We start from the raw sequence: 72,089 nt of genomic DNA, 5'->3' as shown, positions 1-72,089 counted from the left end.
ACAGCAGTGCCACCTTGTGGTGTTTAGCACTGCAAATTTCTGTCTCCTTTGTCAGCATTTGATTTTTTCTGTGTACCGATGACAATAACAAATTTAGTGAAAGCCTACTTTGGAGATTTGAAATTTAGTTTTTCAACTTCAGAATTCAGCACTACATGGCAATGCCTGAAGTTGGAATAATGGCAGGATGCACCATTTCTCCACTGGCTTTTACCATGTCAATGGAAGTAATTATTAGGGCATCAAAATGGGTAGAGGGAGGAGAGTGCTTGGTTTCTGGAATGCGACTACCACCAGTTCGAGCATACATGGATGGCATGACACCCATGACTACAACAGTAGCCTGCACTAATCGGTTATTGGGCAAATTAACCAATAACATTGAATGGGCTTGAATGCAATTCAAGCTTACTAAATCAAGGAGCATCTCTATAATTAAAGATAAAGTAATAGATAAAAGGTTCTACATTAATGGTGAGGCAATACCAACAGTGTCTGAGAAGCCAGTGAAAAGTCTTGGGAGATGGTACGACTGGGATCTAAAGGACACAGTTCGTGTGGGAGAAGTTAGACAACAAGCAGTGGAAGGGTTGAAGAGCATAGACAGCAGCGCTTTACCGGGCAAACTAAAACTTTCAGTTTGGTCTACTGCCAAGACTGCTGTGGCCACTGATTGTGTACAAGGTTTCTTTGACAACAGTAGAGAAGCTGGAAGCTTTAATCAGTTCATACGTCAGGAAATGGTTGGGAGTTCCACGCTGCCTCAGCAGAGTGGGACTTTATGGTAAAGGAATACTGCAGCTACCAGTCTCTGCTCTAACCAAGGAGTTTAAGAGCGCCAAGGTCCGACTGGAAATGACATTAGTAGAGTCACGCGTCAAATCCGTAAGGGAGGCAGCACCTGTGTTGAAAACTGGAAGTGGACAGCAAAAAAGCCATGGAAGATGCAAATGCTGCCCTTCGAATTGGTGATATTATGGGGCAAGTTTAGCATGGAAGAGGGGGTCTTGGTCTCAGTTCAGCTACTCCTACATGGCACAAGGCAGCCCCAGCTCAACGGAGGAAGCTGGTAGTCAACACAATGCAAAAGCAGGAGGAGAGGATGAGGTGCGTAAAGGCCATTTCCCAGGCCAAGCAGGGAGAATGGATGGGATGGGAGAGTGTGGAACAACGCAAGATCGGCTGGCAAGACCTGTGGACAATGGAACCTTTGACCAGATATTGTCTTGTGGTCTGAATCAGCACGCCTTGTTCACCTTGTCACAGATGGTTCTGGCATGTCCCTTTTGTGCTGTCATTACAACCTTTTGCATGGAAGGCCTCGGTTGCAAGAGTGTGCGCTTCTTTGATGGACCCTGTGGAAGGGTGGTGGGCAATTCACTGACACAAAGGAGACAGAACTTTATTTGTAACGCCGCTCAGGCGCACTGATTTATTTTTATCCGCAGAGGGCACTGTTGTCCGTGGCCTGAATACTGGCAACAGTAAACAGGACCACGGGGTTACCAATACTGGTATACAGTCCAGTGCACATACAAGTGCTCAAAAGTAATAATGAAAACAAAAGGCGAAAGAAAAAGGGAAAATAAAACACAGTAATAAAACTCCAAACAAAAGTGCTTACGCATGGGATAAGCGTCAAACTTCGATTTTTCATTAATTTGCCTGAAGTCAATGCAAAATCGAGTTGACCCATCCGGCTTATCCACTATAACAATCGGACTGTTCCAGTCACTTTGGGACTCCTCTATTACACCCAGTCTAAGCATCTCATCAATCTCCGCCTTTACTACCTGCCTTTTGTGCTCAGGTATGCAGTACGGCCTCTGGAGAACTGGCGCCCCCGGCTCAATCTCAATGTGATGGTGGGCTACTAGAGTCTGCCTCGGGATGGGAGAAAACAGGTCTTAATCCCCAAAAGTTTACATGTTCCGCGGACTAGCCGGGACATAATGTTGGTGCCGTGGTCGGTCAGTATTTCCTTGGGGATCCCCACCTGGGAGAACACCTTCACAAGCTCGTTAGCAACAGATTTAGCAGACGCAGATCGGAGGGGAATGGCCTCTGAATAACACGTAGCATAATCCAAAATGACCAATAGGTGTGTGTATCCCGCCGCACTCCTTTCTAGCAGTCCCACTATATCTATTCCAATACGCTCAAACGGAGCTTCCACTGGAGGCAATGGCACGATTGGAACTCGTGGGACGGCGCTAGGGCTAGCTTTCTGACATTCCCCACAGAGTTCGCAAAAACAACTGACGTCTCCATCCAACCCCAGCCAATAGAACCGTGTCACAAGCCTCGCTTTGGTCTTGTCCCTTCCCAAATGATCAGACAGGGGAATAGCGTGAGCAAGCTGCAACAAATCCTCCTAAAGAGCTGAGGAATGAGCAATTGGTGATGCACTTCCCACGTCTGGGGTAATTTTTCAACACGGTACAAAAGGTCTCAATTAATTTCAAAGTGAGGGTACGTTGCGGCGCGTCTGGGCTTGACCACCCGACCATTAACCACAGCTGCTTGGTCAATGACCCTGCCCAGCACGTCGTCACACCCTTGCTCGAGTCGGAAGTCACGGGAACGAGCTAAAAAATCAGCTCCCATGGCTTCCAACTTGGGATCAGGTCGGTCCTGAGCAGAGGCATCCGAGCCAGACCACATACATTTTGTGATAAGTGCGCACATCCCCATAAATACATTTTATATGCACCTGTCCCGTTATTTGTTTATGCCCTGAGTTTGTGTATCATCCACTGACACAGGAATCACAAAACCTGTCTGCTGGAGTGACTGATGGAATGGAACAGTTTTACCTGGTTGAATGAGGTCACATCCCATAGTGAGGCCATCCCGGTCGATCCACACATCAGTGAACTGGTTTCTTGCCAAGAAGCTTCAGCAGGAGGTGGAAACACAGGAGCCATCAAAGGGGCTCGACAGTGGGGTGGTCGCGCAAGACCCCGGTCCAACACCGCAGCAGCCTGTGGATGAGCCCACTCCGCCCCAGTTCTCGGGCCGGGAGCTCCCACCGCCAAAATCCGTCCAAAGACCTGGCTACCCCTCCCCCCAGTCCCTTCACTCTCCCTGGGGCCAGTAGAGGGGGTGATGATGGAGTAGCGCGGTTTCCAGGCAACTTAGCGGGTGTTGGTTCTTGCTGCCTGGTACTGCTCTGCCAGTTGGATCGCCAAATCCAGGGTGGCTGGTGCCTACCGTTGCACCCACACACGCGGTCCCGGAGCCAAGCACTGCAGGAACCGCTCAACTACAACAACCTCCACCAGCCTGGCAGTGGTGGTGGCTCCCGGGTTCAACCATCCACAGGCGTAATCCTGCAAGCGGTATGCAATGGCCCTGGGGTGTTCCTCCGTAGAGAAGCTCTCCTCCCTGAATTTGCGGCGGTAGCCCTCCGGAGTCACACCCACGTGGTTGAGAATGGCAGCTTTCAGCGTGAGGTACTCCATCATTGCCACCGGATCCAGGGTCCTCGCCACTGCCTGCGCCTCCCCCGTCAGCTGTGGCAGGAGTTAGCTAGCCCATTGCTCTCAGGCCCACCTGACAGAGATTGCCATAGCCTCAAACACCTCCAGGTATGCTTCTGGCCGATCCTCTGCCATCATTTTCGTGGGCTGCTGTAGCCAAGGGTCTGGCCCCGCAGTTCTTGCACTCCCCTGCACCACCACAGTAAGGGTTTCACGCAGGAGATCCATTAAGGTGGTGAATTGCTGGGGATCCATTCTGCTCCCTGGTTTTGCACTGCTTTGTGTGGGCAGTGCCAGTGTATCCCACGCTGACACCACGTGTGGAAGGGTGGTGGGCAATTCACTGACACAAAGGAGACAAAACTTTATTTGTAACACCGCTCAGGCGCACTGATTTATTTTTACCCACAGAGGGCGCTGTTGTCCATCTTTGGGAAACAAATTCAACATTTGTGAAACTGCAACAAATATTGTAATGACTGTAATATGTTTTAAAGAATATAAAACCAGTAGAAAATATTATTAACAGATCAGTGTAAGGCCTGTTAGAAGGAGTTCATTGCATTGAAGGTCAGACTGACCTGCTTAAAGTTCCAAACCTCTCTTATCAGGCAAAAGCATATTTTTTAATTAGACTCAAAACATTCTGGGCAGCAGTGTGGAGTAGTGGTTACCCTTGAGCAAGATACTTTACCTAGATTGCTCCAGTAAAAACCCAACTGTATAAATGGGTATTTGTATGTAAAAAAATAAAATAATGTGATATCTTGTAACAATTGTAAGTCGCCCTGGATAAGGGTGTCTGCTAAGAAATAAATGAATAAATAAATAAATAAATAAATAATAATGATCCAGCGAGAGCAGAATGTTTATATGTTAATATGCTAAAAACAATTGAACTAGGTTTGATTATAGTAAGAAAATACAAAAGTATTTAACACTAGAAGGACCGGAGATATACTCATACCTAGAAGCCCCGCAGCAGTCTTTTTGATGGCTGTATTCAAAACACTGTAAATAGTATAACGAACGGAGAAAACAGGACTACACCTCCCAGAAGGACACGGGCTGAAAAGCCCTAATTTAATTGTTAATTAATTATCCCCTGCACCTGGGTAGTATTGTAAATTAAGGAGAGCAGTCAGTCTGCTCATGGCTGCTGCTGTGTGGAGGAGCCCGATTGAAAAGGTGTTCAATCGTACTAAAAAAAGGTAACTGTGTGTTCCTTTTTGTTATGTAAAACTGTGTGTTTTCCAGCTGGCAAACAGCTTAGCTGTCCGGCTTACTAGAATTAGGTTCCTGACATGTGTAGTCAGCGCTCCAAAAACGCAATTAGGATTTTGGTTTGTTTTGATTTGAAAAAATTAAAGTGCGTGTAAGCGCATTTCTTTCAATTTCTGAGTGTTGGGTCGTGTTTTGAAGGGAAAAGAGCCAGAGAGAGCCTGTGTGGCGAGCGTCTCCATTACAATATATATATATATATACACACACACACACACACACACACACACACACACACACACACACACACACATATGAACAAGAAAATGTAAGTAAATAAACATCTGAACAGACAACGGTTTACAACACACATATTTCTAAAACTGAAACGATAGCAATACATTTTTAACTTTTCAACAGCAATTGTTTATTATCAGATGTGCAAAAGCAACTGAACAATGTAGATAAATAAACTTAGAAGAAAAATGTTTTACAGAAGCGCACAGCACAAGAAGTTATAAAAAAATATATTTTTTTTTCAACAGAAGGGTATTCCTTTACCTTGAGTCTAAGGCTGTTCACAATCAACACAGATAATGTGCTTCTCCACGCCACCTTTCTGCACAGGGCACAGCTGTTCGAAGTTTTATTTTTATTGCACTTGCCAACCTGGCACTGGTGTCTCTTGCTGCTCTCAGCGGGATTGCCAGCTTCAGCTGTGGGTACACACTTGGCAGCCTCCCTCTTTTCCAAATACTTCTTGCGAAGTTCCTGTGCTAACTGTAAAATATATTCTCTCCTTGGTAAATTCTTCTCTGTGCATTCTTTGTAAAGTACCCGGGAGCTGATGTCTGCTAGGTCCAATACATTGTAAAACACCTGAACATGCCATCTGATCCAAACATCAATTTCATATTTTGTTGCGTTGTAAAACTCCACGGTCTGGTATTTATTTTCACTAGTCCCGATGCTAATTGACTGACCAAAGCAGCGCAGCTGGCAAGCAGGCGCCAGCCTTTCAAAAGGCTGATTGAAAAACAATAGTCAGTCATTCACTCAGGCAGAGAGTAGAGACTAATCTAATTACAGCTAAACACATTGCGGACTGTTAAATGAAAATAATAAAGTAGAATACCATTCTGTATAATCAAAATACAATTGTTTTCTGTGTGGCCATCAATGTGACTGCTCCCGGGGCTTTTAGGTATAATATAATATAACTCCTTCATTTCTGCACTTCTGTGTTTCATGCTTTATGAGAATATTTAATACATACAGACAGAAAGGTACACGAACGCACAGCCCCATATGTGTTACACAAATGGAGAAAATTGCATTTTAAAACCAAAAACCGCCAAAATGACTGCCGCGGGGCTTCTAGTGTTAAATAAATAAGTTTTAATATTCAAGGTTGCATTTGCTGCTAAGCACGTGCCTAATTAAAAATTAGCCTCTTGCCTTCTGTGTATATCAATGAAGTAAAATAGAATTGCAGTTTATAAGAGATTGCTATATTGACATATCTGAAATAGAACTACATTATAAAATCATTTAAAGTATAATCTGTAACTTTACATATACAGTGAACCGATTTGTAACCTTGTCCTTACCTGCCTGTAGTAAAGGCAGTGTTGAAGATGACTCATTGGTGTTGGCCAATGAAGCAAGGATTTTTTCTGATGGTCAGCGATTTTACAGCCAAGATCCTCTCTATAATGAGCGATCTCGTTAATATTAATGAAGATAGGAGTCTATATTACAATAATCATTTTCTATATATAGAAGAAATTAATTCGAACCTGGCAAGAAAGAGATGGGAACGGAAAGCGTAGGACATGTTAATATGTTCAGATAGATATTGGTTTGAAATAATGAGTATTGGAAAATGCTTACAACAGTGTTTCATATTAATCAACCCTACAATTGGCAAAAAGCAGAGGTTGTCTTAAACCCTGCTTTAAATGGATTTTGTATGAACAGTGAAGACTTACAGTCACTATAACACTATGGCATTCTAATATATTAATGATAGCCTGTATTTAGATATAAATAACTGGACCTTCCATTAAAAGCTTAAAAGATTTATCAATGGAGTAAAATAATATTACAATTTCTAGGGGCAAGTGTTATAATGAAGTAACTTAATTAAAAACACATCGTATAATGCCATTTAACGTTAAACTGTTGAAAGAACATATTAAAAGTTTATTATAGCAGAAGCATGAGGTTGACAATATTGTAAACATATTGTTAAGACACATTTGAGATAATGTTCATTGAATTTAATTAATTTAAGAATTAGTTCAGTTTCTCCAACTAAACAAAAAAGTCTTTTAGACATTAAAATATAAATTAAACTACAGAATATAAATCATTAGCTTATATAAAGGTTTTACTGCAGTAATAAACAGAGGTATTTATTTACAGGGAAACTAGAGTTTAAAACTGAAATAATTAAATGTTTGTCTCAGACACACAATATAATTCTGGAAGGGCATTAGACCTTCAAAAAATAAGGCTTAGTCTTTGGCACCTCAAAGCAGGATTCGGTGTTGGCTCTTTAAAGCAGGATTTGCCAACCTTGAATGATAACCAACGGAATGCTAACCAATGGAGTATGTATCTCATTATATTATAAGAAAATAATGAGAGCTGAGTTATAAAAATTAGGATGTACACTTTTTTGTATTATCTGAAAAGATACCGGTCCAGATGTCTCTTGAATTGGCCCAAAAAATGACTTAATGCGGTGAATTTGTAAAAGTGCTTACAGTGGAATTTCATATTAATTAAAACACTAGCCTTGGCAAGTAAACAGGGTGTCTGAAACCTGCTTGTGCAGGCGAACTTTTAAAAACCGAGAGAGAGGTCAAGCTTGGTACAAGCATGGTACAAGTTAATACAAGGCTATTATATTTAACATGTGTATTATAGCCTGAATGTAAATGAAAATAACTGGACATGCCACTGTATGCTTAGTGGTCTTATTCAAAGGCTTATGATAAACCCCTACACTCTTTGTCAAATACCTTGTCAACACACATTTGTATATGAAGTTAAACTGACCCATTGACAACACAATGAAAAGGTAACATAATATCTCATATATACACATATACTTGTATTTTATTTGGTAGCAAGGACCCGGTGAACTCCAGTTTACCTAATTTTTAGGGAAAGGAAGGGTGGAAGATAGTGAACCATGAGCTCACATTCAATTAATTTTGAAAACAGAGTTGATCGGATCCTTCTAGAAAATATCATTAAATCAAAGATAGGAACTGTCAAGGCAGATTGATGATCAGATTTAATTGGGACTCCTGATGTATTCAATGGAGGGACAATCCTATAAAAACCAAGGTAAAACCCCAATCACTCGACTTGCTAACTACAAGTTGTGTGGTCCATGCTCTGAAGATCTCTGAAAAACTGATTACTGTTTGGTCGAAGTCAAGTATCTGCCTTTTGAAGACAGTTCTTATTTTTCAATAATGAGCCTGTGTAATTTTCTTGAATATTAGAAAGTCGTCTAGACATATAGCCCACCCAGTGCACAAACAAAACCACTTACAGGAGTTTAAAACATATCTGTCCTCCTTAAACATCTCCCCTGAGTTTAAGAGTGTGCTCAGAGCAAATATATAAATAAAAAAGTACATGCAAAATTTTGACAACCTGGTAGAGTTAACAGTGCCATGGGAGGATGCTGTAGATGAGGCGTATGAGAGGAAGAAACTGCAGTATGCTCAACTAGAACAGCGAGGATGGAGAGGCTGGGTTTACCCAGTGGAGGTGGGTTGTCGAAGATTTGTGGCACACTCTACAACCCGGTTTCTCAGAGATGTCGGATTCAGTGGCCAAGAGTTGCGTCGCACAGTGAAGAACTTATCTGAAGCAGGAGAGAGGAGCAGCAACAGGCTGTGGTTGAGACGGAAATATTCTGGTTGAGGATCTCAAGAACAATAGAAAGAAAGAAATGCTGATGTATGGGTAAGTAAGCTGTGTTGACTTGTGTGGGGGACAGAGGGGGAGGTGATGCTGGGATGCCAGAATCACGTCGAGCCCTCTTGAGGTGTCGTGGGCTAGTCAAAGAAACACAGAGGATGGAAGGTGCCCACTTGAAGACCCCAGAGATGTAGTCTATTTAGATCAATCCAGATGGTTGTGTGTGCTGATGCACTGGGGAGGAAAAATAAGCTGATCCCTGGAGCCAGTACTACACTTCAGTCATCAGCACCAGGCATAAGGATATCTACATCATCAGATGGAAGGAAACACAAATGGATGGAGACGCAGATGGATGCAGTAGGATTTCTGAGAACTGCCTGCTGTAGAATGGTGTTTTTGTTCAGTGTGCCTTTTTCTAAATAGACAGAATATGATGGCTCGTTGTGATGACTTCAACTTCCTCTGCTAGCACATGTGTGATCAATGACGTTTTTCTAAATGGAATTACGTTTAAAAAAAAATTTGGAAGCAAACTTTCCTTTCACTCTGGGCGCTGGCATCTTCTTCACACGTGCTGTCAGAACTGCCGTAAATAATACAAAACATGATGCAAAACGTATGCAAATTAGCAAAATGGTAATGATTTGTCACGCACAGTATTCTTTTCAGGAGTCATTTACTCACAACCATCTGTGCTTTTGTCATGTTAAACAGTAACTTCCCTTTTAAAATGACCCTGAGCACTGTTTAATATATTTTGGTTTCTGAATTAAAACAGAGGAATTGTTAATTCTGAAATTAATTAATAAAGGAGAGGCAAAAAGTCTGAAGAAAACACCGAAAGCCAGAAACCCTAATGTGTGTGTATGTGCGTATTAGAGGTCTTCACAAGTCTGTGTGGACCCAGAGGACCCGAGACTCAACCCGTATTGAACAGGTTTTTGGGTGCAAAATTGTCACGCAACACTCCGGTCGGTCGGGTCAGGTCGGGTCCGATTTTGTTTACTCAGTAATACAAAAATTGTCGATTACTATTAAAGAGGCTCTCTTTGGTACTAAAAACCATTGTTTATAATTCCTGTTGCGTGGATTGGCTTCTCCCAGTAGCACATGACATGGCTTGCAGAGCGCAGTAGCAGCAGCAGACATGTGACGCGTATCGAAGGTCTTTCTTTTAGATCGTTCTTAAAAGTCAGAGTAAAGGATTTGTTTATGAAGGATGTGAAAAAAAAACTTAAGAAAAACAAATTCCATGAACAAAAGCTTACAGAAAAATGCAAGTCTGCAGTATGGGAATCATTTGTTGTTATTGTGGACAAAGAAGGAAAACAGGTTTTGCAAAACACAAATTTTACATCTCAATTCCATTTGCTCTTGTGTTAAGTTTGTAATAAAATCATGCATTTACGAGATCGTACTTCAGTTCATTTAATTTTCAGATAATGTATTTATGTTTGTGTCTTTTACACAAGCATATTATATATTTAATTTTACAGTCCTCTGTGTAAGTTCATGATGGAGTAAACACAGTCTGTAGTTCAGCCAGATTTCCAGGTTGACTGGAAAAAAACACTGCTTTAAAACTGTATTTAGTTGGTGCATATATTATTATTATTTATTTCTTAGCAGATGCCCTTATCCAGGGCGACTTACAATTGTTATGATATCACATTATTTTTACATACAATTACCCATTTATACAGTTGGGTTTTTACTGGAGCAATCTAGGTAAAGAACCTTGCTCAAGGGTACAACAGCAGTGTCCCCTACCAGGGATTGAACCCACGACCTTCTAGTCAAGAGTCCAGAGCCCTAACCACTACTCCACACTGCCGCCCTATATACTAAGCTGGGGAAAGAAAAAGCGTTCCACTGTTTTTTCGGGCCGGGTCGGATCCGGGTCTAACAACAAGAATTTTACACCGGATCAGGTCTGGATGGGTATATAATTGTCGGTTCGTGGTCGTGTCGGGTTGATTAATTTGGACCCGTGAAGACCTCTAATATATATAACTCGTCTCGACACATAGGAGAGGGAGGATGTCTCTCGGAGAAAAATTAGAGGTAGTCTGTTTTTATTTGTTTATTTTTTTTAGAAAAAAATGAACTGAATATACATTTTTTTTAAATGCTACACAGATCTGAAGCTCAGTCTGTTAATTTTCCTGAAAAACACTGTAAATTCAGATTCCAGGGGGGCAAGTGCCCCCCCCTTGCACCTACCTGCGGATGCCCATGGGCACAATGATCCTTACACTATCAGTGCAGTAGAGGGGCAATTTTGAAAAGAGCTTTGAAACAGACTTTATAAGTGTTATAAGTGTAAAAGTTATAAGTGTAAAAAGTTGTCAGGATGTTTACAATGAAAAGAAAAACTACAGGTACGTTACTTAAGCAGTTGTAGCAACCGGTGGGGACGTGTTACGCTATATTTTTCGGAACCCCGACACTTACTCTTTAAGATGTGCATGGTCATTTAAAAAAAATAAAATAAATAATCCTGAACCTCCTTTTGAATGATCTTTAGCCCTTAAAACTTATGTAAAAGAAAACAACAGTTTTTCTACTCATAATGAAAACACAGTACACGCATTAGTGCTATAGAATAAAAAATGTGTACTACAAAAGCATTTCCATTTCCACAACAAGCCACACGTAGTATTTTACTAATCATTCTCGTTCAGATCTGAATGAATCTGAGGCAGACAAGAGCAATCACTGGAGAAGCGTGCTCATTGAGAATGGTATGACTTTGCAAACAGATACAGTAGAGAGACTTAGGAAAGGAGGGGAGGAGACACTTTTTTACAAATAGAGTGGTGAGGGTAAGGAATGGGTTCCTGTGGCAAACAAGTGTGGTTGGTGCAGTGCTCAGGAATAACACACACAAGACAGTGAAAATACAATAAAACAGCTCCTTTATTTACCTGGGTTGCGTGTCAACAACACATAAATACTAAGCATGGGCGCTACACAGCAATGTGTATCGCTCTGTGCAAAACAAGGGTTTCAGTCCCGAAACAATAAGACACTAATAATTAACACACAACACAGACACGGTCACTTATCCCGATAGTGAGTGCTCTTGTGCAGGTGTGGTGAAAGACAAACAGTTTGTGAAACAGTGGTGTAGTGTAGTCCGGGTTTAGTGCTGTCTTGTAGCTACAGCTCCCAGCTAGTGCTTAGCCATCTAACAAAGACAAATGACAAACAGTTAGCACATCAAAAGGAACAGATTATGGCTTCACGTCCCCTAAAATACCCTTAGTCATGGCCCCTTCTGATAGCTAGTTCAATCATGTCTCCACCAATCCATGACTGACACATCGCTTACTGTACTAGGGCGATGACTTCTGGTACCGTGACTCCGCCCCCTTCATGGATGGCCGGCTTCCGACTGACCCTGGAATGAACTGCCCAACCATCCAGTACGAGGCACACTGTTCCTGTTACACAGTGCCCTCACAGGTCGGGAGGGAGATTGCTGACTTGGATTAATTTACTCTCTGTCACATTCGGCTGAATCTACTTTACCCGTTACACCCCCCTCCCGGGAAAAGTAATCTGCATTTTGATGGTCTTTCCCTGCATGGTGTGTCATAAAATGAAGGGTTGCAGCGCCAGACACCACCAAGTTATCTGGGTGTTGCTATCCTTCATCGTGCTTAACCATCTGAGTAGAGCGTGGTCAGTGACGAGATTGAATGAATGTCCCAATAGATAGTAGAGTAAGGTCTGAGTGGCCCATTTAATGGCCAGACATTCCTTCTCTATGACGGAGTAGTTACTCTCCCAGGGGAGCATCTTTTTACTTATATAGAGGATGGGGTGTTCTACTCTGTCGACCTGCTGGGACAAGACTACCCCCAGACCAATAGCCAAAGTGTCGGTTTGGAGGATGAATTCCTTATCAAAATTTGGTGTGATAAAGGTAGGGGCTTGGCAGAGTTTTTGCTTAATGATATCAAACACCCCCTGACATTCTCCTGTCCATCTAATTGAATTTGGTGCACTCTTTTTAGTGAGGTTCACTAGAGGGTTGACCACTGTGGCATACTCGGGGATAAATCGTCGGTAATAACCGACCAACCCCAATAGAGACCTCACCTGGGACTTGGTTTTCGGGATTGCTGCATCCATCAAAGCCTGAACTTTGGTGGTGACGGGTTTCACCTGCCCATGTCCCATAATAAATCCTAAATATTGCATTTCTATTTTGGCAAATGCACATTTACCCAAGTTGGCTGTCAGCCAGGCTACCCTCACTGCAGGACGGCCGCAAGCCTAGCCAGATGCTCTCGCCAGGTGGAGTTGTAGATAACCACATCATCAATATACGCTGCTGCATACTCATGGTGTGGGCGTAAGACCTGGTCCATTAGTCTCTGAAAGGCAGCGGGCACACCATGTAGCCCAAACGGCATGGTTATGAAATGAAAAATGCAGTTTTCTCATATGATCTGCGGGTTAATTGGATCTGCCAGTATCCCTTCGTCAAGTCCAAGGTTGAGATGAACTTTGCCATTCCCAGTCTGTCGAGAAGCTCGTCGACCCGAGGCATGGGGTAGGCATCGAACTTGGCAATAGTGTTTACCTTACGGAAATCAACGCAGAAGCGGTTGGTGTCGTCCTTTTTGGCCACTATCACAATTGGACTGCACCACTCGCTTCTGGAAGGCTCAATCACCCCAAGTTCGAGCATTGCCCTCACCTCTTTGCTAACGCCACTTCGTCAACTTTCCGGGATCCGGTAAGGTCTCTCTCAAACCGTGGTACCTGGGGGAGTGATAATGTCATATTCAACAAGGTTAGTTTTACCGGGTACGTCAGAAAAAAAATCCTTGAACTCCTCAATTAACTTACTCAGATCTCTCTGCTGATTTGGAAGTAACTGCTCTCCCATCGGAATGCTCTGAATGCTAGAGGCCTCTATACAGGGTCCAAAATCATCCTCTACCTCGCCAATAAATAAGGCCTCCCTTGCCTGCCATGCTTCAATAAATTGATATGGTAAATGTCCCGCTCATTGCGAATTTCTTAATTCACTTTCCCCATAGCCAAAATCACCTCATATGGCCCCTGCCATTTAGTATATAGTTTAGATTCCAAAGTGGGATGAAGCAGCATTACCTTGTCTCCTGGTCAAAAGGTCTGAATACGTGCATTTTTGTTGTAATGCTGCTGTTGCCGGTGCTGAGACGATTTTAGATTGTCCTGGGCTAAACGACCAGGCGACTAAATCCAGGCGATCTCTCAGTAGGAACACATGCTACACTATATTTTTGGACAAGCCTTTGTGCTCCTCCCACCCCTCTCGCAACAGATCGAGGGTGATAGGAGGCTGTCGGCTGTACAAGAGCTCAAAGGGGGAGAACCCTGTCGAACTCTGTGGCACCGCTCGCTGCAAAAAGGAGGTAGGGAAGAAGTGTTGCCCAATGTTTCTGCTCTTGTTTCACAAACCGTCTCAGCATCTGCTTTAATATCTGATTAAAACGTTCCACCAAACTGTCTGACTGTGATTGATAAACAGATGTCCGGATGAGACATTTTTTTTATATTTTATACACCTGCTGTAACGTTTGAGACAGAAAGTTATTTCCATGATCAGTCAGTATCTCTTTGGGGATCCCTACTCTCGACATAATCTGCACTAGTTCCTTGGCTATTGCAGCTGCACTAGTGGACCTCAATGGAACTGTTTCTGGGTACCATGTTGCATAATCTACCACCAGTAATATATGCGTATACCCAGAATCAGAAGGTAGCTAAGGGCCCACTATGTCCATTGCAATGCGCTCAAAGGGAGTGGAAATGATTGGCAGTGGGACCAAAGGGACATGGCGCACTCGACCCGGCGCTACTCGCTGGCAGTCTGGGCATGTGGCTACATATTTCGACACTTCATTATGAAGCCCTACCCAATAAAATCAAGCCAATATGCGTTCCCTTGTCTTATCAGCTCCGAGGTGCCCCGCAAAAGGGATATCATGTGCCAGCCTCATGACCTCAAGCTGACAAGACGGGGGAACCATCAATTGTGTTACAGGCTGTCCTGTGCCCGTGGCAGGGTTTACCCTATATAGTAATTGCCCCTTGGTAATGAAGTGTGGATATACTAGCACCCCAGCACTGTCAACATCCTTACCTTCAATAGACCGGACCTGTCCCCAAGCGTGCATCAGTGTGGGGTTGTTGCTCTGGCCCCACACTAGGTCCACGCTTCGGTCCCACATGTCCAGTATATTGAGAGGGGCCAGAGTAACTTCTGCCCTGGATGGCCCAGTAACCTCGCCCTCTCGGTCACACCGCGTACCGACTCCCTTTGAATGGCGTTTGATACCATCCGAGCTCTCTCCCACCAGACCGCAGCCTCGTTTCAGTGATGCTCCTTCCCATTTTTCGATCCGTCTCTTTATTTGTTTTTCTAGGACAAAAAAAGGAAGAAAACAAGTCAGCTTGCTCACCAATCGTTTCCCCTGCTGTGTCTGCCACGGTTACGTGTGTGGTCAGAACTGCCTTTTTAATTAATTGTTTGAAGTTTGGCCAGTCCTGGCCCAGAATTACGGGGTGCAGCAGCCTTTCTACCACCACCACTATGAGGTGGTGCTGTATCGGTTCTACCGATATGTATGTTTTTAGTGTGGGGTATGTCGCTGTGTCTCTATGGATACAGGAGATCGCTACCTTGCCTTGTAGCTACCACTACACACCACCTAAGAGAGCTGTCCGAATTAAGGTCTGCCCACACCTGAGTCCACTAATGCATGGGTACTCACTTTACTGACAACCAAATCAATAATACAAGGCTCCTGCCGACCATTTCCCCGTCTCTTACCTGCTTCCGATGCCACATTGCACTTTATTGTTGGGGAGCACAGCCGGGCGGTATGTCCTGTGGGATGACACCTGGAATAGACAGGAGGGGCAGAAGGCACTGGGGTTACATATCTGTCCTGCTGCTGATAAGGCAGCAGGTCAGGGGCATTAAATCTACCCCCGCTGGCGGCCAGCTATCACCTCCATGGTAGGGAGGTTGGGCTGCCCATTGGGGTCGGTGATCTGGGAGGTCTGGATTCCAGTGTGATGAGGGGTGATGGTGGAGGTAGAACAAGTCCCCTGCTGCTCAGCAGTGAGGAAGGAGTTCATAGGCTGATGGGAGAGGAGATCAGGGAGTCCTCGAAGTCCTTCGCCAGTCGGATTGCGGCTTCCAGGGTGGCCGGGTTGTGGTGCCGTATCCAGGCTTGGGTCTCAGCGCCGACCACATGGCAAAATTGCTCCAAAGCGATGGCTTCATCCATCTGTACCCCCGTTTTCACGCAGGGGCAGAGCCAATGCACCATGTGGTCACACAACCGCTGGGCAACCACCCTGGGGCGGGTCTCTGGTGTCCGCAGGTACTCCCTGAAGCGCACCCAATGCGTTTCCCCCATGATGTTCAGATGCCGGAGGATGGCTTGTTTGACCAGGTCGTATTGGCTGGCCTCTTCATTGGTCATGGCCTGGTAGACTGCTTGGGCTTCCCCAATCAAGCAGGAGCCCAGCTGGCTAGCCCAGTATTCCCGCGGCCATGATGCAGCAGTAGCCAGATGTTAAAAACCCACCATTGTCATTTTCTGTTTATGGTGAATTGGTTATAATTGATTTTTTAAGGCTTATTTTATATTCATTTCTTAGCAGATGCCCTTATCCAGAGCGACTTACAGTTGTTACAAGATATCACATTATTTTTACATACAATTACATTATTTTTTACACATTATTTATTACACATTATTTTTTACATACAATTACCCATTTATACAGTTGGGTTTTTACTGGAGCAATCTAGGTAAAGTACCTTGCTCAAGGGTACAGCAGCAGTGTCCCCCACCTGGGACTGAACCCACAACCCTCCGGTCAAGAGTCCAGAGCCCTAACCACTACTCCACACTGCTGCCCATATTCATAAATGTATTGTCTACCAATATGTATACATTTTAAAATTATTTTTTCACTGGCACTCAAATTGTCTCCATTTTTAAAATGTTTACACCCGGCTGCACTTGTTTGCTGAGAATTTCACCCCTGTGCCCAAGTAAGATTAATATTAAACACATGGCTAAACCTAATAACAGCAAGTACCCCCTCATGCTGCAAAACCAAAATGAAATGGATTGGATGAAAAGGTGCTAATAACAAGTTCTGAGAGAAAGAAAAGCACAGTGTTTAACTTTTTAAATAATTGTTTCAATAATTGTGCTAAGGGCAGAGAGTAATGAAGACCTAGGGATCTTCAGGACACTGTAAAATTGATGTTATGGGATGGACTGAAATCATGAAATAGATTCTGTAAATATCATAATTAGAGTAAATATCTCAACATCCCAAAACATTATTCCAAAAATAAGTGGAAAAATACCAGGTTCAACATTATGCCCCATACCAAAAAGCTTAAATGATGAACGAATATCCAACCCAGTTGTCCTGTATTAGTAGTAAATGGATACTATGTGGTGAACCACACTGCATATGGAATGTCAAGTTATCGGTTGTAAGATGGCTGAAACCTTGCATATATTCATAGAGAGGACGATTATCTATTTAGAGATACCAATGTATTTAGCAAGCAGGCAGTCTGAGTGCAGCACATCCAATCAACACCAGTACCTTCCCAGGACAAGCAGCTCTGACTGTGTAAACTGTGTTTGTAACCTAACGATAACTGAGGAACCCAGTGCTCTCCTGTAAGACAGAAGCTCGCAAACATTCTCAACTAGGACCCTAGAGTCTGCTGTGAACCCCTAAAATACCCCTTTATGGCTGTATCATAGAAATAAATCGGTATGTTGATTTTTAACTTTCAAATAATTGTGTTACTCCTAATCAGGCCTGGTTAGAAAGCAGTATGTTATTAGGTTTCATAAATAGGCCTTAACTTGAACTTTTTTCCAATGTACTAGAAATGAACTAGTTTCCCGGTTCTCTCCTCCTTATATGTGATGTTTCAGAGCTGTCAGCCTCGTACTTATTGCAATTGTTTTCTCTCCTACAGCAAACAAAAACAACAACTTGACAACTTAAGCCTTTTTTACAATGTGGAAAACAAAATACTGAAGTCCTCCTCTTGTCTTTGATCATCTTCTGATTGGTGTCCTTGGAGGGCTGTGTTGAGCTAGCAGGATCTCCAGGCTTTCTTTACCCAGTTACGGGATCACTGCTTGTCTAACCTTTAGCTATTTACGTCTGTTTGATGGTTGTTATGAGCCTTTTAAATTGCTCTTTATTTACACATAGGGTTTTGTAATAGCATTTGTTCTATTAAGTCTATCCTAATTTAGTAACCAACAAAAAACAATATATTCAGTGGTGTACAAAGATACAGAGGTTTATACAATTTAGAACAAATAGGCCCTTTATTATTGTAAATGTCATTAGAAGACCATGAAAATAACGGAGACAACAGGACAGTTACAATCTCTTGAGTCTGCAATCTATTGAGTGACCACTAGATGGTAGCATAAGACAGCATAATTAAGATTTCCCTTTGCAATGCTTGGTGTGCATAACACATTAGTATAAGAGTTAGCAGTTCTTTTTAAATCAGTTTTTAGCCTATATTAATGTTTATACTATTATTAGAGGTGTTTATTTTTTATAATCAACATTTTTGAGAAGACAGCAATGAACCACATTCTTTCACCACGAACAGCGTGTCCTGCTTGTCACTATGTGTTCCATCTGATGACACAGAGTAAACCATACCATCACTACACCAAAAAAGAACCCTCAAATAATGCATTTTCAGGTATGATTACACTTAGCCAGCACAACTAATGCTAATGCTGGATGAGTGTAAGTATTCCATCAGTAATTGCTGCTACTGGTTTATACCAAGTATATTCAATGGATTGTTTAATTATCTACACATAAGATTTTTTTAACACAATGTGTCCTGAGCGTGTAATGCTCTTCTGCCTGGTTGTTATGGAAAATGTGATAACTAGCCCTCTATTTCTTGTATTTACAATACGGAACAATACTGTATTGTTAAACTATTTTTAAAGGTAAAGGGATTGTATTGTGCTTATTTCCTGATTGGTAAAATATATAATAACAATTTTATAGAATTAATTTGCTAATTAAACAAATCGCTGTTATGATTTTACCCCCTGGTCCCAATCAGTTTGAATGAAGAAAATTGAATTTTTACTGTATCTGACTATCAACTTACAGCATTTTTTGGTTATTAATTAGTCCACTTACATTTACAAGGTAACTAGTTAAGGATATCCTTTAGCACTAGTTACTGATTATATCAGAATCTGAGTTAAGGAGGTACCTACCCATTTGTTAGTCTCTTTTCAAGAGACTAATGGCTGTAATTATATGAGTTATGTCAATGACATATAAAAAAAACACCTGCACACACATTCCATGCTGTTGTCTTCATTGCAAGGTGACCATCCCCTCCTTCATACAGAAAGGATTACTATAGGTTAGAGAACTTGGGTACCCTTGATACAGCATACATGCTTGTTTAGAACCTGTCAGTCAGCTCTCTGTTATTTGTACCACACTATCAGTACAGTCTGATATAGCTATCAATTTTGGACCCTTTAACTGCCGATAAAATTAGTCACGTACTGTACTTCCATAGGGACCACCCCCCAGGATCACTACAATATTATAATACTCTGAGCCCCCAAAGGATACCCCTCGTTATCCTCTGTGAAACATTGTAGAATACATTATTGAGCTCTGTCTTTTGTTCCATGAATCTGCCAGCCACTAGATGAAAAGGCCACCCCTTCCTTAAATCATTCCGTCTGCAAATCAACTCCACATTACGTGCGTTATTAGTGTATCTGGATCAGTACATGGCTCATCCTGTCTATAGAAGGCAGCATTCAGAAACTCCTGGGCGCTGGCAAATAAACAAGACATACACAAAATATCTGAAACAAGACGTGAAATGTGCCTTGCTGTGAAAAGTATGTTGATCATACATGTACAAAATCCTGATGCACATTATACTCCTGTAGTATGTACCATGGATGCATATTAAACATACAGTAGTGTGTTAATTGACCCTATTTAGCACCGATCTAAATATAAATGGTACACTGTATTACATTTACCAGAGGTCAGGGATGTGTGTGCAGGTTGTGGGGTGCAACATCCCCACAGTCAAAGTGTCAACCCCAGATAAATTGGTCAAATGTCAGGGGTGTAGAGCTGGGGGGTCAGCAGGGAGTGCCGCCCCCCCACTTCTCTTGGGCAGGGAGAGCACCGCTTCATGTGTAGAATATTGAACCGTTTTTCTTCTGTTGTTAATATATGGATATGTACATGTGTATAACCCATACAATTAAGCAAATAATACAATAAACGTAAGAAACCCTTGAGAGATAAATAATGAAAAAAGTTTGAATATAGCATGCCTGGTCTGGAACAACAGGTGTGAATAATGTAGAGATGTGAAGGGAACTTGTATCAACTGTGCTAAGGTGTCAGCGTTTTACAATTGGAGGCAATAATTGGAACAGTTTTTATTTTTAGACCCTTGTATCAGAAATCAAGTAGATAAAATAAGCTAAACATTTATTTAAAAGATAAAACTCAATCGCAACAAACAAATAAAGGCCTTACACATTTTTTGCAAACGGATGCACTTCTCATTATTCGCTCTTAAGCGGCTGCAATATGACAGTGAGACGAGCTGATTCTGGACCAAACCACTTAATATACGAGAAGAACATAAGAATATAAGAAGAACATAAGAAAGTTTACAAACGAGAGGAGGCCATTCAGTCCATCTTGCTCGTTTGGTTGTTAGTAGCTTATTGATCCCAGTATCTCATCAAGCAGCTTCTTGAAGGATCCCAGGGTGTCAGCTTCAACAACATTACTGGGTTGGTTCCTGACCCTCACAATTCTCTGTGTAAAAAAGTGCCTCCTATTTTCTGTTCTGAATGCCCCTTTATCTAATCTCCATCTGTGACCCCTGGTCCTTGTTTGTTTTTTCAGGTCAAAGAAGTCCCCTGGGTTGACATTGTCTATACCTTTTAGGATTTTGAATGTTTGAATCAGATCGCCGTGTAGTCTTCTTTGTTCAAGACTGAATAGATTCAATTCTTTTAGCCTGTCTGCATACGACATGCCTTTTAAACCCAGGATAATTCTGGTTGCTCTTCTTTGCACTCTTTCTAGAGCAGCAATATCCTTTTTGTAACGAGGTGACCAGAACTGAACACAATATTCTAGGTGAGGTCTTACTATGCATTGTAGAGTTTTAACATTACTTCCCTTGATTTAAATTCAACACTTCTCACAATATATCTAAGCATCTTGTTGGCCTTTTTTATAGCTTCCCCACATTGTCTAGATGAAGACATTTCTGAGTCAACATAAACTCCTAGGTCTTTTTCATAGTTCCCTTCTTCAATTTCAGTATCTCCCATATGATATTTATAATGCACATTTTTATTGCCTGCATGCAATACTTTACACTTTTCTCTATGAAATGTCATTTGCCATGTGTCTGCTGTTTTCCAGTCTGTCGGTACAACCCGTGTCAAGAGACTGTTGCATGATCTTGGTTAGCGGTTTGTAAATAACTTCTTTCATTTCTTTGAATACTATTGGGAGGATCTCATCTGGCCCAGGGGATTTGTTTATTTTAAGAGCTCCTAGTCCCTTTAACACTTCTGCCTCTGTTATGCTAAAGTTATTTAAAATTGGATAGGAACAGGTCGACATGTCGGGCATGTTGTCCGTGTCCTCCTTTGTAAAAACCTGTGAAAAGTAATCATTTAATATATTTGCTATTTTTTTTTCTTCATCTATGATTTTGCCATTTGTGTCTCTTAGACATTTATCCTCCTCTTTGAATGTTCTCTTGCTGTTATAATATTGGAAAAATATTCTGGAATTGGTTTTAGCCCCCTTAGCAATATTGATTTCTATCTCTCTCTTGGCCTTTCTAACTTCCTTTTTGACTTGTGTTTGCAGTTTCAAGTACTCTTTCTGTGTACTTTGTTTTTGGTCCCTTTTAAATGCTCTGTAAAGTGCCTTTTTATTAGATTTTTTTTTCTATTAAACCATTTTGGCCATTTTGTTTTAGATTTAGATTTGTCTACTTTTGGGATGTAATTGTTTTGCGCCTCTAGTACTACATTTTTAAAAAAACAGCCATCCTTTTTTTGTGGATGTTTTCTCTGTTTTACTCCAATCTACTTCTGTTAGTCTCTGTTTCATACCTTCATAGTTTGCTTTTCTAAAATTGTAAACCTTAGCTTTAGTCATTGGGTTTTAAAAAATATTTCATGTTGTGGTCTGAGTTTGCAATGGCTCTCTGACCTCTGTTTTAGTTATTCTGTCTTCATTATTTGAAAAGACTAAATCAAGGCATGCCTCCCCTCTAGTCGGTGCCTTGACAAATTGCATTAGGAAGCAGTCATTTGTCATTTCCACCATTTCAATTTCGTCCGTCGTGCCCCCCATCGGGTTTTCCCATTTTATATGGGGGAAGTTGAAATCCCCCATTAGTATGGCTTCTCCTTTTCTACACGCATTTTGAATGTTATTGTATAACAGATTATTTTGCTCAGCGTCTGAATTTGGCGGCCTGTAGCATGCTCCTATTATTATGCCCTTTTAATTTTTTGTGTCTATTATTCTGACCCATATTGATTCTGCATTGTTTTCTTTGTCCTGATTTAACACCTGGGCTTCAAGACTATTTCTTATGTATAGCGCTACCCCTCTGTCTCTTCTGTCCTGCCTGTCTTTCCTATATAGTGTGTACCCACTAATATTATATTTGTCTCCATCACTCTCAGACAACCAAGTTTCTGTAACACCTATCACATCGTAGTTACTTATTTGTGCAGTAGCTTCAAGTTCTAACATTTTGTTTCTGAGACTTCTAGCATTAAGATAAATACATTTAATAGTGGTCTTACCTGAGTTGTTGCCCTTGTTTTGATGTGGTCTCCCTTCTGTTTTTTTGTTTTCTCCCCCCTTCCTTTCTAGTTTGTAATTAATTGGTACACTTGTTAGTCCTTTCAAATAAATAACTACTAGTGATAAATTGCGGTTCTGTTGAGTGTATGGGGAAACGGGGACTGCAGGCAGCGTGGTAGGGTTGAGAGAGGGGGGTAGATAATTGCGACCCCTCACTTCTAAACATAGCACTACATCACTGTCAAATGTGACCCCACCATAATAATCATTTTTATGTATTAAATGATACAAGCAATAACACATGAAATGTACCATGGTTTTACAATGGGATTTTAAAATACAGTTTACAATTCCATTGTAAAACGATGATACATTTAAAAAATAGTTTTGTTTCTGTTTTATCCTCAAAGACTATTATATACAGGATAATAAAGCTTACAGTTCACTATGAGCCGGCACGGTAACCATTAGCAAGGGTTTTTGGATGATGTCATATTTTCTGGCCACACCCACTCTACAATACAATTACAATTATTGTATTTGAACTAAGCTCCAAAATATGCCACTTTGTTTTACCAGCGGAAATTAGAAGTGGAGACATTATAAAAGTAATGTACATTTACTGCTTTTATCTAAGATACGACCGTGGTCCTTTCTGGCACACAAGGTCTTTGTAAGATGGATGCTTGTAAAGCTGCATTGCCTATAGAGCAGGATTTTAAAAGGAATTGGTTACCAGGAACAGAGTAGGTTGCCATCTATCAGTAGGACTGTATTCCAGCTGTGTATGTTTGTTATTTGACAAAGAGGTAAAAAAGAACTTAACAATCAATTTGTTTTATTTACATGATAGTACATACAATCATTAAGCCTGAAATGTTCACAGACACTAAAAGGTATTATGCTTCCTCTTACAAACATGTGTGTTACCATGCTACTACCCATATTTAAAACAGTAAAGTACAAAACAAAGGCATTTGAGCTTTTAGGTGAAACAGATAATTATTTACAATATATAACCATGAGGAATACAGGTTTTGTACATGGTATCTGCATTTTATATTACATTTTATAATATTACTTTTGAGACAAACAGTATTCAAAACTGGCATAAAAAAGTCTACTACAGAAAACACTATCTACTATTCAATAACATCTCAGAAAATGCTGTGGTGTATTTGATTGATTTAAAAGTCAGCGATACAAGAGGTGAATAATATTGAAATGAAAACCAGCATGATACATAGGCTGGTGAAGCTACCAGATACAGGAACGCCTCAGAGTAGACACAGATGGAACTCTTCAAAGAATAAAAATAAGGCTCTTTGTTGTTAGGCATGCAGGTCCAGCGTGCCTAACAACAAACATTAACAGAACATAAACAACCAATCACAGAATATACACACACACAAAGAGAACATGCAGTAGTCACGCCCCCCTGCTCGCGCCACAGTTCTGACTGAGGTCTCAGCTGTCAATCTCACGCGCAGGAACACCCACAGAGTGTGAGCGAAGCGGAGTGAGCCAATTGTATATGGAGCGGTTTTATTTTTGTTAAATATATGTTAAAAAAGGTGACTAATACAGATGTAGTCACTTTACAGCATTTCCCATCATGCCTGTGCATGGTGACCACTCATTTTCCAGTTTCAAACCACAATTAGGCACTTTTATGTTTTGCAGACTTGAGAATTGGATTTTTTTAAAATGCTTTTATTTTTCTTTTATATTCAATATGATTGACATGGCACTTTATAATTCATTATGATCAGGGTTAGACTCCTACAGAAAATAGTAAGTGGACTCTATAGGTTTAACCCAGGGGTGTCAAACTCCAGTCTTCGAGGGCCGCAGGGTCTTCTGGTTTTCATTCCAACTTAAGCTCTCAATTAACATAATTGATCTAATTATTTGTTAAATTGGAAATATTTCATATTTTTCAAGCTCTTTTACAGTTGATGATTTAAATGCACTTGATTCAAGGTACACGACCTATGAAACACTTTGAGACCTGGAGAGCAGTGTTAAATGTGTCCAATAATAATAATCAAATAATTAGACCAATTAAGTAATTGAGAGCTCCAGTGGAACGAAAACCAGAAGACACTGCGGCCCTCCAGGAACTGAGTTTGACACCCCTGGTTTAACCAATGCTGAGCAATGGTGCACATTTTCCTCCCCGCAAGGGGTTTTGTGACCCCAGGCCCCAGTGAGGTTCAGGGCCAGTGAAGTCAATTTTACACCTAAAAGGATGAAGACATTAATCTATAGATATTATTTGGGGAGCCAGGTCCATGAAAAATCATGCTGTTAGTTGGATGGTAAAATCTTTATTTGCATTTAAATAATTATATTATGTGGAGATTTGAACTAAGTTTTAGACTACCAATAATCAGTATAATAATTAGAATTAATAGTGGAGCATATGCTGTCACTGTTGGGTTAATTTTCTATGGAAGGTTCCCAGCCCAGAATAAAGGAAAAGAGACTCTCACTCTTTAAACTAGGGGGGCTATCCTTGCCTGTTCTTGAGAAATATTATTTGACTGCAAGGCTATTGGTGCAATACTGCATTTAAAAAAATGTTAATGCGGGATGTACCCACCACAGGAAACCATTTGGGAAAATAATCTGACTATTCACATCTCCTGGTCCCCACAAAAATTGTTTAAACATTTAAAATACATTGTATTTTGCATACACTAAATGTCTGGTATAATGTTTACATTTTTTTAGGATTAGACAATAATTTAAAACAGGAGAACAAGGATATTTCATCCACAAAATAGAAAGTATGGCATCAACACACTGCAGGACATCTCAGGATGGCACGCTGTTATCCTTTGACAGGCACAGTCAAGCACAATACAATAGCAAAGGCACTCAGTTCTTTCAAGTCCTCAGAATGACCACAATATAGCCTACACACTAATAGCATACATACAACTGAATAAATATTATTGCTGCATGTCAGGCCAGATAGAATTTAAAACACAAAATAAAACATGATTAACATGTTTAAAGAGGATCAGAGCAGTGCGGCTGGAAACATATTAATACTATTAGAATGTCTTCATGTAAACTAATTGGTTTTTAACAAATCGAGGGGGTTTCTGCCTTAAAATTCGATGTTTTACATTCAATTTAAAAAACACTGGCTTAAAACGTAAAAAAGAACAAAATGTCTACAAAGTGAGTTGCTTTGAGCTCTCTATGAGATATTTGGATACAAACAGTATAAAGCTAATTTGATACGAATCATATGCAAAGTTTGAAATGTACGCATTTTTTCATTATCAAACAATAATAATGAGAAAGCGTCTTTGAATTCAATTAGATAACTTCTCTGAGCACTTTATGTTGGCTTTTTTCTTTGCTGGTAATAGCTGGGGATATATATATATATATTTTACTTTTAGTATTAGTATTCCTTTCTGAATGTACATTACATCTTTTCATCTGCAATCGGCAAGTGAGCAGAACTGTCACCGCTTCGCTCCGTCCACATTCTCTGAACACAACACAGACGCTTGATGTTAAAATACTGTATATTGTCTTTAACCCAGGATTTGCATATCACAGTAGAGTAGAAGTGAGTAAACTCTGTATACCTTTTATGAGAAGTTGGTAAACGAAATATTTCCCAAACTCAAAGTGGGTAAACCCCGTTTACCTGCGTATACCCTTGACTACACCACTGCTTCGGTAAGTACTTAAACCCTTGAAACCAATTTAAAGTCGACCATGCAGAAAATACACATTGGGATAACAAGCCAATGCTAAATTCCAAAACAGAGAATTATACCTTCAGTAGCCAAGCCAAACTTAATTGAATTAAACATGCTGTAATGTGACAGAAAACACTACTCAAACATATGGACAGTATAAGCCATACACAGTACTAGTACCTGTCACATAAAGTTGTATAAAAGTAGGGATAATAGTTATTACAAATATGATGATAAATACGTCTCTGTGTCAGAAGTTTACTCTTTTTATTCTGATATCACTGCCCAGCTTTTCATTGAAACCAGTGTAAATCTGCAATTCTGAATGATTATGTGATGAAACAGCAGGCATATTTACAGATATCAAACTATACGGTGGTTTCAGTTATTTTCAAACAAACCAAACGATCTAATTCAAATACTAGTTATGTTGCACCGCAGATTTAATTTAAATTAAATTAATAGGAACCAACACAACAGTTGCCTGATCATTACGATATAATCTTTGCTACATAATGACATAATGCTAACTTTAAAAGTAATCAGTCTGAAAATATTTAGTTCCAGTATGTCTCCCCCTTAAATTAAAGTCTGCAAAGTTTCGTGTTACACCATACCGTGGAAATAGTAAAGAATAAAATGAATGGGGATTGCAGCACTCTGACAGCCTTAAGCATTACAACATCCATATTGTTGTCCAAGTCCTTGATTTAATCCAACACAATGAGCGATCTTTCCATGTACAGTAGTTTCCATTGCTTTTTTTTTATTTTATTTTTTTGTTCTTTTTTTTTATCTAAGGCACTCAAAACAGCAAGGCACATTTTTAAACAATCGGTAGTATTCTTCTTGGATCTGTAAAGGAAGAAAGATATTGTTACAAAACAGCTTCAAAGAAAATCTTAAATGATTTGATAGTGCTTGGATATATCAAATGTTCCACTGCAATCATTTGTAACTTCAAAAAGCTCAATCAGAATTCTAAGGTAAAACTTAGAAGTCAAGTAAACTAATGGTTTGGCTAGTGTCTTTTTCAGTGTTAACATGGTGTTAATTCCACAGGGGCAATCCATTGTGCAATGACTGAATATACCCACATTTCATAAAAATTCGGAGTTTTGAGCCAAAAGGAGAGCTTGTCGATTCTTTGCCTATTCATTAATTGAAAAGGACAGCTCACATTGACCAGGATTAGAAAAAAAGATTAGTATTATCAGGAGGAACTGTACGGTTTTACTTTTTAAACCTGAGTTTGATAGGACAGTGACATGCCGCATCTGTTTTACATTACAGGATATTGCATTCATCAAGTTATAAAGTTGGCTTGGTTCTGCTTTAAAAAGGTGCAATGATTTTCTCAACAACACACTATTTTTCAGTGTCTCAGGTGGGATTAGAAGTCAGGATATCTTGGCTCCACATCATCAGCTCTAACCACTGGAAAATATTACCTCCCACTGTCCAGGACAGAAGCCATGATATTGAATATTTTAATTATTAACACAGCATCTCAGAATATCAGACACAGTATTTTTCCACATTTTGTTCAAAGAATGCTAACCACACCCTGTCAGCTTTGGTGAACTTCTCAGTGCAGTTAACATTCAAGAAATATAAATGTGAATAAAATGTATAATGGAAATCTGGGGTAGAATAACACATAACAATGTGGCAACCCAGCACTGGGGAGGCAAGCCATCATTTGGCTTTATTACTCATAGCCATATGGGACACTTCTGAAACATGGGACACTTAAACTACTTGTATTTCAACTTGAATCAATGTTATATTTTACATTTTAGGTTACTATATGGTGTGCAAGTAATTATGCTCAAAATGCTATTCACAATTTTAGTTCCAGATATTTTTTTACACTGATTTATCTACTCAACACAAGTTGCCAAAAAAACGATTACCTTTCTGGATAACACACAGAGAAATATAAAGATGAACATCCCTTGAAATGCATTTGAGATTGTGAAGAGATAAGCCGTAATCGCTGAGTCGTGGACAACATGCAGGACGCCAAACGTCCAGGTAGCACCGAGAAGAAAGAGAAGGGCCAGGGCGCCACGTGCACAGGACCTGAAAGATTTGAAACATCATTCTCTATTATTTACCATCATGCATTTGTGCTATTTAAATACCAACATAAAATATATCGGCCCAATTTTCATCTGTGCTACGCTGATAAAGCACAGCTTATTGAAGCTTATTTAAGTCAGGCATGACAAATTTTATAGTAATTCCTGGCTGCAATATCACTTTTTGTGATATAAAATAACACAGTACTGTATATCATGTGTAGGGTGTCTATTATAATAAAATATATCATTTTGCACAGTTTAAGCAGACAGAACCTGTTATACTTTAAGAGACCTATAAGATGCATTGCCTTCAAACCGCAGTAGCCCTTGGCTTTTCATCGGAAGTGCACAGATACCAGATGAGATGAATTGAGGATTACACTGACCCCAGGTAATAGAACACAAGTGTGCAATATAATGGGAACCTGCCTCTTTACACAAGACAACTGCACTTTTCAACATAGTTCCAATTTATTATCACTCAGTCATTGAGCTCAAATTGGAACTTAAACAACTGCATAAATACAAGTTAAAGCTTTAAATTTCACTTCAGTAGCTTTTTTTATTTTTATATTTCCCTTACAATTGTATGGTGTTTTGGATCATTTTGACTGGTTCTAGATTATGTTGTTCCAAATAAAAATGCTAATAACCGAATATTGGAACAACAGAACCACACTGAATGATTACAAACACTGTAAAATATTAAAGGAAATGTACAAAATAAATAAATACATTTACATTTAAAGCAACTTGCTCTTTATATAGAATAAATTGCAATCCAAAACATATATACTGTATACTGCGGACCTTATTCACAGTGATTTAACTGTGTTATTTATAGACTGTTTTAAGTCTTTTTTTTTTTTTTTTTTTTTTTTTTTTATAAATGAATGTCGCTGCTGTTTTTTTTTTGCAAATACATAACCTACCAAGCTTATGAAAATTAATATGTTAGACAGGAATCTAGATCCCTTCACTGCTAAATTATTTCTCAGTGTTATAAATTACATTACTTTCATGTGTAGTTGACTTTATATAGTTTCAGTCGAATGAAACTGGGAATTTTAATTATTTTTCACCAAAAAATATCTAATTCTTTATTTTAACTTACCTTATATTTTCATAGCAACTAACTTCAGTTTTTTTCACAGCTGTATGGCGAAATACTTTGTAAATAATCACTCCAAACGCCAACAGATTAACCTGCAATATTGCATGAATAATATTAAAATCTCCAAAACTTGAAATGTATTCTAGAAAAAAAAAAGACCCTTATCAACCTAAAAGATGCAGTGACTATCACAGGAATATATTTAAATAAATCAACCAAGACGTGTGATGTTACTTTTAAGTGTCAGGATAATTACAATGTCTTAAAGAGCATATGTTATTTTTCTCACTCTGAATGATGTTTTAAAACTAGAACATTCTGTGTTGTGCTTTAGTTGTCTTTTCCTTTTTGAATAATAATATAGTTTAGAAAATGTGCTCAATATGTTTTCTCCTTACCTTTTTATGACGTTTGTAATCATTCTATGGACTGGTGTTATTACTCAAATGCTGTGTTTTCTTTATTTTTGATAAGTCTGATCTAGCCATACACAGCTGAATACTAGATGCCATTGGCTCTTCTATACTGACACTTTCACTCATATAGCCTTGGTTGCATACAGTCTGCCTTTGGCAGATAATTACTGTAGAACTGAAGAGCAGCTCCTGAACTCATGTGAAGTCATCCCAGAAAACACATTCTTTGAGTCATTGCAATAAGAATCACTCAGAATTACTGCAAATCTCAAAAGATAAGGGGGACAGACAAAAAACAACTTACAAAAACATTTTGTAACTTTAATACTTCAAACTGAAAAACAAACAACTTGAATGAACTTAAGATACTGTAAGTTATATTGCAACATACTTTTACGGCATGTTATATGTGCTGTCTTACCCATTGTGACTGAAACAGAACTGCAAAGGGAGATGCAGCTTTTTTATATTACACCCATTAATCACTTATGAGGGACAGACACTTTATTGCCATTTGTGAGCTACAGATAGCAGGCACTTCTAATTTAAAATATATATGAAACAGCATACTGTACCTGATCTGAATTCCCCAAACTATTCACCATTTCCTTCTGACAGGAAATAATGGGTGATGAACGTTTTTATTGAACTAAAATATCACAGGAACGGGTTTGATGGATTTCCCTTTGTTTGATTTATGAGTCAAATCATATGTGTTCCATTTTAAAATGGATATGTATGCCTATAAATTCTGTAAAAAAAACAGCTGCTGAATTGTAAAAGTAATTTACAGCTAAAACAGGAAGTGTCAAATGTGCAATATGCAATTTGTTTTGATGCACACATTAATATAATGGAGTTGAAATGTGAAGGTTTTGGTCTTCAGTTGATTCTTTATACAGAATGTTTGTGTTCCAAAAGTAAGTTGTAGTTTGTAAAACACAAAGCACAATACAGTAGTCTCTGGGTAAGAGAACACCCCTCGGGAAGCAAGCAAAGTGTTCACTTAGCCGAAGTGTTCTCTAAGACAGAGTTGACCACCAGACACAATATGAATCAATAAATAAATACATATTTATTACTTGTCATGATGCACGTGCATCAACATATGAAATAAACAGAATAAGTAAGATAAAAGCAATAGGCAAGTGAATGTTAATAATCTAAAATAATAAAGTAACAGACAAACTAACATTAATAAACTAACTGTCAAATGAAATTAACACAGCACCCCGACACACATTAATAAATGCAGAAACAGCTCTAGATTCATTATAAATACATTTATAGGAGAAACATTTAACAAAATGATGAGGTGCACTTGTGGAAATCAGAATACAAAATGAGAAAATTAAGCAATCAGTGTGCCTCAAGACACTCTTGCGATAAGTCACTTTTGAAAAGATTGAATAAACCATTTGAAGTTTGATGATGATGAGTTATCAGCTTACAAAACCATACTGTATTGGTGCCAAACAGGTGTTTTTTGGGAAAAATCGGTTTCACTGCAAGGTTGACTTCTTAGCCGAAGTGTTCTCTTAAGAGGTGTACTTCAAACTAGAAAACACTTCTAGATCACATACATTAATAATGCATTTTGCATTCATCCAGGTTTGAAGGTCTTTATTCCATTAATCTCAGCCTGAATCAGAGATTCTCTAAATAGTTTGTGAAGTCAACCCACCAAAGGCAAAACTTTTCTATGCTTCTCAAACATTAGGGTACATTAACTTACACCAATTTTAAGTCAATGACTAGAAAACTTGCAGCCCTATTGAGAACAAAACAGACGTTATTTTCTGCTAACCGTATGGAGACTGTATAACCCAACACATCAGCTTGGGTTCAATACTGCCAATTCCGATTCAATTAATGCCATCTGTGCTAGGTATTATTGCTTAATTATCACATAGGTACCGGCAGTTTATTAATAATAATAATAATAATAATAATAATAATAATAATAATAATAATAATAATAATGTCTTTATCTTTATATATAGCACCTTTCATAGTGGACCACCATCATAAAGCGCTTATAGAGGTAGGCTGTGAACTGTGCATTATATGCAGAGTCAGTTACAATAGGACATTCATTTCACATCTCATCCACAGGATGGAAACGCCTCTAATGTCAAAATCTGGATAACCTAATAGTCAAAGCAATGATCAATAGAATATTTTAAAATTTTACAATGGATTCATGCAGCATGTCTAGATGTCAATGAGCTACCCGCCCTTGAAGGACCAAGTCCAGCCCTCCATGTGTCTGCTTGCCCAGTCAGAAAGGTCAGCTGCAGCATGGTGAGGTGAGCCCCTGTCGTTTTTGCCTCCCTAACCTGCGGGAGTGCCAGAGCCGATATGAAGAGCAGCAATAGCTGCAAACATGCACTTTATGACTCACCCTTGTGCCCTTTCCCAGATTATGCTTTTGCTTATTATTTTTAGCAGGGTCGCCGAGAGCCGTCATGGGCCCCGGGGAAGGATTGGTATGTCCCCCTCCTCCTCCCCCTCCCCATGGTACTACATTCATCCGACTTTGTAGTATACTGTAGTCTAAACCAAGCTTCTAAACCAACCAAGCAATGATACTTGCAATCTTAGCAGTGTCTGAGGAAGATCATTCAACCGATACAGTATTTTAATAATGGGTTTGAAGGAAACTGTCAACAACGCCTAGAAGTTTCAATATCTCAATTAAAATCTGCAGCAGGATAGTTTGCTTTTTCTCAAAGTAGTTGTGTTTAAGTTATTTACAGTATTACAACTTTTTTTTTAGGTAAGTGGATAAATATTTTTTTTGTCCAAACTCCACATGTAATTGTCATTAATCGGAAGCTTACTTAACATCAAATAACATACGTTTTTAGCATAAACTACATTTTAATGGTGTTGCTATACACTATTTTATTTATCCCGTGCCAAAAATAAACCACTCATCTCTGCTCTTAACTAATAGCCTGTATCTGGTAAATGTATTTGTATTTTAAGCAATATAACCGATCATTCTCTAATTGTGTTTACCACCAGCTGAAGAAAGTACTTTATTTATTTTACACGATACAATTTTTCTAACAAACTGCTGCACCACATTGATTTGAGCAAATTATAGATCTTAATAATAGAATAATTCATACTGTGGTATATATTGTGCAACTTTAGGGTTCTTTTAAAGTTTTTAAAAGTCTTTAAAAAAATACATAAAATTGCTATGCCTTTTTTCAGCTTTTTGGTGTAGTAAAATATGAAATGCGAAAGTTCAAATCATTGTGTGAAAGGAAGTGTTTGACAGTGCCTGGATACACAATCATTACACAACAGAAGCACATCGGCTCGGTGTGCAGTACAGGAGGTTTTCTTTTTAATGTGGTGGTGGGAACGCAAACGGTCTTGTGCAGGGCTAGTTGTTTTAAAACATTTTATATATATATATATTAAAAACAAACAAAAAAAAAAACTTCCCCTTTCAACAGGGCCCCCCTTCAGGGTGTTGGGCCCCCTTCGAGTCGTTGGGCCCCGGGGAAATTTCCCCATCCTCCCCGCCCTCTCGGTGGGCCTGATTTTTAGGTCAATGTAACTCAAGGCCCAATTGGAAGGAATAAAACAATTGTACAGGTCTAAAACTGTGTGTATAAAACAAGTATAAAAATATGAGTAAGCATGCCGTGTTTGTTTTTTTTTTTTTTTACATAAGGTGGTAAAAGCAATACAATGAAAAACAGCATACTAATCTTACCAGGATAATTAAGCATGCTGGTCCTATAAAACACCATATAAAGTTGTTCTCTGTGCTTAGCCAACACCTGTAAAATAAATTGTTGCATTTTAGTCAGGTATTTTTTAAAGTAATTTTTCTTTTCTTTTTTTTTTTAATTTCTGAACTTACACATTATTGGTGCCATAATATTTGTAACCCATGGTTACAGAAAATGTAACCACCACCGCAGGACTCCCATAGCCAAAAATGTAAAAGTTTCGGTGCAGGAAACCTTTTTTATATATAACCCCAACGACAATCAGGTAAAGATGGATCCCCTCAATACACATCCAGGCAAAAGCAGATAGGAAGAAATAATGTAACAGTCCAGCAATGATGGAACAGAGAAGCTGGAGAATAAAAAAAGAGACAATACATAATGTTGGGATAATTAATGCTATTCAAGCAAGTGGCTTTAAAATTACATCGCTTACTTATTTCTGGGAATTAAAAGAAACATTTAAAACATGTGTAATTGCAGTTTTTTTTAAAAATTATTCTATTAACAGATACTTTTTGTTGTGTAGTGACTTGAAGATTTGAAGTCTCTTTTTGATAAGATTTTAATGATCCATAAACTAGTGTTATCAATATCTTTTTCATATTTTCAGTATTTAATCTTGATTCAGGATTTAGAGATGTTTCAAGTAAAACTCTATACATAAAAAAAAAAAAATAATAATAATAATAATAATAATAATAATAATAATAATAATAATAATAATAACATTGTACTGTTGCTTTCTGCTCCCTAGTCACTTCCTGTTAAATAATGGGATTATTGTTACTCAGACTTCAACCAAGTGGGCCGTGCTGAACCCAAAAGCATGTAAAAATAGGTTGCCATACAGAGGTAATATTTCACACATCTACTGTAAATAGAAATGACAGTATACATTCCTCCAGTAAGCAATAACATGTGTACCATGGTACCAATACTTACTTTATTACTGTTCATATTTATTCCAACCAGAAATATGAATTCAGCCAAGAACAGACTGCAGCATAGATTTTTGTGAATTGTGGTCCTGGTGCTCTGAATTTCACCGAAGAACCAAAATGTAAATATGCACATAGACAGACAGATCAGAGATATTATTATTCCCAGCTGAGTGATTCTTGTAAGGATGTTGTAGTGAGCCTTCAACTGCCAAAACAAGTTACAATAATGTATGAAGGGAGTCGTGGTACTGTACATACTGATGCTCAACTTTCTAGTATTACAGACAGTCTGATCATGGGCTTCTGGCTTAGATTCATTATTATTATTCACCCTAATTTATATGAACTATCAAGGGTGTTTATTTACACTTGCCAGTATACATTTTTAAAATAATAAAAAGTGAATATGAAGATAAATACAGAAAGTTCAGTTGTGTCATAAGGTCATTGTTTTCTATAGTTTGTCTTAAACCTCTTTCATCGGGATTCCTTGATCTCCTGTGATACAATGATACTGTACAGTTTGGATAAACAAACATTAAGAAAAATTGGATCAACTGGTCCTAAATCAATATTTAATATGTTTATGTGGATATTATTTTACCAGCTTTAACTACTTATTGTATTATATATACTTACATCAGACTCCCCTGATGACATAAGAATGGCAAAATGCGTCAGGTGATTACACTTGCATCCAGTATGGGAAGTATTGAAGTGAGTGCGTTCACAGCCTTCTGTGGACCAATGACCCTTCATATTGTCTACAGAGTACCTCCAAAAGGCACACTTTGTTTCAATGTCTTGACTCACTGGCTGTATAAAGAGAAAGTTTATTTGGTATCTTTCTTTAGTGCTGCTCAAACTAATCATTCACTTGACACAGTAAATTTGTTCTGCTATTCAGTCATTTATTTAGGTGAATGAATAATGCTCCAAAACAACAACAACAACAACAAAAGGGAAATGTAAATCACGTTTGAGAAACTAATCACTGTAAAGAATGTGTCAAAATTCCAGTACTGTGTTTACAGACCGTGCAAGGAACATATAACACAATGTTTAGGTTCATGTGTAATAGTCGTTCTTTAGTACAAGATCTTTACCTGAAACTGTTTTAAGGTAACCATTCCTATTTCATTGTGATAATTATGGATTGACTGTTCTTACCCTCACATGTTTAAGAGTAAAAGTTACTCGGTCAAGCTGGTAGATTTTGGGAGGGATTGTGTTTATAGCGCCTGCTATAACCTGTGAGTTTAGAGTGAAGTCATCCATTTCTTCAGAGATGTCATTTGGTTTAAGGAGAAAACCAATGCTATCGTAGCGGAGAAAAACAATAGCAACGCTACCTAATAAAAGAAAAAAGAAAAAAAAAATTGTGTTTTCATTTAAATAAAGCATTTTTTAAGTAATCACCAGCATATTCAATTCAATTCAATCCTTTATTTAACCAGGTAAAGACACTGAGAACAAGTTCTCTTTTAAAATGCCGACCTGGCCAAGAGGCAACATAAATACAACGTACAACAATACATAGACAGTTATAAACATTACAGCAATACGAAATCAATTAAAAAAAATAAATAAAAAAATAAAATCTTTGTCTGCTCTGACAAGCACATGAAACAGGGAACAAAGCTTCAAGTCTAGAAAAGAAAGCACCCTCTGAGATAAAACCAGGGAGTTTAAGCCTAGATTGTAACTCATTCCAATCGTGAGCAGCTGCATATTGGAATGAGTTACGCCCAACAGCAGTAAAAACACGACGGACAATTAAACTAATCAAATTGCTAAATCGAAGGTTGTAACAGAGACCGATATAGTCAACAATTTGCTTAAATAGAGGGGTGATTTCCCGATTAGGGTTTTATAAATGAGTCTGTACAAATGACATAGCCGACGTGTTTGCAGTGAGGGCCAGCCAACCAAAGTGTAGAGATCACAGTGATGAGAGCGGTAGGGAGCACCAGTGACAAATCTTATTGCAGAATGATATAAAGCATCAAGCTTCCTAAGGACAACATTAGAAGCAGCTTTATAAATGACATCTCCATAATCTAAAATGGGTAGTACAGACATCTGTACCAATAAATACTTAGCTGGCCGTGTGAAGCATGATTTATTTCAGTAAAGAAAGCCGAGTCTAGCTCGAACTTTCAATTGTAGTTTAATGATATGTGGTTTAAAAGTAAGTGCACTGTCTAGCTAAATACCAAGATATTTATAAACTTCCACTTGCTCAAGGTCAACCTTACAAAAGGTACCAGTTTTGCAGCCTTGCTCAAGAACTGCAGGATTGGTAACATTTGCACGTCTCCTATTAAATAACATACAGTATTCACAATATCACAAGTATTATCTGCCAAAGAAATGAAGAAGCTTTATCTGTCTTTGTCATCCTTTTTATTGTCAGTAAGGAAAAGAGTTCAAGCTACTCACCATTAGAACCAACTGTTTTGTTTTGTTTTGGTATAATCCTTATAACATCCCCTTCTATATAAGCATGTGGATGAACATGGTTTATTTGGTGTGAATCAAAGGTGTATAGTTTAAGATCTGCAAAACAAGAAAAAAAACCCCAAGTAAAACAAATGTATTTGTTATACGTGTATCACTATTGGCAGTTAATGCCTCATGTCTAATATATGGTATTGTTGCAAATGTCATTGTCCTCTGACCATGTCGCAGCATTTCTTTGTGAATTAAACAGTTTTTACAGTACCGTAGTGACGTATTACCCAAAGGCACAATGCAATATAGCATTCAAACAGCAAAATTAATCAGACAACATTTCCATCTGAGGGGACTGAAATTACTATTGGAGGAAACCCCCATTGGTTGATAACCCAGTCTTATTGATAAACTAATAAAACAGACAATATTATTGACAGTCCTCTTCTTTGGGTTCTATTGCTTAAATTCCCTCCTGTCAGTGGTCAGTGAGATCATGTTGGCTACTTCAAATCTACTTACCTTTAACCAAAAAAAATCTATTAATTCATAATTAATTTTGTTATTAAAAATTAATAAACGCACAGTGCCTACTGTATGAAAAGTTTCACAAATATTAAACTGCATATGTCAAAACAGACTTAAAAAAACACTTTAAATAATGCATGTGAATAAGCCTTTATATTTTCAAGCCCATGGATTACCTGAGGTAAAGCAATCTAAAAAGTAGGTTTAATACCTAAAATGGATTATAGATTCCCCCAAGGATTTTCCAGCACTATAAAGTATCCAGGGAAATACTTCTCAATCCAGGGAGGGAGGAGGATGGGTCAGGTCAGTTACTGGTGCTGTCACTACTCAATACCCTTTAAGTTGACAGCCAAAATGTTTACTTTTGGATGTGTCCCTGGAGAAAGTATTTGCCCAGCTACATATATTATTTAGGACTTATGATTTCCCATGCCGAATAGAAACAGCAATGTAACTATATATACTGGCTGTTTCTCTACCTATGTCACTTGCATTGACTTCCATCTGTGTGTTCTTCTGGAAGTTGTGAGAAATGCTCAGAGTCGCCTGTTCCACAGTGTGAAGCAGCTTTGTAACACTTTTCTTCCTGTCTTCCTGATCTAGCTGATTCCAAACCTCAAGTTCATCCTTTTCGACAAGGTTGTTTACAGTGTTTACAAATGTCTGTAAATAAATAAATAAATAAATAAATAAATAAATAAATATACAGTATATACACAATTAAAGTGTGTAAAACTTCAATATTTAACCAAATTAAACCAAAACATCACCTGTGATTATTATTAGTCTAAATCAACCTCAGTCATACTGTATACATAAATAATGTTTTGAAAGAGAAACATACAATTTGGTGATTAAAAAGAATGAAATAACTGCCACTTTTCTTGTTATTACCACTTTAATAATAATAATAATAATAATAATAATAATAATAATAATAATAATAATAATATGGAATAAAGTACACCCAGCTGTACATTATTGTGTTAGAATGATGAATTTCTCTAGTTTCTATGTCTTTCAGAGTTACATTTTTAATTCTCTCAGGGTTTTTTTTTCACTCTTGATGAATTTTCTTGCTGTTCAATACTTTTTTGAGTTACATTTTTAAGTCACAGATGATGAGTCATAAATGAACTGCGGAATACATTCCTCAAGCTTTCTCTGGAGCATTTGCCAGGGAAAAAAAAAAAAAATCTTATAAGGATCATAGTGTATCCAGAACAATGTTGGTTTTCTGTTCCAACAATATGCCACTCATTTCGATCAGAGCCCATGCGTTACTGCCCTGGGGATCCAGATACACAGCAATGTTCTTTCACCTGGCGAACATCCCAGAGTAAAAAGGGGAAAAAAGTAATCCCCTATGATGTATAAAAATATCAAAGCAGTACCTCCTAAATATCAGGGTCTATTACATTTCATATACTACTACTATACGACTACGACTACTACGACGACTAATAATAATAATAATAATAATAATAATAATAATAATAATAATAATAATAATAATAATAATAATAATAATAATAATCTACACCCACCTGTGCATATTAGGCTATAATTGTATTGTAATTCTAATTCTGGTGAAACGTAAATCACGAGAGCGCAAGCAACATTTTTTTTATTGACTTTTTGGGGGGGAGGGGGGGTAAGTGGGCTGTGTGGACAAACTACACATAGCTTTATTGGAGGGTGGAGCTGGATGATTTCCTCGTCACTCGAGCCTCTGCTTTCTACACTGCCTAACATCCCACTGAGAGCATATTGCTGAGGTCATTTCTCGTTAAATGTATGTTGCTTGTTGTTAATTTGCGTTAGTCTGCTCTTCCACAAATTTCTCCCTGTCTTCTGTGGATAAAACTTTCAATCTGTAGGCAATTGTTGTTAGTTTTGGTACTGACAGTGTTTTACTGTGTTCATGCACTGGTAGTAGGGGTTTTATTTGATTTTATTTGTTTTAATTGAGGTTAACAGTTTTATTATCAACCTAATTATACATAGGCAATCTTATTGTACACAGGTCTGCACCACAACCGTGTAAAATAAGACAGCAAACAGCTACGGAGAGGAAATGATAATTCACCATGTATAATAATAATAATAATAATAATAATAATAATAATAATAATAATAATAATAGTACACTGCAAAACAATCATTAATAAAAGCTTACTTTGATGGTAGTATTGGTAAGAGCATCCTTGTCAGTGACAGTGTCATTCATAACACTTAATGACGACACTGACTGTGATAGGACCTCAACATAGGAAATCATATCAACAGGTGACAGCTCCCCTGAAGTCTGTTTCCTTATCTCTTCCAGCAGATACAGTGGTTCTTTAATGCTGCTGATCTACAGACATAAAAAAGAAGTCTCAGTAAGTCTAACATGTAATGAATAAATGAAGTAAAACAGTTTTCCTGCTGAAGGAGGTTTTCCTCTTATCCCATCTAAAAAGGCATTACAAATAGCAAGCTAGAGAGACTATCAGATTATAAATAATAGTTTTAGCCTGGGCCTGTACTCTTGGGAACTGCAATACATTCAATTGTACCAACATTATCATATTAATGAAATATTATATACAATATTCTGTAAATAACCATTATAATTGGGAGAACCAACGACAAGTGAGACCATCTCATTTAGCTGTCAAATGATGACCTTTGTTATTGACAGAGTAAACCAATCACCAATCTCTATATTTGAAATACATTCTCCTGGCTTTCAATGTGAAAGCGGTCTAGATTAAAGGTTAGGATCAAGGTTTACATAGTTTTGCAACTAATTCTCTAGCAAGATTTTTTAAGTTTAATTGGTCCCATGGTAACAAAATAAAAGATTTATAAAGCACAATTTTCATATTAGAACAATATAAAACAATGCTGTCCTCAGTTTGAGAAGCAGGGAGACAGAGAACGTAATCGGTCTGGAAAACATCTTAATATTGAGTTTTCCTGTAATACATATAGATAGTATTAAATTATTTAAGACTTTTGGTCGACACGGTATTGATCCTGTTACGAGGGAATGGCGAAGACACTGGAATGGCAAAGCTTGCTAGTACACAGTTCCACTGTCCTGTACTCTATGATTTATATTGGACTTGATGGAATGACCAAGCATTAACAAATGACCTATCAAGGATCAATATTTTCCTTGCAGTTGTAAGTGAATTGCGAATATGTTTCTTCATGGGCAGTTAATGGGTAAACACCAATGATCCAATATTTTATTTTACCTTTAGGGTGTTATATCATTAATGTACTTTCTACAAAATAAATTGGATTTTTGATCAAAACTTGATCAGCATATTAATACTTATGTCATGTTTCTTTATATGGACAGACTAGCTAAATGTAAGATATATTTATCAATGTCAGTCGCTGGAATAGTCTAAATTGGAAAGGCAATACCTTAGTTAAACAGACGGAAAAACAAAATGGCCTTCAGCTTGGGACATTTAATACCACAAGACAGCCCTTACCACACAGTAAAGTGTTCTTTGGGTTCTATTGCTTAATTAGTCATGTATTGGTTAAATAGCAAGATAAACAAGCAACACAACCTGTGTCTACTTCAAGCATCATTTCTCCCATTTGAACACTTGATGGAGCTTTTTAAATCTCTACATTTATGTGCCTCATTGTCAGTCTAGAGAACTATGCATGACAGCCACGTTTAAAGAGCATTCATCACTTGTGCTTCAGTTACCAACATGATTACAAATGAGGGTTTTGCAGAACATACAATTTAACAACTTTAAGACATTGACATGTTATCAGATTGTTCTCAGCACTGGCACCTAAGTCTATCATTTATGATGTCTTTCTCGATTTCGAAGAACCAACATTTTCCGCATCATAGAATCCTTTAAAGAGTTACAGTTTGGTATGTCATGTTAAGCATGACTCATATTGATCTCAACAATTTTATCAAAATACACCAGTTATAGCCTACTGGAGTTCACTTTTATACTGCCTTAATGTCCCCTTCAGTCACTGCATGTATAATTATACCATGCTAAGTTTCTTATCTGTGCTATACTTTATAATGCTTATATGTCCTGGAACAGTAACGTTTTGTACCAAACTGTTCAATGAGAAGATTATATTCATTTTACTTTTCAACATAGCAGTTTTCATTTCAATATCGCTCCATGATGGTTCTTCTCTATAAAACTTTTGGGTTTCAAATCTGAACTGTTCAGATAAGGGCCCACATGAAAGAGAGAATTAAACTATTGAAGGTATACAATTATTTTCAACTAGCTGAAGTACCTGAGTCCGGGGAAATTCAATATTTCAATATTTCATGCATGACAAATTGAGGAACGGTAGCCTTATGGTTTCCTATAATTACTGATCTTGGGTGTCGCACAATGCGCTTGGACCCCTTTCCCTTTTTATAACTTTATTTTTTTTGGTTTTTGCCATTTTTAAATTTTTTTAAATTTTTGTTCTTTTTATTTATTTATTTTGGTTTTGTGGGTTTCTTTAATTTGAGATACATGGCTACTGTAGTGATCTAGCAATGGGGTGACTAAATAAAGTACACTGGGGGTCAAAATTATGGATCCAAACATAGCCCTCGACGTTCCCCTGGATGAAAGAGGAGGTTATGCAAAGTTTGGTTGCACTGGCTCCTGTGGGGTCCGAATGCATAAAGGAACAGACAGACAGACACACTTTTTTCTTTCTATAGTAAGATGATAAAACTCTAAGTGCAATACACCAATACAACCAAAAGAGGGCGCCAAAGATACATAGCATAATATTTCTGGACCAAGTTAGTATAATTAAGTTTAAGACTGTTTTAGTAAAAACATGATATGAATTAGCAATATTATATATAATTTATACTTACAAGATATGCAGTATATTAGTGCTGGCATTGAAAAGAAAAGAAGAGCCTCAATTTTCTATTGAAACTTTTATGCTACCCCTAAAGCATTTAAAGTGCAGTATGTTTGTACAAAGCATGACACGAAGTCCACATTTTATTCATATACAAATAAATAAATAAATAAATAAATAAATAAACACATTATAGCCCAAGTGTGCTTTCTCTACCCTATATGTAACCATCTTAACCATGGTAACATTAATTACTAACTTGTTTCCAAATAACAGAAAAATAATTACCTAACAATTAGATTTTTACACTGTATTTACTAAATACACAGGGGTCGATTTTATCAACTTATACCCTGCTGGGATAGGCCAGGGATGGATTTTACTGGAGAATTGTATCGCACTGGGCAATTACCATGGATAAAAATCAGTGATTTACATTGCTTTACCTACCAGCTCAAGTGTTTTGTTAATGGTCTCTGATACACATGTGCTGTTCAAATGGCAGTTTTTCTTAGGGTTTTCTGGAAAAAGATAGTAAAGAATGGCATTTTTTTTATCAACAGATCTTTTCAACAAATGTAAAATATGCATCAGAAACAATCTTTTGAAATGCACATCAGAACAATATGCATATTTTAGATAATACTGTTTTTAGAAAACATGACATACCCTCTCGTCTGTCTTCTACCCTTTGTCCTAAGTCTGTCTCCACTAATTTCCAATTGACAAGGATGAGGTTTTACCTGTGGCTACAGTTAGTAGTCCATATCAATCATTATTACTTGTAATCTAAATAGTTTCTCCTGTCATGAGCATGAGATATAGTTCAGTTATCATTTTCATTTCTACCTTTTTGTTGCAATAGTCATGGATAGCCCAATTCACAAAGCTTTAACTTGTGACTTTTGTTGGGGGTTTTGCTATTTTTTTCTTTCTCTTTTTTGATATTCATGAAACTGTCCAAGGCTACATTTGAAAAGTCAAGTCTAGAGGCGCTCAAACTGATCAAAATATTCTTTAAATGACTCGTGAGTTAAAGGTCTGTGAATAGGGCCCAGGGCGTGCAAGTGTGGTCACTGCTGCAGCATTTATCTTGGGGAAACTCACTGCTGTGATATTCACCATGTGAGTGATGTGAGGTGCAGCTTTGTGTTTGATTTGCTATCTCTATGTTTGAAGACATTCTGCCTCTGTACTGTTGCTGTGGCATATATTATTATATTGCTTTGATCCCATAGTCTTGTATCAGCACCTGCTAATACTGTATATTATATCAAGACCTGATAATATCATGTCTGTCACAATTTCTAGTCTGTTCCAGGAATTTATACAAGGCAGTTTAGCTGGGGATTCAGTGGGCAGTATGTATTATATGGTGCTTGATTAACATTGTTCAGGAGTAGAGAGAGCCCCAGTGCTATGTTTCTTTCCCAGTGTTATGTCACTTCCCTCTGGGTATAAATTCAATTGTTCCAGTCAGCCAACAGCACTCATGCTGGCATCAACATCCCTCCACCCCCCCGCCGCCTTTAGAGCTGCCCCTAGGCTTATATATGTGGGGTGTACCAGGAAAGAGGCCATATATGTCATTACACGGTTGTTATTTCCATGTATTAACAAATCTGTTTATTAAATCATGTTTTGTCAATCTCCAAAACAATAATTAATAACACAGCTATGTGTCACAAATGATGGTACAATCAATATTAGACAATTATTCATAATGTCATTTAACAACCCTGGTTTAATTTAGGGTAGATGGCTTGTCAATATGTAATTCATAAACTTACCATTTCTCTTGGTTTTCAAAATGTAAATACCATACTTTTCAGTTCCAAGCTAAATAACTTCAGGTTATTGTTTAAAGCAATACTGTTATCTCCCAGCTAAGATTTTAGCTCATCGGAATATTACTTACACTTTACATTGGAATAACTGTATATTATTAAAATGTCACATCAAATGCGAAAAAGGATGGTTGTGTGAATCCTTGTGGGATGGCAAATACAAGGAGCGTGGATGCTGATGGATGCATTTGTAATTGGCTGTATTCCAGGTCCATTCCTGCATGTACTCTCATCATTCAAAAAGGCAATTATTAGAAGAGGACGTTTGGGAGTCTAAACCTCAATTTTCTAATTAATGGTAGTTGACCGTAACTGATACAGGGAGATTCCTAATTTCCAGCAAATTTGTGCTAGATTGCATTTCTCTTGGATTAAAGATAACTCACTTGGAGAACATTGTATCACACTCTATAACCTATGTAAAACTTTTATTAGCGACAGAGCAGTCTATGGTGATGCATGAATAGCATGCCATGTATGTAGGTCAATGTCAATTTATTGTGGTGTTAAGTAAGAAACAAATAAAAATAAAAAAACAATAACTGTGATGAAGATGTTGGAATGTTGGAGTGTTATCGTTAAATAATTGCACACAGTTAACATCAATTTTATTATTTAGCAAACTGCTATAAGGATAGCAGCACCATCATTAAAACTGAATAACTGAGTAACGTATCCCTTATTCAGGATTGATTAGCAAAGGTTTTCAGGTCTGCTTGCAGATCTTTGTGGTGTTATTTCAATTCACATTATTAAATGCTTCCATTTTCTTCTCAACTAACCTGTACACATAGTACCATCTGTTGGGTGAAAGAATAGCTTCCCTGTGGATGGTAGGTAGCCTTTTCTACAAGAGCAGTCAAATGATCCCTTTGTGTTGTAGCACTCTGCAAAGACTCCACAGGGGCTGGACACCATGCATTCATCAATATCTGCAAACAAAAATGCACAAACATTATATGTTACAGTATTTTTCATATCAGTAATCAGTTTATGGAGGATATTAAAAACATTTTCCACAAACGTTTTCAGTCTAAGATTCAATTTAAACTATTGCACTGCTATCCTTAGCTTTTTTGTTTTTGAAAGTATCACATAACAAAAACTAGGATAAATATGCAATTCAGTAGTTCGAGACAAAACACCAATCACAAAATCATTTTTGATTAAACTATTTATTGAAGAAATGCGAGGTATGTGATAGCTGTGGAAGAAATAACTATACATGACTTACGTAGAAACGTTAATTTGGCATCAAACCTAACTTGGTTTGAGGACTCACGTCTGGCCATGAGGATGAGGCAGAGACCCCCCCATAGGAGATTAATCTAATTTTAAGAGGTGGAGATGGGGACGATGGGTTACGAATGAATCGAAATGCATACGAGGGGTAAGTGGAGAGGGTATTTATAATGCTCGCAGGTATTAATTGCTGACGTGGAAATTGAATGATTCCATTGGTGACGTGGAGATTGGTGCATGCCCCTTCTCCCAAACTTTAATTATAAATTTTATTTATATAATGCTAGCAGTTGTTTGAATTGCACAAAACTAAATGAAGCCACGTTTAGGTGTTTCTACTTATTATTTATTAGCAGAAGCCCTTATCTGTTTTGTACTGGTGCAATTAACCACCCAAACATACATTCAAAAACAAATGTGTGACCTTTATTTCACAAATGTATATCCTAATTGTGTTTCTAAATACTAACTATGTATAGATTTCAATACTTTAATTAAAATTAATTTAGAGAATTCCTATTTTGTATTTACGGGACACTCGTGGGTGGCCGTATTTAAAGCAAACTCATACTGCTATGAAGAAATGCTTAACCAAAATTGATCACATTTTATTTTAAGGGAAACTTTTTTTTATTTTATTAACTGTTTTACACCTAGCTTACTAATATGCAAACACATGTTTGTGTTAATTGCCAGTTAACATATAGCAACCTATTTACAAATACATTTTGGTTGTTTATCTACTAGCTTTGTCTTTGAAATACCTACATATCCCAAACAGAATTACTAAATACAAATAAAGAAAGATAGTAACAGAAGATTGTATCAGTAATTACAGTGGCTCTCAAAAGTATTCACCCCCCTTGGACTTTTCCACATTTTATTGTGTTTCAACATGGAATCAAAATGGATTTAATTAGGAGTTTTTGCCACTGATCAACCCAAAAAAAAACTCCATAATGTCAAAGTGAAAAATAAAATCTACAAATTGTTCTAAATTAATTACAAATATAAAACAGAAAATAATTGATTGCATAAGTATTCACCCCCTTTGCTATGACACACCTAAATAAGCTCTGGTGCAACCAATTGTCTTTAGAAGTCACATAATTAGTTGAATGGAGTCCACCTGTGTGCAATTAAGGTGTTTCACATGATTTCAGGTTAAATACAGCTTTCTCTCGGAGGTCCCACAGTTGGTTAGTACATTTCCTAACAAAAACTACATGATGAAGATGAAGGAACATTCAAAGCAAATCCGGAATAAGGTTCTTCAAAAGCACCAATCAGGGGTAGGATTAATTAATCCTGTACTTTAGAGTACTGTAATCTGTCAAGTGTTATTTAATCTGTAGTATTTTGTATTTAATTATATCCTGATGTAACTATCACTCACACTGTTATCTGCTCCGTTATTGAATCGTATTTTGTCATACTTGTACTTGCTAGAACCAAAAGTCATTGTATTTATCTTGCTCTTAATTGTATTATTACTTGTACTGTGGTCCTTGAAATGTATTTTTGTTTACAACTGTAAGTCGCCCTGGATAAGGGCGTCTGCTAAGAAATAAATAATAATAAGTAGGATATAAGAACATTTCCAAGGCATTGAATATCCCCCGGAGCACAGTAAAGCCCATTATTAAGAAAAGGAGAGAATATGGCACAACTGTGAATCTGTCTAGAACAGGCCATCCTCAAAAACTGAGTATCCGGGCGAGAACAGCACTAGTCAGGGAGGCCACCAAGAGGCCTATGGCAACTCTAAAGAAGTTACAGTCTTCCACGGCTGAGCTGGGAGACACTGTGCATACGGCAATAGCCCGGGTGCTTCACAAAACTGCCCTTTATGGGAGAGTGGCAAAAAGAAAGCCATTGTTGAAAAAACTCACATCAAATCTCGGCTAGAGTTTGCCAGAAGGCATGTGGGAGACTGAGACCAAGTGGAAGAAGATTCTATGGTCTGATGAGACCAAAATAGAGCTTTTTGGCCTCAACGCCAAGCGCTATGTTTGGCGCAAGCCTAACACCGCACATCATCCTGAGAACACCATCCCTACCGTGAAGCATGGTGGTGGCAGCATCATGCTATGGGGATACTTCTCTGTGTCAGGGCCTGGAAACTCGTGAAGATAGAGGGCAAAATGGATGCAGCAAAGTACAGAGAAATCCTGGAGGAAAACCTGCTGAAGTCTGCAAGAGACCTGGGACTTGGGAGAAGATTCATCTTCCAGCAGAACAATGACCCCAAACATACAGCCAAAGCCACACTGGAGTGGCTTAAAAAAAAAGGTCAATGTCCTGGAGTGGCCCAGTCAAAGCCCGGACCTCAATCCAATTGAGAATATGTGGAAAGAGTTGAAAATTGCTGTTCACCAAAGGTCCCCATTCAACTTGACGGAGCTTGAGCAATTTTGCAAAGAAGAATGGGCAAAAATTGCAGTGTCCAGATGTGCAAAGCTGGTAGAGACTTATCCAAATAGACTCATGGCTGTAATTGCTGCCAAAGGTGCTTCTACCAAATATTGACTCAAGGGGGTGAATACTTATGCAATCAATTATTTTCTGTTTTGTATTTATTTATAAATGTAATTAATTTAGAACAATTTGTAGATTTTATTTTTCACTTTGACATTATGGACTTTTGTTGATCAGTGGCAAAAACTCAAAATTAAATCCATTTTGATTCCATGTTGTAACACAATAAAATGTGGAAAAGTCCAGGGGGGGTGAATACTTTTGAGAGCCACTGTATATTACTGATAGTGCCAATAAGAGGTAAGAACATGGATTTTAAAACCTTGGCTAGCATTTGGGTTGGGTCATATTTCAACTTTCCTAATCAATACAAGCTAAGTTTAAAGTTTGTACAAATTCAGAACCTTTTTGAAATCATGTTTATATTAATATTAATATTGATTTATTTAATTAGAATTGCACATTTTGTGTATCTGCCAAAGTTGCCTTCAGTATAATAAGGATAAAAAAAGGTTTAATTACCATGACATTGGGTACCATCATTAGGTAAAAAGTCTTCCCCCTCAGGTGATGAGTAACCTGACATGCATGTACAGAAATAACTCCCAGCAGTGTTTGTGCAGTTTGCCAACTCTCCACAGAACTGGGTTGCATTTTTGCATTCATCATCATCTGTTGATACAATAAAGAACCAGTAAGTAAAGCAAACTGCATTATTTTTTTCACATAACCAAAAAAGTAATGAGGATTGTTATCATGGTGTGGTTCAGAAGGGGAGGAGCAGACAATCCTGCCCCTCCAATCTTCAATCAGGTTGCTATTTAAGCCCCTAGTCAAGCACCCTATTTTTTTCCATTTGTACTTTTTGCCTCACCGTCCCTCCCCATCACCACTGCATCTCCCTTGGGGGGCAGGGGAAGCTTGCCTCATCTCCTTGAGGGTGGCTATCAGATAGATGGAGAGTGTCCGAAAGCAAAATCCATATGAACCACTCAAGCACAATAACACCTGACATTGCTCTTGTCCAGTGAATATGCTTAATAATGATTGTTTTACCAGTATGAAACCTTGAAATATTAATAAACTATCACATTGATACATTCATTAAAATATTATGTTCACATTAAATGACAGGAAACAGTTTGAGAAAAAAATTTCTTGATAGTATCTGGACTTTGCTTAAACTGTGAAGTAAAATACAGGTCTTTTGGGGAAAGAATGATCTTTTCATAAAGAACAAAACAAACAACGTTATGATGTTTTTATAAGTCTTTTCTCACGCTTTGAACCAATTCTTAAGAGAATCGAGTTTAGAAAAGGAGCAAGTGTTTAATGGGAGGAAATAACAGAGTTTTTAAAACATGCAGACAGGAGGTGTATCAAAAATAGTAACACAACTATTTAAAGTTGAAATTGGAAAATTTCCACTTACGACTGAGAAACAAAATAGAATACATGAAGTGATTTCATGGGAATCTCCTTTCTGTGGTTTTAAAACACTCTTCGGAAACTTTTATATTCATATATATATATATATATATAGATGGGCTTCAGTGAGTTACAGGAAAATAATTTCACCTAGGGTTTCTGTGACAGGTCGAGTCATTTATAAACTGTCACAGAAATCCGAGATGGAATTGTTTTCCTGTAACTCACTGAAGAGGCCCATCTATTATTTTTTATAATACCCTTGTGATGCCAATATTAAAGAAGACGAGGTTCAGCAGTACAGTTTGTTTTTCTTAAACGTAGTGTTTCAGTGCTGTACAGACGTTCTATGTCGTTATCCGTTTCTCCAGTTTCTCTGAGATACGAATGTACCAGCTTTCTTTTTAACATATTCTCATTTTGTTGATCATTAATGAACATTTCTGTACTTTGGGTGTTGTCAATTCAAACACATTTTGTGTTTGAATTGAAAGTTTGAATTGGTCTCAAGGAGTCGAGTGGTTCAAAGTTCAAGTATATTTTCCTCTACAGGAATTATCACTTTTTGACGTCACTAGTGTGGTATTAGGGCAGCAGTGTGGAGTAGTGGTTAGGGCTCTGGACTCTTGACCGGAGGGTTGTGGGTTCAATCCCCAGTGGGGGACACTGCTGTTGTACCCTTGAGCAAGGTACTTTACCTAGATTGCTCCAGTAAAAACCCAACTGTATAAATGGGTAATTGTATGTAAAAATAATGTGATATCTGTATAATGTGAAATAATGTGATATCTTGTAACAATTGTAAGTCGCCCTGGATAAGGGCGTCTGCTAAGAAATAAATAATAATAATAATAATAATAATGATGCCTTTCTTTTTAGAATGGTTCCTTCATCCATGTATGTGTGTGTATATATATATATATATATATATATATATATACACATATATATATATATATATATATATATATATATATATATATATATATATATATATATATACAGTGCCTTGCGAAAGTATTCGGCCCCCTTGAACTTTGCGACCTTTTGCCACATTTCAGGCTTCAAACATAAAGATATGAAACTGTAATTTGTTGTGAAGAATCAACAACAAGTGGGACACAATCATGAAGTGGAACGAAATTTATTGGATATTTCAAACTTTTTTAACAAATAAAAAACTGAAAAATTGGGCGTGCAAAATTATTCAGCCCCTTTACTTTCAGTGCAGCAAACTCTCTCCAGAAGTTCAGTGAGGATCTCTGAATGATCCAATGTTGACCTAAATGACTAATGATGATAAATAGAATCCACCTGTGTGTAATCAAGTCTCCGTATAAATGCACCTGCACTGTGATAGTCTCAGAGGTCCGTTTAAAGCGCAGAGAGCATCATGAAGAACAAGGAACACACCAGGCAGGTCCGAGATACTGTTGTGGAGAAGTTTAAAGCCGGATTTGGATACAAAAAGATTTCCCAAGCTTTAAACATCCCAAGGAGCACTGTGCAAGCGATAATATCGAAATGGAAGGAGTATCAGACCACTGCAAATCTACCAAGACCTAAACTTTCAGCTCATACAAGGAGAAGACTGATCAGAGATACAGCCAAGAGGCCCATGATCACTCTGGATGAACTGCAGAGATCTACAGCTGAGGTGGGAGACTCTGTCCATAGGACAACAATCAGTCGTATACTGCACAAATCTGGCCTTTATGGAAGAGTGGCAAGAAGAAAGCCATTTCTTAAAGATATCCATAAAAAGTGTCGTTTACAGTTTGCCACAAGCCACCTGGGAGACACACCAAACATGTGGAAGAAGGTGCTCTGGTCAGATGAAACCAAAATCGAACTTTTTGGCAACAATGCAAAACGTTATGTTTGGCGTAAAAGCAACACAGCTCATCACCCTGAACACACCATCCCCACTGTCAAACATGGTGGTGGCAGCATCATGGTTTGGGCCTGCTTTTCTTCAGCAGGGACAGGGAAGATGGTTAAAATTGATGGGAAGATGGATGGAGCCAAATACAGGACCATTCTGGAAGAAAACCTGATGGAGTCTGCAAAAGACCTGAGACTGGGACGGAGATTTGTCTTCCAACAAGACAATGATCCAAAACATAAAGCAAAATCTACAATGGAATGGTTCACAAATAAACATATCCAGGTGTTAGAATGGCCAAGCCAAAGTCCAGACCTGAATCCAATCGAGAATCTGTGGAAAGAACTGAAAACTGCTGTTCACAAATGCTCTCCATCCAACCTCACTGAGCTCGAGCTGTTTTGCAAGGAGGAATGGGCAAAAATTTCAGTCTCTCGATGTGCAAAACTGATAGAGACATACCCCAAGCGACTTACAGCTGTAATCGCAGCAAAAGGTGGTGCTACAAAGTATTAGCTTAAGGGGGCTGAATAATTTTGCACGCCCAATTTTTCAGTTTTTTATTTGTTAAAAAAGTTTGAAATATCCAATAAATTTCGTTCCACTTCATGATTGTGTCCCACTTGTTGTTGATTCTTCACAACAAATTACAGTTTCATATCTTTATGTTTGAAGCCTGAAATGTGGCAAAAGGTCGCAAAGTTCAAGGGGGCCGAATACTTTCTCAAGGCACTGTATATATATACATATATATATATATATATATATATATATATATATATATATATATATATATATATATATATATATATACACACACACACATACACACACAGTCAACTCCACTTATTTGCATATTGGATAATTGCATAACATGCAGTTGGTCCCGTTTTTTAGTGCATCATTTTCTATGATTGTATGATATGGTTCAAATGCATAATTCGCTTAATTGCATAAAGCTGCACGATCCCAAAGTCCACTGTACATTGCATTTTAATTTAGATAATTGCATAATGCAAACAATGTTCGAGTGTTTAAAAACAAAACAAAACGGGGCTCACGAGTGGCGCATCCAGTAAAAGCACACGCTAGAGTGCAGGATGCGCTCTATAGCCTGGACGCCGCCGGTTCGAGTCCAGGCTATTCCACAGCCGACCGTGGACGGGAGCTCCAGGGGGCGGCGCTCAATTGGCCGAGCGTCGTCCGGGGGGAGGGAGGGTTAGGTCGGCCAGGGTGTCCTCGGCTCACCGCGCACCAGCGACCCCTGTAGTCTGGCCGGCGCCTGCGGGCTTGCCTGTAAGCTGCCCAGAGCTGCGTTGTCCTCCGACGCTGTAGCTCTGAGGCGGCTGCATGGTGAGTCTGCAGAGTGTAAAGAAGCGGGCGGCTGATGGCACACGCTTCGGAGGACAGCGTGTGTTCACCTTCGCCCCTCCCGAGTCAGCGTAGCGATGAGCTGAGCCTAAAAAAAATAATTGGGCATTTCAAATTGGGGAGAAAATAATAAAAACTAATTGGCAACAACTAAATTTATTAAAAAAAAATAAAAAAAAACAACAAAAAAACAAAAAAAACAAAACAAAACAAAAAAATGAACGTATGCAATAGCAGTGACGTAGAGCGCATAGCAAAGGCACGACAGCGGAAAAAGACGACAAAAAAGAAAATGGCAGAAAATGGCAAAGTGAATCTATAAAACCCTCGAGCCTCAGCACACTACTAGCTTTCATGGAGGCACATATTTTTTGCTCCGTTGTATTCATAAGATCTATAGTAAGGTACTATAGACGCCTGTTTTGTTTAACTGTACTGTATTACAATAACTTATGTCGGCTGTTATATACCGTACCTTATTTTACATTGTTTTACTTTTGATACTGTGCGTTGCCAGAGAATAGTGTTGTTTGTATTGAGTGCATAACGTATTTCAAGTTGTTTTATTTTTCTTAATTTGGACAGTATTTTGGGTTAATTGTAATAAGTTACTTGTAATAAAATATATAAAAGTAACTTTATAAACATTTTAAAAATTATGAATGGTTCACTTTCCTCCTTAAGGTAGCTGTGGTAAAGTCTATGCTTAAGAAAAACAATTTGGACCCTAAAGTTCTCAATAGCTATAGGCCAATCTCCAACCTACCATTCTTAGATAAGGTTCTAGAGAGAGTTGTTGCAATTCAGTTAGAAAAATGTCTAACTCTTAATGGTATATTCGAGAAGCTTCAGTCTGGTTTTTGTGCTGCACATAGCATCGAGACAGCCCTTGTCAGAGTTGTCATAAGCTCTGACTCAGGCTTTCCATCAGTTTTGATTTACCTAGATTATTATTATTATTATTATTATTATTATTATTATTATTATTATTATTATTATTAGGTGATATTATTCGCAGACACAGAGTTAACTTCCATTGCTATGGTGATGATACCCAGCTATATTTGTCCCTAAAACCCGGAATGTCTTCTGCCTGGGTGTTATTAGCTACAGTGCCTTGCATAAGTATTCAACCCCCTTGGACTTTTCCACATTTTGTAGTGTTACAACCTGGAATTAAAATTGATTTAATTAGGATTTTTTGTCACTGATCTACACAAAATAGTCCATAATGTCGAATTGGGGAAAAAGATCTACATATTTTTCAAAATTATTTACAAATAAAAAACTGAAAAGTCTTGATTGCATAAGTATTCATCCCCTTTGCTGTGACACCCCTAAATAATCTCTGGTGCAACCAATTGCCTTCAGAAGTCACATAATTAGTTGAATGGAGTCCACCTGTGTGCAGTTAAAGTGTCACATGGTCTCAGATTAAATACACCTGTTTCTGGAAGGCCCCAGAGTTTGTTAGAGAGCATATCTAAACAAACAGCATCATGAAGACCAAGGAGCTTTCAAAACAAGTCCGGGATAAAGTTCTGGAGAAGCACCAATCAGGGTTGGGTTATAAAAAAATATCCAAAACTTTGAACATCACCTGGAGCACCGTTAAATCCATTATTAAAAAATGGAAAGAATATGGCACAACCGCGACTCTGCCTAGAGAAGGCGGTCCACCAAAACTCAGTGACCAGGTAAGGGGGGTATTAGTCAGAGAAGCAACCAAGAGGCCAATGGTAACACTGAAGGAGCTGGAGAGATCCACAGCTGAGATGGGAGAAACCGTCCATGGGACAACTATAACCCGTACGCTCCACAAAGCTGGGCTTTATGGAAGAGTGGCGAGAAGAAAGCCATTGCTGAAAAAAACCCATATCAAATCCCGTTTGGATTTTGCCAAAAGGCATGTGGGAGACACAGCAAACATGTGGAAAAAGGTTCTCTGGTCTGATGAGACCAAAATTGAACTTTTTGGCCTGAGTCCAAAACGCTATGTGTGGCGCAAAGCCAACACTGCTCATCACCCTGAGAACACCATCCCCACTTTGAAGCATGCTGGTGGCAGCATCATGTTATGGGGATGCTTTTCATCAGTAGGGACTGGGAAACTGGTCAGGATTGAGGGCAAGATGGATGGAGCCAAATACAGGGAAATTCTAGAGGAAAACCTGTTTCAGTCTGCAAGAGACCTGAGACTGGGGCGGAGGTTCACCTTCCAGCAGGACAATGACCCTAAACACACAGCCAAAGCTACACTGGAGTTGTTTAAAAACAAGAACATGAATGTCTTAGAATGGCCCAGTCAAAGCCCAGACCTCAATCCGATTGAGAATCTGTGGCAAGACTTGAAAATTGCTGTTCACCAACAGTCCCCATCCAACTTGACAGAGCTTGAACAATTTTTCCAAGAAGAATGGGCAAAAATTGCAGGATCCAGATGTGCAAAGCTGGTAGAGACTTACCCAAAAAGACTCACAGCTTTAATTGCTGCCAAAGGTGCTTCTACCAAGTATTGACTCAGGGGGTGAATACTTATGCAACCAACAAATGTCTTTTTTTTGTTTAATTAACTTTTGTGTCACAATAAAAAAATATTTTGCACCTTCAAAGTGTTAAGTATGTTGTGTAAATCAAATGGTAAAAATCCCAATTAAATCCATTTTAATTCCAGGTTGTAACACTACAAAATGTGGAAAAGTCCAAGGGGGGTGAATACTTATGCAAGGCACTGTATTTGCCTTACAGACATCAAGCATTGTCACATAATTTTCTAATGCTGAATTCAGATAAAACAGAGGTTATGCTAGTGGGCTCACAGAACCAACTAAAAGGAAATGTGGGATTACATGAGTTTGACCCTTGCAGTCTCTCATCAAAACTTTAAAATAAGATTTTGAGGGATATCTTTGATCCTGATCTATCATTTGAGACTCATATTAGGGAAGTTCTAAAGTATATTTTTACCATTTGAGAAATATAGCCAAACTTTGACCAATTATTTCTGTATCTGATACCGAGAGACTAATGCTTGCCTTTGTTTCATCTAGAAATGAATTATTGTAATGCAACTTTTGTGGTATCCCGCTTGCAGTGTGTTCAAAATACTGCTGCTAGAATTCTGACTAAAACCAGGACAAGTCATTATATTACCCCTGTTTTGGCCCTCTCCCTGTGTAGTATATAATTGATTTTAAGATTTTGCTGTAAAAGTAAAAGGCCCTGAATGGATTAACACCTAGTTATTTGCAGGAGTTACTGGCCCCATATCTTCCAAACCACACTCTGAGATCACAGGATGCGGGGCTGCTGGTTATTCCTAGGGTCATCAAAAGCAACACGGGAGGTAGAGCTCCTAAATTATGGAATGCTCTGCCTTCATTTGTCAGGGAAGCTAGGACCATTACAGTTTTCAAGTCAAGACTTAAAACGCACTTTTATAAAATGGCTGTCTTATCTTAGTCTTGTTGATTGTTGTCCGTGAGATGTTTCATCAGCTGACTGGCTACAGCCCTTTCGAGAGTTTTTGAGAGAAAAGGGAGATTGGAGATAGGACGGAAATTAGATAAGTCAGTCGGGTAAAGGGAGGGTTTTTTGAGTACCGGCATAACTCGGGCAAGCTTAAGGGCAGCAGAAACCGAGCCAGAGTCCAGGGACAGGTTGAGAGTGTTCATAATGGAAGGAGCAAGATCAGAAGCACAGAGACAGACAATGTTAGTCGGCCAGGGGTCCAGGGGGCACGTGGCAGTAGTTGATTTCAACAGTAAGCTGGAAAAATCAGCAATGGAGAGAGAAGGAGGAGAAGGCAGGAGGGGCAACCGGAAGAGCGTCAAGGTGGTCAAGTAGTAGACCGGGTTTGTGGTGGGCGAGTGTAGAGTAGATGTTGTCGATTTTGTTCTGAAAAAAAGAGGAGAAATCATGAGAGGTAAGAAAGGAGGATGGATGGAAGTTGGATCTGTTAGTGGCTGGATGTAGGATTTGGTCAATGGTCTTAAAGAGAACATTGGGTTTACCATGTCCCATAGTTATGATTTCAGAGAAGTATTTCACCCTGGCAGCAGCGAACGCACGCCTGTAGCTCGCGAGATGGTCGGTCCAGATCTCTCTGTGAACTGTTAGTCCAGATGACCTCCACTTGCGCTCGAGCTTACGGCAGGCAGATTTCGAGGGTGTACCATGGGCAGTTTCAATCTTTCTTGACGGTTTTGGTTGTACGCAGGGCAACAGTGTCAATGATATGAGTAAGGGTGGCGTTGTAGAGGGTTACCGCATCATCAACTGAGGACGGGAGAGTACCAGTTAGAGGGGATACAGAGACACATTCTGAGAGTTTCAGAGGATTCAACAGATTCTTGGGACGGAAGGAGACAACAGTATCAGTAGCGGAGGAAGGAGCAGGGAGATTAATATTAGTAGTGATTAAGAAATGGTCAGAGAGAGAGATGTCTGAGACGGAGAGATTGGAGACATCAAGGCCACTGGTGATGAGCAGATCCAGGGTGTGTCCTTGGTTGTGAGTGGGGACGTTGACAGATTGAGAGAGTCCAAGACAGTCCAGATGCATGTTGAAGTTGGTCACTAGGGGGGAGGAAGGCAAGTCAACATGAATGTTGAAGTCACCTGGGAGTAGGATGTTGTCAGTAGAAGTGCAGACGAGGGAGAGAAATTCTGAAAACTCGGCAATAAAAGCAGAGTTGTTCTTAGGTGGACGGTAGATAACAGCAAGGGTGAGGGACACGGGAGAGGGGAGCTTGATGGTGAGATGTTCAAATGAAGAAAAGGCAGAAACGGCTGGCGTTCTAAGACACTGATTGCCAATTTATGCTATCCTGTTGGCCTGGAGCCATATACTTAACACTAAATTTGCATCAACCTCACAATTCAACACGCCCCAAACACAGTTTGGATAACTGAATTCATTTTTCTATTTTTTTATTTAAGTGCAGGCTGCTTACCTAAGCAAGCAATGATTATAACAAATAAACTACAATCCACTTACCTATTTCAATGCCAGCAATTCCAGCCAGTGGAAGAAGATACCGCACGTGCAGATACCGCACGTGTTTGCAGATTATGCTCTCAAAACTAAATGTACTGTGTTTGTATTGTGATTTGTTCTTTTTTTTCTGCTACAATACTACAGTGCTTTCAATACTTCTGTATAAAAATCGCTATATAAATGCAATAAATAAATAAATAAATAAATAAATAAACTTATAATAACTTAGTTTATGCCGGCTGTTATATACATTATTTTATTTTACTATCGTGTGTTGCCAGAGTAGTGTTGTTTGCATTGAGCGTATAACGTATTTCAAGTTGGTTTATTTTTCTGAACTTGTTCAGTAGTTTAAGTTGCTTGTAATAAAATATGTGAAGCATAAAGTTATGAAACTGATCAAAACAAGTCATATACACTGGTCCCGAGCCCATGCAATTATAAACAGAAATGCCCCATGTGAACCAATTCAACTGCACGTAGTATTTACATAACTGGGTAATGTATTACTGTCACTGGGACCATTGAACAGAACTCACTCATCACAGTGTTGTTGATTTCAGATTATGTGAACACATTTCTCTTCCTCCCTGGTGGATCATGTGGAAAATGTATATCCTGTATGGATATCCTCAGCTTCCTCAACTGGGAGGCAAAAGCTTTGCCAGGAAACCTGTAACTTTCCCAAAACTAGAGGCTTCACTTTTGCACAGAAACTTTTGTAAATTCTAACCCCAAAAAAAGTTTGTTGGTGGGATCATCCCTTTGTATTAGGTCCACTTATACCAGGGCTTCACAAACTAGGTCCTGGGGACCCCCTGTGGCTGCAGGTTTTCATTCCAACCGAGCTCTCAGTTACTTAACTAGACCCTTAATTGAATTGATAATTTGCTTAATTAGACCTTTTTACTTGTTTTTAGCTCTTAAATAGTTGCAGTTCAAGTTACTTATAAAATGGTATAGTTAACTTGAAATATGGAACTGTACAAGAGCTGAAAACAAGTAAAAAGGTCTAATTAAGCAAATTATCAGTTAAATTAAGGGTCTAGTTAAGTAATTGAGAGCTCAGTTGTAATGAAAACCAGCAGACACAGTGGGTCTTTGAGAAGCCCTGACTTATACAGTACCAATGAGTGTCCCTATACTCTAGTCATCACCATGTCATCCTTCTGTTGCTACTACTGACAATGTTACTGCAATACATTTAATGAAAACAATCTGAAAATTAGTAAAAAAAAAAAAAAATTAAATAAAATAAAAAAATCTGATAAAACTAATGTCTAGAAACCTGCTGAAAAGCAGTTTTGTGTCAAATCTGCTACCACACATGACATTACTAAAGTAATGTTAAAAAAAAAAAACTTACTGTAAATTTATTTAGTCTTTTCTTACTCGTGATTTAATCAGTGATGGATCGAAATACCCTAAGTTAGACAATTAAAATACTGCTCTTTCGGTGCCAGGCTTTTGCAAATCAAACATCTAACAGTGCATCTCCAGTTATTTTTGTCTAAAACACTTTGAATGGTTTCATTTTAAAGATTTTAACTGATGCCGGTATTTTGATCTGCTCCTATTAATTGATCAAAACCTGTAAACTCTTTCAGGTCTATATAGGAATGCTGGCCACCCACCCTTATACAGAACACCACACCACCTGCTACTGAAAACCTATGCCAGCGATGCAGCATTTCTAGTTTCCCTGAATCCATAACCCCTTACCAATATACAGTTAAAGCTAATAAACGATAATATAGTACAACAGGAGTTAAACGTAAAGTAATCATATTTTTTTTCATACCCCTTGACTTAGAAAAACAGGAAGATCACTTTGAGATTGAATGTAAGGAATGTCATGCAGGTGACAAGGTAAGAACATTTGACAAACAACTTTTTTTTAATTTTTTTTTTTTAGCATTTTTTTTTTTATTTGGCTCAAAGTAGAACTTTCCAAATGATAAATCAACACAGAAGCCAACTGGCAGCAGATTCTCCCCCCTCCCCCCCGTGGTTCTTAAATATGAAATTTCCTCAGCTGCTCTGGTTGCCAGGGCTTGGTATCTGTTTATACTGGAGATTTCACAGAGGATTCATTCCATATGTTAACTATATTCCCTTTTTCAAAGTACAGCTGTGAAAACATCACCATTTTCAGTACCTGTATATCAATCCACAACACTGGCAACCCCCAGACATGTATAATAACTGGACGCCGATCTCCTCTTTATGAATCTCTTTAACCAAACACACCTACGTAATGAGTCCTGAGACATTCTGAACAAATAGAGTTACATTCTCATTGCAGTGCGACCTAAACTGGGAAAGATTTAAATTCTGCTGAATTTCACAAACTGAAAACTGACTTTCAGGGGAGATTTTTTAATGTGAATTTGAACCATGCTGTTTAAGAATGTACCATCTTACTTAATGTGGGTCATACTGTATAGCACTTGACATTGTATTTATACTACTTTAAATGACAGACCCATCTAAAAGAAAACAAAAAAACCCCACTAGTTTTAATACAAGTTTTGGACATTAGCACTAATGGGGACATTCATCAATTATGGTATGTAAACTAAAATAAAATAATTAACTGATTCAGTTTATTTAATACAAGTAATCTTCTTAGTGTATATTGGGCATTACTAAATTGCCAAAAGTTTATTTTTTGCTATTAATAAAATACCTGCAACATACATAATTTGCACTATTAGTGAGAGGTGATGAGTTTGTTGAGTTGGCTTCCAATTGGCACTTGGGTAGCAGGTTTTCTGTACTTGTTCTGTTTTTTTTTTCTTTTTCTTTTTCCTTCCACCACTATATGCATTATAATATTGTTTTTCTAGCTGATAAGAAGCATAATAATGTTTTTGCCTCCAACAGATGTTTAATAAGGGCCCATTATTTGCAAAAGGTACAAAGCTACACAGAAGTTAAAATACAAATCCCTGAAGTCAAGTTACATTAGCAAAGTCTACCAGGAACAAAACAATCCCCCATTACAATTTCAGATATACTGAACTGTCCACTTCAGATTTCCAGATCATTAGAGAGGAAAATATTTTTGCACATTTAATAGCCCTACGCTGTTGATTTTATACAATGTGAAGCATTATGCAGGTTTTCACAACGCCTACTATATTGTTTGTATTTAATTTAGTTATATTAATATTAATAATGTAGGAGTTTTTTTTACCTTTACCTTTTTATAAATCTGTTTGATTTGAAAGTCATAAATAATTCCATAAGAATCTCCTGGGTCTATTTCTGGCAACTCATGAACATTAATATAGCCACTTGCATGAGTAATGTACCTCATTAATTCATGTTGTCATGTGAGGTGTTGTTTCGCTTAAGTTCCAAAAGTCATGATAATGAAGCTTTATTTCCTGCATATAATTTCCCTAATGTCTATATTAGAATAAATGAATATACATATATATATATATATATATATATATATATATATATATATATATATATATATATATATATAACATATATATATATATATATATATATATATATATATATATATATATATATATATATATATATATATTAGCTCAAAGAGCCAGCATATAGTAGCTTCAAATGTTTTTGTGTTTTTTAATTTTTACCTTCACTTTTTTATGCTGAGTTCTGTTGCCTTGCTATTTTTCTCAGTATCAGAATTTACCAGCCATTATCTGTACCTGTAGAATCACAGTCGCTGTTTTAAGTACTTCCTTATTTCAAAGAAATCACCCAATGACCTTTTAACTCCATCTACTCTTTATATCATTACTATATATTAGCAAGTGCATCCAGCTGTGTTAAAATGTGTGAGAATATATCCTTCAGAAGCATGCATTGCATCACATACTACGCCAGTCATAAGTAACACACAATGTAACAGGGTTATTGTAGTTATGCAGATGCATTTTTTGTTCATATCAACTAAAAATAGAAATCCACCCAATTCTGTACATGAATATATGCACAATAAAACAATTTATATTACCAGTACCTTAAAACAGCTACAAAAACGTCCTTGCGGAAGCACTATAGATTATTTTTTATAAATAGGTGCCACAGCCTATTTACGTTTTTGCCGTACTTTGTATACTTTCTTTATCTATCTTCTGACACCATTTTTTAACAGAGTCCACTTGCCTGATTGTAAATGCAGCCTGATACAAGCTGCAGATCTCACCCTATTGTCCGATGTCTGCTTGACCACCATATACCTAGCTGTTTCTTTCCTTTCAATAAGTCTATCTAATCATTTACCACTTCTAACTTTTTTTTTTCCAATAAGCATTTATTATTAGCTAATGTTTTTTAGTTATTTTTTTTTAAAGCTAATGTTTTTTTAGTTTTTATAATATGGAAGAGCAACAAACTATAACACATGTGATATCAAATCATATTGCACTATACAATAGCTGTTGAGAGTTCTAGCATTGAATAACTTTTTCATAACACTATGTAACACAATTTTTGTTCCTGGGTAGTAAGTGTTATTTCCTAATTGCTTATGCCTCAAAAGTATAGAAAATTGCTATTATTCCCCACAAACTTTGCTTTTGTGACCAGGACAGTGATATTTTGAAATTTACCTATTTCCAATGAGAAAACGGTGTCTTTTCTTGTGTCTTTTCGGTCACATAAAGTCAGAAAAAAACAACATATGAATCCAAATTAACATGTATTTTATACTAAAGTAATACAAAAATGACTACAAAAGATTTAGAAGTGAGTAGTTTTTCGAGATTTACGATTATACTGTAAATCACTTTCACGAATCAGCCCCCAAATGTAGTCTCCCATCATGTTCTCGTTATACTGTCCTTGGTAGCGGCGTTCAAAGTCCAGTATATCCTGGTGGAAGCGCTCACCTTGCTCCTCCGAGTACGCTCCCATGTTCTCCTTGAATTTATCAAGATGAGCATCAAGGATATGGACTTTGAGGGACATCTTACAGCCAATTGTGCCGTAGTTCTTCACCAGAGTCTCAACCAGCTCCACATAGTTTTCGGCCTTGTGATTGCCCAGGAAGCCCCGAACCACTGCGACAAAGCTGTTCCAAGCCGCTTTCTCCTTACTAGTGAGCTTCTTGGGGAATTCATTACACTCCAGGATCTTCTTTATCTGTGGTCCGACGAAGACACCGGCTTTGACCTTTGCCTCAGACAGCTTAGGGAAGAAGTCTTGAAGGTACTTGAAGGCTGCCGACTCCTTATCTAGAGCTCTGACAAATTGTTTCATAAGGCCCAATTTGATGTGCAGTGGTGGCATCAGCACCTTCCGGGGGTCCACCAGTGGCTCCCATTTGACGTTGTTCCTCCCCACAGAGAACTCGGTCCGCTGTGGCCAGTCCCGCCTGTGGTAGTGCGCCTTGGTGTCCCTGCTGTCCCAAAGGCAAAGATTGCAGGGAAACTTGGTAAAACCGCCTTGGAGACCCATCAGGAATGCCACCATTTTGAAGTCTCCTATGACCTTGATGCCATCTCAGAAAAATGCAGATATGCATCCACTTAGGCAGCTGGAACTAAACTGAACTGGTGGGCTTAAGGCCCCTGTATTTATACTACTATTTATATTACTGGAAAGTTCTAGAAGTTACTCCAAGTTTACTCAGCACTGAATCTATCTGGAATGTTCTGGAAAATATGTAAATTTCAAAATATCACTGTCCTGGTCACAAAAGCAAAGTTTGTGGGGAATAATAGCCATTTTCTATACTTTTGAGGCATAAGCAATTAGGAAATAACACTTACTACCCAGGAACAAAAAAATAAATAAAAATTGTTACACAGTGTAATCAATGCTTCAGAGTGAACATACATTTTGAAATCTGCTTGCATTCATTTAAATCCAATGGCAGACCCAACGAAGCACACTGTTCCAAACGAGTCCCCATTACCAAGCAGCTGCAGAGCATGGTCTAAGATATGTCATTCTCCAAAATGAGCTGTGTAATTTAGGTTTAAACAAACTTTCCATACATTGCACTTGTTATATAAACGGAATACTCAATGAACATTCATGGAGTGATGTATTTGAGAATGATCGTAGAGAACACCCGAAAGTAATTTGTGAATGGTGTATCATGGAGTATCATATATCTCTATAGGTTTTCCATATATTTTATTAATAAGGTATAGTATGATTTTAATTAATTAATTTATTCCCTTTACTGTTAGAATGACATTTACTACCTTCCTAAAATAGCCTTTTAACTATGGTCAATACAATGTCATATTGATATTGCCAACTATTGGTAAACTGTTTTCTGTATTTATTTTACATTGAAAAAAGTGTTGGTCATATATATACATGTGAGAATGTGGCTGGAAGAAAGAGAAGGTACAGTGTTTTGATCCACTTGTAAAAGTATATGGGTTTTTGGGACCAGTAAACAGCTTAGCTGTCCGGTATAGTTTAGAACTGAAATGTTTAGTTAGCACTGGGTTTTGTGTATTTTCTTTTGTGTTTAAAATAAACATACAGGCCTGCCCTGTTTAAAAACCCCACCTGTGTTTTTAAACAAGACAAGTGAAGAAGGTCCTGCATGTGGCAAGCGTCACACTCTCTCTCTCTCTCTCTCTCTCTCCATATATATACAGTGCCTTGCAAAAGTATTCAGACCCCTGACCAATTCTCTCATATTACTGAATTACAAATGGTACATTGAAATTTCGTTCTGTTTAATATTTTATTTTAAAACACTGAAACTCAAAATCAATTATTGTAAGGTGACATTGGTTTTATGTTGGGAAATATTTTTAAGAAAAATGAGTATTCAACCCCCACACATTAATATTTGGTAGAGCCACCTTTCGCTGCAATAACAGCTTTAAGTCTTTTGGGGTAAGTATGTACCAGCCGGAGTGATTTTGGCCCATTCTTCTTGGCAGATTTGCTCCAGGTTGTTCAGGTTGGTTGGACGACGCTTGTGGACCGCAATTTTCAAATAGTGCCACAGATTCTCAATGGGATTGAGATCAGGACTTTGACTGGGCCACTGTAGGACATTCACCTTTTTGTTCTTGAGCCACTCCAATGTTGCTTTGGCCTTGTGCTTGGGATCATTGTCCTGCTGAAAGGTGAATTTCCTCCCAAGCTTCAGTTTTTTAGCGGACTGAAGCAGGTTCTCTTGCAGTATTTCCCTGTATTTTGCTCCATCCATTCTTCCTTCAATTTTAACAAGATGCCCAGTCCCTGCTGATGAGAAGCATCGCCACAGCATGATGCTGCCACCACCATACTTCACTGTAGGGATGGTGTGTCTTGAGGCATGGGCAGTGTTAGGTTTGCGCCACACATAGCGCTTTGAGTTTTGGCCAAAAAGCTCTATCTTGGTCTCATCTGACCACAAAACCTTTTCCCACATCGCAGCTGGATCACTCTCATGCTTTCTGGTAAACTCCAGACGTGCTTTCAGATGGTACTTTCTTGCCACCCTCCCATATAGGCCAGTGTTATGCAGAGCTCTTGATATGGTTGACTGGTGCACCATTACTCCACTCCCAGCCACTGAACTCTGTAGCTCCTTCAAAGTGATGGCTTCTCTCACAAGTCTCCTTCTTGTTTGAGCACTGAGTTTTGAGGGACGGCCTTTTCTTGGCAGTGCCTGGGTGGTGTGATGCAGCTTCCACTTCCTGATTATTGATCCAACTGTGCTCACTGGGATATCCAAACACTTGGATGTTATTTTGTACCCTTTCCCTAATCTATGCATTTGTATTACTTTATCTCTCAGTTCTGTAGAATGCTCTTTGGCCTTCATTTTCCTTCAGATTCACAGCCTGACCAATGATCCTTCAACAGTGGGGTTTTTATCCAGAAAATGTGACAGCAACTTTAATGGTTCACAGGTGGAGGCCAATGGTAAGGTAATTGTGTCCTCATTAGGGCAATTTCTTTCATCGGTGTAAACTGGGAGCTTCCACAGCACAGGGGTTATTTCAGTTTTTTATTTTTCTTAAAAATATTTCCCAACATAAAACCAATGTCACCTTACAATAATTTATTTTAAGTTTCAGTGTTTTAAAATAAAATATCAAACAACGAAATTTCAGTGTACCATTTGTAATTCAGTAATATGAGAGAATTGGTCAGGGGTCTGAATACTTTTGCAAGGCACTGCATATATATATATATATATATATATATATATATATATATATATATATATATATAATCATTTCAGTAAAACTCAGGGAATTAGCGAAATGACTGATTTTTAGGAGCATCCCATGACACTATTTGCCTGTTTCACTCAATATTCTAGGCATTTTCTGAAATGACTGCTGTTATAGGCATTCTATTACACCATTTGACTGGTTAAAGGTTCTCATTCATTTTGTGAAGTGGTTGTTTCATTCGGTTATTACATGAAATGCCTGGCGTCAAGGGCATTCTATTATGTTATTTGAGCGATTTAAAGGTTACTTAAGAGTGAGGAGAATCTGTCATTTTTGTGTTAGCATTGATTACATGAATTTTTTAAATGTCACAGAATGTTTACTGCATTTCTTGTGATTTATAACAAAAGATGATTATAATCGGGGGGTCACATAACTTTTATAATTAGATTCTCACGCGAGTACCAGCAAAAATGGTTTGGTACTCACCAAAATTAGGGGTCATCATCCAGTACCTTCTTCTACCGACCAGCAATCTGTGCACTCCTCATGTAGTCACAGAAGCTAGTCCACATTTTATTTTTATTTTTATTATTGAATTTCGTTTTTATAAGAGGCATCTCTCACAGCACATACATATTTTATGAAGTGATGAATACGTTTTTTTTTTACATGATAATACTTACATAAATGCATTGCTCTTAAAACCAATGAACAGCACAGGAACTTACTTAGAAGCACTGTAGTAAACTTCAACAAAAGAACGTCATAATAATCCAGATATTTTAGCACAGAATATATGAATACGTTATTTTATGCATTATTGTAACACTAGTTATATCTCAAACTTAAATTAACTTATGTTAATATATATGTTGCTCGGAAACAAAAGGACGAGAGTTTATCTTCAAACTGGGAACTTTGGAACCTCTGGGAATGAACATTCTATTCTAATAACCATGACATCATCCACAGAATTTTTGTATAATTACAATTCTTGAATAACAACAAGTTTACTGCACTGTGTTTACTTTTCTTTTTAAACAGCTGAAGAAGGGCTTTTGCCCAAAATGTCCTGAAAATATATATTCTTTTAAACTTTCTGTGAGAGTCTTTTAAAAAACCTTTTCTTTGATATATATATGAAAGGTAGTGGACAAAAAATGCAAACACCTGGATAAATGAGGGACACTAAGTATACTGAAAGCAAGGGCTTCCACACAGGTGTGGCTCATGCATTAATTAAGCAAATAACATCCCAGCATGCTTAGGGTCATGTATAAAAATGCTGGACAGGTCTGGTTGCCTATAATTATGGCTAGCATGGCTGCAAGAGGAGACCTCAGTGACTTTGAAAGAGGGGTGATTGTTGGGGCGCGTTTGGCAGGAGCTTCAGTGACCAAGACAGCTCAACTTGCTGATGTTTCACGAGCGATGGTGTCTAAGGTGATGTCGGCATGGAACTCCGAGGGAAAGACATCATCAGCAAAGGGCAACAGAGTGCAGAAGCGCATACTCCAGGATCGTGATATCCGTGCATTAATTCGAAATGCAAGGCAAAACAGATCAATTTCAACCTGGGACGCGGCCTGTTTCATCAAAAACGGTCCGCCGAGAACTCCACAGAGCGGGATACCATAGTGGCCCAACGCCCTATTAAGTGACTTTGCATTGATGTTTCCATTTTTTTGTCCACTATATGTGTTTATATATATATATATATATATATATATATATATATATATATATATATATATATATATATATATATAATATATAATTTGCTGAGTTGGTAACTATAGCAAAGCCAATCACTCTATATTGAATCCTAAGCTTCAAGCATTTGGTCATTTAGACAATAACAGACAGATTTTTCAGCTTCCATGTTCTCAGGCACAACAACAGCTTCATTCCTTCAAATGATTACAATTTCGATTAGCAGAACAGTTCAAGGTAAAATAATAACAAGGTTTCCAAACACGCTGGGCTGTCTTTAACCCCATCTAGGCAAAACGTCAGATGTTTTTTCGCTGCATCAGTTCTAAATAAAATCAATTTCCTTATCAGCTTGCAGCACACAAACGTCCTGCTTCTTTTGAACCCCAAATGGAATCTGTAAAACTGATGTTGCTGATTGTCGCCTATTTGAAAATATAAAACTCCTAATCCAGGGCTATCTTGAGATTTTTATTTAACATATAAAATTTGCTGCAAGTTTAATGTGATATTTTTCCATTTGGCTTTTTATGAAAAAGTTTTTAGTTGTAATTAGTTGTTAAATCATAATTCCTAGCTGTATTGCACAGACTCTAACATCTAAGATTATAGATCGCTTAGCAGATGCAGCTGTCAGTTAAAAAACATCAGTCTTTTCCCTATAACAGTTCTATATGGGTTCTGGGGAAAAAGCTCCCATCCCTCAATTCTTTGTATAATCCTTTCCAATCAATAAGAAACATCAGTGCATTTGATCACAGGCAGATCACACTATGCTTATTAAATACCCTTGTGAGAAACCCTAGTGAGGAAAAAATAATCAATGTACTGTAACTACAGCACAAACATAAAAAAACACCAGGCAACTGAACATCTTTGTGCAAAACACAAGTAGAAGCGTGGCAAACTACAAACTTTTAAATGTGTATAACATCCACTGAGTATAACTAATTATTAAAGTTTACTTATTTATTAAAATTACAAAGTATAACATATTATTAAAATAAGGATTATATTTGAATGCGAAATACTGGCTTTTTAGAATATAATTACAAACCAGACATTTAGAATACTTTATATTCCAATAAATACTACAATTCCACAGTACTATACAAAACTACTGAAATACTACAGTTTTATGCCCATACAATGTAAGGATGGATTTGCAGATCCTCATTAACACTAACCTTGGACTACCTCAAGTACATTAGGTAGTCCAAGATTAGTGCTAATTGGAGTCTGTGAAAGCTGCCGACTGTCATGTATAGATGAGGAGAACAGAAAAACACTTCAAATGTTTTGGCTTCCATCTTCAACCCTGATGTTTTTCAGAGATCTTGGTGTTTTAAAATAGCCCCATACCAGCTTCAGCTAATAAGTTGATACAAATCATTATCGTTAATGAACACATCTTCAATTACTACCAGCAGACACGTGGTAAATGTCTGGTTGAAAACCTCATGTGGAGCACTTTCTGTTTCCTTGACACTGAGTCTGGAAAGAACCCTGTTTCTTATTTTAACTCAGAAACAGTTTCTCAGTTTTTAAAATGAATGACAGAAACACATTAATACAGCTAAGGCTGAGATGGCTTGGAGTCTAGTGTTCCAGCTGCGTTGCTGGCTTACCACAGGGATTCAGGTTCAATGATCCAGACTCTACTTCCCCTGCTGAAGAAGGCCAAGGTACCAGATCAAGAGAGCATGATCTGTTACTTTTTATTACAACGTATGCTACTTTACAGCTATGGCCAAATATTTTGCATCACCTAGAATTTAAGATTGAGACATCATTTAAAAAAAAATATGTATGAACATAATTTATATCTTTTATTTAACATTATGTAATCAAAGAAACTATAAAATGATAATAGGCAAAGTCTACTGGAAGCCGTTCATGATTTATAAATAAAGTGTACTGGAAATATATGGTTTTTTATAGTAACACCTGTAACTATTATATTTTTAGGCAACCAACATTTTTTAAATAGAATTGTAGTTATTATTTGTCTGTGAAATAGGATAGTACGTGCTGGTCTACTTACAAAAAGTACAACAACAGACTATTAGCTTTCAAACCACTAGGGTCTCGTGTTCAGGTGAGAAGTGGAAACTGAGGTAAAGAAAGTTTCTCTTACAGGTCAGTTCACCATTAGAAATGAAACATTTTATACAGTACATAATCAGCTGATCCTATTAAAATGTATCACATTTGTTACATCATTAAAGTCAGTTTTTAACATGGTTGACCATATATTACAACGATATCCTGTGGCTTTGGTTCACGACACGTTGGTATATTCCAGGGGTCTCCAACCCTGGTCCTGGAGAGCTACTGTGGCTGCTGGTTTTCGTTTCAACCAATCTCTCAATTACTTAATTGAACAAATTATTGGCTTAATTAGTCAAGATTAACAGGTGTTCCAGATCTTTAGCCACTGATGATGTAAAGACACCTATAAAACCTGCTGGATAGGGGCTCTCCAGGACCAGGGTTGAAGACCCCTGGTATAGACTGTATAGCACACCTAAAACTGATTTAGTTTATGATGTTATATGCAGAATGAGGTTTTTACTTAAAGAATATATTAATTACTGTTCATGCTGATATAATGACACCACAGCAGGGGTTTAAGACTATTACTTTCTTTGTTTGTTCCATAAAGGGAAGACAAACAGTGTTATCATTATTTGTTGCAGAGGTAAATAACTTACAGTTTACCATGCAGAAAAAAGAAAGGCAATACCATGGTACTTTAAATATGTCAAGGCTAAAGTTCTAGATGCATAGGCCAAATCAACAAATCAGACTGGAGAATGACCCTATAATTAACTAATTTTACTGTATGAAATCTCACTTTCTATAGTATTCCTGATTGTATATGCTTTCGATATGCCATCATGATCAATTACTGGATGTTTTTTGCTTTTGTAAAACCCAGCTGAATTGAAAAGTATTGAATCTCCATATCTAATAGTAAAAATGCTTATTGTAAATGTAAAGCCAAGCAATGTATTTAAAATGCTGTGTTCTTACCTTTGCAAACTGTTCTCCCATTACCTGTAAATCCATTTTTGCAGAAACAGCCATCGGATCCATTAATTGTTTTACAAGTTGCATTTATATGGCAAGTATCACAGATGTTGGAAAATCTGCAAGGGTCCAGCAAACTGGACAGCCATGCTGGTTGAAAACAAATGCATATCTTAATAATGAACGTAAAAATGTATCAGATATTTACACTATTAATAGCAAATATGTTATGTATATTGCAGGTACTGATTATGAATGTGTGAAACAAAGTATCAGTTTATGTGGTCAAAGCAATTCAGGTTAACCACCAGGAAAGAGATAAATAGACTGATTAATGATATTGAAAAGCTTACTTACCCACTAAAACTGCTAGTTTCATTGGGGACTTTAGTAAGGACTCCATTCTTGGGACTGGAAAGGATCACTTTTAACAGAAACGGTCTGCTGGGTGACGTAGTCCATTTCCTCAATGCATTTTCCTGTTTCTCAATTCCTATCCCTTCCATATCCTGCCCTTTAATCAACTTTTTACAGATATCAAACTGCAGGACACATCATCCCCTCAGATTGAGCCAGTCAGTTTTTGGTGCAGTTATATAACCATGCTATAAATTTTGGCAAAGTTGGTCACCAATCAGTACTGGACAGAGATGGAAGTTTTCTGGTATTCAGTGCTGGTTCAACAGAATCATTGCTCTTTGAAGAACATGTTGGTTCCAAAATAAATTTTCTGAAGTGAATTGATTATTTTCTGCACCCTTAATTGAATTGCTGTAAACCTGTGAATGTATACTTTGTTCTTTATTCCTATCTGTTTCTTCAGCTCATGTTGCTGGCATCTTTAGCAGAGAAAAACATGCCTTAAAGACAATTACCTGAACACTGATGTTGATATATAACTACAGTGTGATACATGGTATCACATTTTTGTCTTATGCTTGTTTGTTGAATGCTAAGTGTTGTTGCCTGTCATCAGCATTCTGTCATTAAGAAAAGCATTCAATCAATCCATCGTGGTGATGAAAGCAACTTCCACAAACAGACTGTGCTTTGCAAACCTATCCATTGAAATACACCTGTGGCTATACTCTGTACTGGCACCTAGCTGAAATATATATCTACAGTAAACACAACGGAAGTCGCCAGTGAGTGAGTGTATCTTTCAGTTTCACTTCTCACAGGACAGTGTGCTTATTTCGGAGTTTATATGCAGGTCTGCACATTTTCAGATGTGATCTATTTTATAGTGAGACTGTTTGTATAGTCTACGGGAAGCAGCTTCTGAATTCCATCCAGATTCTATTGTTTTAGTAACTGGGTCAAAAGTCCAGGCCAGACAAACAGTACAATTGAATATAGTAGGCATTATATAATCAAGTAATCACAAAAGTTTTTCTTTCTCACACATTTCTTGACTTATTAGTTAATTTCTAGTTTTAAGGAAAAACTAGAAATACAACTGACAAAT

At 37.8% G+C, this 72,089-nt stretch overlaps 1 protein-coding gene across 1 annotated transcript; it reads right to left on the bottom strand.

The window, feature by feature from the left end:
- Nucleotides 1–23,416: 23,416 nt before the first annotated feature.
- Nucleotides 23,417–71,096, bottom strand: LOC117417307 (adhesion G protein-coupled receptor L4-like). Its single transcript, XM_034029358.3, has 16 exons — nt 70,979–71,096; nt 70,625–70,771; nt 48,577–48,726; nt 45,117–45,266; nt 42,938–43,008; nt 39,804–39,983; nt 38,104–38,287; nt 37,082–37,198; nt 35,810–35,991; nt 35,279–35,455; nt 34,641–34,844; nt 33,827–34,047; nt 33,677–33,743; nt 29,525–29,616; nt 28,240–28,408; nt 23,417–27,178 (listed from the first exon to the last, which is right to left on the bottom strand). Exons 1-16 carry the CDS (start codon nt 71,022–71,024, stop codon nt 27,116–27,118), a joined length of 2,220 nt encoding a protein of 739 aa, XP_033885249.3. The 5' UTR covers nt 71,025–71,096; the 3' UTR covers nt 23,417–27,115.
- Nucleotides 71,097–72,089: the final 993 nt, after the last annotated feature.

This window comes from Acipenser ruthenus, chromosome 12, assembly GCF_902713425.1.
Source record: "Acipenser ruthenus chromosome 12, fAciRut3.2 maternal haplotype, whole genome shotgun sequence".
Taxonomy (NCBI): domain Eukaryota; kingdom Metazoa; phylum Chordata; class Actinopteri; order Acipenseriformes; family Acipenseridae; genus Acipenser; species Acipenser ruthenus.
This window is presented reverse-complemented; position numbering and strand designations above follow the sequence as displayed.

What these genes read in the sequence shown, in the direction of transcription:
- LOC117417307 (XM_034029358.3), bottom strand. Translation starts at nt 71,024, where the DNA reads ATGGAGTCCTTACTAAAGTCCCCAATGAAACTAGCAGTTTTAGTGG. An exon ending in TTACCAATACTACCATCAAA is followed by an intron (nt 38,288 to 39,803) that starts GTAAGCTTTTAT and finishes ATTTATTTACAG; the next exon opens with ACATTTGTAAACACTGTAAA. An exon ending in TATTATGGCACCAATAATGT is followed by an intron (nt 33,744 to 33,826) that starts GTAAGTTCAGAA and finishes TTTATTTTACAG; the next exon opens with GTGTTGGCTAAGCACAGAGA.